The sequence below is a fragment of the Eretmochelys imbricata genome, chromosome 4, assembly GCF_965152235.1.
Source record: "Eretmochelys imbricata isolate rEreImb1 chromosome 4, rEreImb1.hap1, whole genome shotgun sequence".
NCBI lineage: Eukaryota > Metazoa > Chordata > Testudines > Cheloniidae > Eretmochelys > Eretmochelys imbricata.
Window position 1 is genome coordinate 118,915,710 of NC_135575.1, and position 72,089 is coordinate 118,987,798.

The 72,089-nt window shown below is 41.7% G+C and overlaps 2 protein-coding genes across 3 annotated transcripts; one reads left to right on the forward strand and one right to left on the reverse strand.

Annotated features, from left to right (window-relative positions):
* Positions 1-4,098: 4,098 nt before the first annotated feature.
* Positions 4,099-19,657, reverse strand: LYAR (Ly1 antibody reactive). Its single transcript, XM_077815855.1, has 9 exons — positions 19,510-19,657; positions 17,440-17,630; positions 14,802-14,916; positions 12,529-12,636; positions 9,616-9,699; positions 7,554-7,968; positions 7,163-7,249; positions 4,983-5,068; positions 4,099-4,546 (listed from the first exon to the last, which is right to left on the reverse strand). Exons 2-9 carry the CDS (start codon positions 17,559-17,561, stop codon positions 4,412-4,414), a joined length of 1,152 nt encoding a protein of 383 aa, XP_077671981.1. The 5' UTR covers positions 17,562-17,630; positions 19,510-19,657; the 3' UTR covers positions 4,099-4,411.
* On the forward strand, positions 19,604-45,843 carry ZBTB49 (zinc finger and BTB domain containing 49). Of its 2 annotated transcripts, XM_077815853.1 has the most exons (8): positions 19,608-19,868; positions 22,770-22,942; positions 26,782-27,887; positions 34,740-34,786; positions 40,524-40,597; positions 41,576-41,658; positions 41,749-41,910; positions 44,254-45,843. In XM_077815853.1, the coding sequence occupies exons 1-8, from the start codon at positions 19,644-19,646 to the stop codon at positions 44,925-44,927; spliced, it is 2,544 nt and encodes an 847-aa protein (XP_077671979.1). In that variant the 5' UTR covers positions 19,608-19,643; the 3' UTR covers positions 44,928-45,843. The 2 variants fall into 2 exon arrangements, with proteins under 2 accessions (XP_077671980.1, XP_077671979.1); XM_077815854.1 differs by lacking the exon at positions 41,749-41,910 and having other exon boundaries at positions 19,604-19,868.
* The last annotated feature ends 26,246 nt before the right edge of the window (positions 45,844-72,089 follow it).

The window sequence follows — 72,089 nt, forward strand, 5'->3', positions numbered from 1 at the left end:
ATCTATCTCTACTCTTTTACTGTAACCACTTACTTGCAATTAAATATTATTTTTGTTTTCAAAGTATTTACTGCTTGCTTCCCTATTTTTGATAAGAGGGCTGTAGCCACGTCCTTTCAAGGGAACGTTAGCTAGCTGCAGCTTTCCCTGGAAACTCCTTTAGGGCAGGCAACAACCTTGATTACCGAATTAGATAAGTTAGTAGAATTGATTCCAAATCTTCCGGTAACACCCCCGCCCCTGCTGCACCTCACTCAGCCCCACCGAGGGCACTCAATTGTACAGAAAACAGGGAAGCTCCCAGCACACACAAGCGGAGCTTGACTGGCACTAAGACCCAGGAGGTGATGTTCAGCTGCAGAGTCAGCAGAGCCCAGCAGCAGTCTCCTTCAGCTGGGCAGCTCTGTGCTTAAAGAAGGGGGGGGGGGAGGGGATGAGTGGCACGTAACCCACGTGCCCCCTCATGTCTCACCTCTGTTTGGAGGAGGACAAAGCCCTCCAAAAAAACTGTGCCCATGGTTCCCCCCTCTCCCCATGCAGCTTCCTTGCCATTTTCTGCAGGGAAGCATAGGCATTCTGCAGGGAGACAGTTTTCTGCAGACACGCAGTCATGCAGAATCCCCCCAAGAGCAGTTGAGGGGGTGCCCCATTGCTGGAATATGTAGTGTAGCTATGTTCACATTTTGAACTCCTCGAAGATAGGCTGCTGTGATGATGACCTGATTGCAATGCACCAATTCCAAAGCTTGACAACCTCAGTGCAGAGGTTGCTCCTCCTAGCTCAGTGATATAATACATGTAGAACATGTTATTCATCCTGATCTTTATGTACTTGCCCCTGATTAGTGGTAGAAACTGGAGACAGATGTATCTGATTGCTATGAGTTCAAAGAGATTGATGTATAGCATGGTCTCTTGCGACATCCATTTGCCCAGAGCTGTAGGAGCATTCTGATGTGTTCCCCACCCTAGTAGGAAGGCATCTGTCATTATGATGACCATGGGGGAAGGATGTGCACATGAGACTCCTGTGCAAAAATTCTGATGGCCTTTCCATCAACTGAAGGATTCCTTTAGGCAGGTGAGTATGGAAAGTAGTATATTTAAACTATTTGATGAATAAATGGTCCTAAGCCACTGCTGAAGGCACCACATTCAGACTCCTGAGTGGTCTGTGACAAAGGTACCAGCTGCCAAGTGCCACAACAACTGAAGACAGTTCTTGACTGGGGTTTGGGGGCTGAGTTAGATGGTATTGGCTATGATGAAAAGGGCCACAAACCTATGCAGTGGAAGGTACTCTTTTCATTACTAAGCTGAGATGCACTCCCCTGAATTCTGTTTTGCACAGGGGTAAAAGTAAATTTTTGAATGTTTAACTGTAGGCCTAATTTGAGGAACAGATGTAAGGCTTCAAAGTTGCCTGTGAAGTTAGTTCTAGGGAGCAGTTCTTCAGCAGTCAATCATCTAGGTAAGGAAGACTAAAATACCTTTAGTGTTAGTGCTGCTAACATGATCTTTAAAAAGGCCCTTTGGGAAGATGACAAGCCAAAAGGGAACACCCTGTACTGAAAGTGGTCCTGGCCAACAGTAAAATGTAGGAATTGTTTGAGAGATAGGTGGATCACATGGAAATATGAGCCCTGAAGGTCAGGGGTTGAAAACCAATCCCCTTGAGCTAGTGATGGAATAATCACCACTAGTGTCAACATTTTGAATTTCTGTGCCTTCATATAGTGTTGAGTAGCCTCAAATCTAGGATGGGTTTCCAACCACCATTCTTTAGTACCAGGAAGTACCTTAAATAAAAGTACCTGCCTCTGTAGTGCATGGGAACTGGTTCTGTAGAATCAAACCATAGGAGAGTCCATTCCTTGATGAAGCAAGCTCTCATGAGAGAGGATGCCTGGGGTTGGTTGGTGGAAGAGTAGTAAAGATGGCATTCCCTATGAAGATGATCTCCAAAACCCATTTGTCTGTGGTGAGCAACTCCCAATCCCACCTGAAGTAGTAAAGGCAGCCACCAAAGGGAGGAAGGAGAGGGAAGTGGTGCATGGTAGAGCTATATTACTACTTTCTTTAAAATTGGAGGTAGAAAGAGACTGTTGTGAGAGATTTAGTTTAATTTAATGAAGCAAGGGGATATTTTCAACATTACAACAGTGAAAGGAGGAGCATGATTTCTCTCCCCCCCATGAGTAGGGCTATTTCAAAGATTCTTTTAACTAAGGGCAGATCTACACTACAGTGGGGATTGGTGCTCTGAGATCAATCCCCCAGTGGTTGACTTAGGGGGAATCTAGTAAAGACCTGCCAAATCAACTGCAGATCGCTCTCCAGTCGACCCCTATACCTTACTCTTCTTGTCAGGGGTAGAGTAAGTCAACAGGAGATTCTCTTCTGTTGACCCCCTGTGGTGCAGACCCCATGGTAACTTGACCTAAGGGATGTTATTCATGTCTTAATCTGGCAGTGTAGACATAGCCTAAGACTGACAACTTTTAACAGACAGAAGGGATCTTCACACCCTAAGTGTTCAAAAAGTGTTGTACAAGCCTGAAAATTAAATTTAGATCCCATCTTCAAAATAGTGAGATGAAAATCAGGATTTATAGGTTAGATTTAGCAAACTTCCTCCTTGAGACATGAGGAAAGTTTTCAACCTTAAGTACACAACTATATTTAGGATTACACCTTAACAGACAGGGCATAATGTTCAAGGGTGTTGAGCACTTGCACCACTCATTGATCTCACTGAATTTTTTTAATCCTTTCCAATTATCCATATCAAGGTATAAATTCTATTTTAAAATCAAATTCTTGCCCTCATGATTTGTGAAAATCTATTACAAGCACAGTAAGACTCTCAATGAAATTGAAAGTCTGAAGAGTAAAAAGGCCTGATTTTACCTTTCTATTCTAATTCACTATTTTGTATGCCTCTCTCATGACCTCTTTCATTTGTCACTTTCTCTGAACTAAACAATCCAATCTTTTAAATGGCTTCTTGCATGAAAGTTACTCCATGCCTCTAGACCATTTTCATCACCCATCTCTGAAGCACTTCTGTCTTCATTGCAAGATGACTAAAATACACAATCTTCAGATCTGTATCCGAGTTGCAAGTCTATTTAGTCAAAACAAAAGTAAAAAGACATTTGAACAAATGGAACCCAGTATTCAGACAGTTCAATTTCATAGCTACAGCTTTAAATAAACTGAAATATTTATGTAGGTTTATGTATTTTAATTGGGGCACAAATAAAAAACTGTACATTTACAGCTTCTCAGAGATCCTAAAACCCTAGGAGATAATCTTGTCAGCTGCCAATCCAATATGCTCCAGGCCAGTTTAAATGACTGCAAACAGTTTTCACCACTTCCCTTGCTATTCCATGGTACTAGATATTTCCAGATAATGGGGGTATTATGTGACAGCCTGAAACTTGATTCTATTACTTCAAGTAATAGTCCCTAAACAAATTCCATTTTATCACCATCTCTACTCTCCACATTTCTAGATCCCTTACTACTTGGAAGTCACAGAAATATTTAACACCTTCCAGTTGAATAATGCACTAATTAAAATTTTGCAGGTAGTATTAATTATTCTAAAAGCACAAACAAGGATAGATAAAATTGGGGAAAATTCCCTCAATTTGATAAATTGGCATTATCAGTATTTGTCAAATTCCCAATTGAGGCAATAGCCCACACATTTAAAAAACAAAAACTACACGCTTTACTTGGCTTCTAACCAAATATTTATAGTAATGAAATATGAACAGCTTTAACTTTGTTTATATAAAAAGGTATGTATTTTCATTTAGTATTCATTAGGAAATTAAACAAAATGGATAATGACTTGACAGACAAATCTCAATTATTCCTTTTATGACAAAACAGGATGCTAAAATATTAGCACGTATGATCTGCAGTATATACCATTAGTTTTGGACCAAACCATTTTGCTTCTTATAACACAAAATATTTTCATTATGTGTTCTATTAATCCATCATCAAGTTTGCAGTTGTACTGCTTCCTGCAAAGGTGCAATACAACCTGGGTCTTAATAAAGAAAAGCACACCTGCATAAATTCAGTAACATGAAAGATTTTAATTGAATGGGCAGCAATTTTCCATTGTCTGTTAAAAGTTCTACCAAAAATATATTTTCTGTAAAAACAAAATTTCTGAAAACATATGCAACCATTCCCAAATTTTCAGTTGTACATATCAGTGTAAGGAAGAAAAGGAGTGGGGAATCCAGGAATAGAATTACAGCTAAATTATGCTGTGATACATACTCAGCATCTACTGAAGTCAGTGAAAGCTGCATTTGCGTACATGATAGGAGAATTTGGACAGTCTGCAATTGTAAAACTTGAGCATTATGAAAACACTAATTTTCTATTTCATGAGTTTAACTTTTTCCTTTAAAACCTTGAATTTGGGATTATTGTTCACTTTCTTATTAAACATGACTAGAAGATCCTCTTGTGATTTATGATGTTCACCAACTACTGCATGATATTGGGCTAAAACCTACACAAAAAGGAAATAAAATAGTTCAAGTTAATAGGAATGATTTCTACTTTTTTTACTGAAACATTCCACACTAAAATGCACACATGTCTCAATTCAATAACATTGAATAATTAAAATCCAGCAAGAAATCTATTAATACCTACAACTCAAAGCTGAAATTGCAAACTTAAGTATGTCCTTAGATGGTGTTTTACTGGATTGGGGGTCTCCAATTTAAAAAAAGAAATAAAAAAAAATCAGAGAATAAACTCCTTAAATCACACATTTTTGAATCTTTATATGATTTACTAATTAACCAGTTCATTCAATGGCATAGGACTATATGCTCAAACTCTTTGTTTATGTAGGATAGTTGTATATTTTCACATAGTTTTCTTTTAAAACTACCTATTTCACAAACTAAAAGGGGTTTTAAAAATGAAGACTACTATACCTTTTTTCTTAGTTTTTTTATTGAAATTTCATTGTTTGGGGCTTGCTTCAGAACAGCTTTGATAGTTCCCTTCCAGTTGAATTTACCTATAATATTGTTAAAAACATAATGGTATTACATATCTTCTATATTTCTAAGTCATCTTTTCATCACATGTTCTAGCTAAAACTAATCACAGAACGATTGTCCAGTTCTGTTATCCTTGCCTTATTATTGCACCTGCAGCACCACCACCACCCTGGCACAAGGATCAAGCAAGTTGTTCCTCAGGTTAGCTACTGTAATGGGGTGTACAGACCCCATGCTGGCCTGGCAACCAAGAAGTTAATGTAGCAATCACCAGCCAGTGCTGATTGGCAGCCTCATAGCAGCTGGGGGAATAAAAGAGCTGAGAAGCAGAGAGGCAAGCAAGCTGGAGAAGGAAAGTCCTGCCTGAAAGCTGGTGTGAAGCCACACAGAGAAGGGATGATGGATACACAGGCTGTAGAAGCCTACAGAACCTAGGGAGGTAGGAAGCTCAGCACAGCAGGAGGAGTTGCCAAGGCCTGATTCCACCGCCTGGTTTAAAGATCCTGAGCTGGAATGCAGTGGAGTGGGTGGGCCTGGGTTCCCTTACCAGTCCCTCAGAAACTTAACAGCCAAAAGTAGTTTCCAGATCTGCTGAGGACAGGGACCAGTGAACTCTGCCAAGGATAAAGGAGGAAACCCATAAACCCCAGCAGGACTGAAACTAACACCCTTCACAGCGCAGAATGGGCCTACCATACAGACTCAGGCCTTATCTACACTTTAAATGCTACAGCAGCACAGATGCAGCACTTCAGCATAGCTATTACCTACGCCAATGGGAGGGGTTCTCCCATCAGCATAGGTATTCCACCTCCCCAAGAGGCAACAGCTAGGTTGACAGAAGAATTTTTGCATTGATCTAGTTCTGTCGACACTGGGGGTTAGGTTGGCTTAACTGTGTCTCTGGGTTGTGGATTTTTCACACCCTGAGCAATGTAGTTAAATCCACTTAATTTTCTAGAGCCAACCAGGCCTTAAGCAAGAGATGCTGACTGACTGCCCCGCCAGACTAAGTGGATTCTGTGCAATGCTTGGTCTGACCAAAGTAGGTGCTGTTGCATTAGCACACCAGCTGAGGAAGGAAGAACAAATGACAAGACACCACCCTGGGAAAGGGAGAAACTGAGCCCTTAAAATTATATCGTGCTTTTCATCAGTAGATCTAATTTATCTTAGCTCCTTTGTTGGTTTTTTCCCCTTCTTTTTCCAAAAACACAGGTGGCAAATTTAACAATTACTAAATTTGAAAAAACTGTATCCCCAAATTACATGGGCTCAATAAAAGATTCATTATACATATCCTGGGTGTCAAATACAACTAGTTAAAAATAGCAATAAAGGCCAATTTGTGACCCAGCTATCATGTCATGTGAAGGACTAAGCAGGTGCAAGACATGCCACCCTCTTACTCCTCTGCGCTGCTATCCATATTGTATGTAGGAACACAAGAGTGAGAGCAGCCTCTGTGTGTGTGGGGGGGGGCCCGCGGCGTGGGGCACCTGTTACTCATTCCTAGAAGGTGGGTGGAAGTGGGTGCTGTGGAGAGCGGCCAGTACAGCTGAACAAACAAATCAGGGGAAATAGTCTGCACCAGGTATCATCACCTTCACAGAGATTACTTCCCCTGGAGCAAGGTATGAAACAGACTGAGGGCTTATCTTCAATACCGGGGAGATTGACACCCGCTACATCAATTGCGGCAGCGTCAATTTAGCAGGTCTAGTGAAGACCCATTAAATGGACAGCAGAGTGCTATACGGTGGACTCTGGTGTTCCCCCAGAAGAGTAAGATAAGTCGACCAGAGAGCATCTCCCATCAATTCAACACAGTGAAGACACTGGGGGTAAATCGACATAAGCTGCACCAACTCCAGCTATGTTATTCATGTAGTTGGAATAGCATAACTTAGGTCGACCCACCCCGGTAGTGAAAACAAGCCTTTAGTCACAATCTGGTTCACGGCCTTCTCCTGGGGCAGCCCTTTGCTCAGAGTTTTGACAAATCAACATTTTGCCCCAAATGAATAGCAGCACTTAGAGTGATTTCATAATCAAATAACTATCTTACTAAAATATAGATGTCTAAACTTCCACTTTAAGTTTGAAGATACCTTTATCTGCATCCCCAATTTCTTCAGTTTCCATGGTTGCAGATGTTTTTATATATTTCATTCTTTTTGTTGTGGTGTAAGGTTCTTCTAGAGAACGGGGAGATAAGAGATAATGAGGAAATATTAAAAAATTTAAATTACTAAAAAATGCAATTAAAAAGTTTCTATTCTTGGCATTGGAGTTTGCTGTAATATTTTTCCTAATTTTGAAATAAAAAAATAAACCTTGCATCACATTACAATGTTTTTTTTAAGTTGCATTTAAAAAAAAAAAATTTATAAATGATAGGTGTCGTAAAGATTCTACCAAAGCAGGTTACTGAATTTTCAAGATGCCAAGAAGAAAACAGCCCTTCCTAAAAACTGCATGGAATGTGAGCTAGATATATACCTTCTGGATGTTTACGTTTGTGTTTCTTTATATTTGTTTGTTTTTCTTCATTATGATTGCCATTTCCATTTATTTCCAGCTGAGCTGTATTATTTCTCTCATGCTTTTTCTTCTTCCTTTCTGCATTACTACTTTTGGAAGTTTCCTCATTTTCGTTCTCAGTACCTTCCTTTTCTTTCTTAGGCTTTTTGCCTTTTTTATTTTCCAGGTTATCTTGTTGGCTTTCTACTTTCACTTCTTTTTGCTTTGTCTTTTTGTTCTTTTGTCTTTCTTTTCGTTCTCTTTTACTCTTTTTCTTCTCAAGTTTATCAGCTGTCATTTCATTTTTTTCTGTAGACAATGGGTTTACTTCACTTTTTACAGGCTGGCTTCCTACTTTCTGCAATGGTTTCTCTAGTTCTTTTTTGCTTGGCCCCTTTTGTTAAAAGAAAATACTGTAATAAAAATGTCTTCCACATACTACGTTTGGTAATGCCACCCAGATCTACTGCATTATTGGGGAAGGGGCGGGGGGCGCGAAGAAGAGAAGGGGGAGATGTTATGCTCTGAATAAAAAAAAACAAAAAAAAAACCATACACACCACAATCAATTATTGAGGAATAGCATTACTTGCTGGAGATAATGCATCTCAGTTGAAGACTAAAGGACATGCCTTACTCTAACTGTCCCATCTGAGATGTTAAAATTTACAACACATACATGCTTGTCATTTGTTATTCCACTTAATTTTGTTTTTAGAAGAATGAAGTGGGCATTTGCAATATATATTAGTTTATTCATTATTTTAGAAGTTCCAACATGATAAACTTAATTTCAGTGCAATAGCAACATTTCTAGGCAGATGGGAGTGCTCTGAAGCAGAGGCAAGCAGTAACAGGGAACTAGGCAAGTCCAGGCAAAGGGTAGTTCCTAAATTAAAATATAATAGTGAACAGGTTAACGTATTTCTCTATGAGAGACAGAAGGTGTTGGCAACAGCTAAGCAAATCAGAATATTAAAACAAACTGGGAGCATCCAGCTCACATAGATAAAAGTTTAAAAAAAAAAAAACTGTTGAAAGTTGCTGGTTACAATTCCATAAGCAAGACAGAGTTCCATTTTGTACTTAAAGCATGGATTCACCATTGCGTTTTGCATGAAAACACGAGCACATACTCTCCAAACTTACAACATTTACACTTCGAGTAACAAACTTACTACTGCCCTGCAGTGAGGCCACAAAGGGGGAAAAAATGAAACAAACTGAATAGCTGGGACCACAAACAGTAAAAATGCCTTAATCATACTTGACAATTATTGCATGACATCACTACAGGGCAGAGTTAGAGTTGCTTGGTTGTCTTAACTTAGCATTTCTTAATATGTTTGGATATCTTAAGTGTAACCTTAACTCTGAATTTCCTAGGTTTAGAACACTTGACAGGGGGACAGTTGAGACACACCTTTGATGTTTTACCCTTACAGTATTGATATACTTAACCTTAAATTCATCTTAATGAAGCTATGTGTCTGGGAACAGAATTATTAATCTTAAAATGCATTAGATAACATTTATATTTAATAAAGCTATTTTTCAATAGAAAAATCCAATTTTAAAGTTGCACTTATAAAATGAGTTAATAAAACACTCCAATGGGTGGATGAGATAATATACATACTTTTTGGTTACAATGGAAAAAATATTCAAAAATATAATTGGACACAGATGTCGGATTGGGGCAGCAATGATCAGAAAGTGGATTTTCTGTTCCTTACTAGAAAAAGCAATCTGGGATGAGAAGTTTACACATAACCTTCCTACCACCACGATGCTGTCACTGCCTATAGCTTACCTTCATAGGTTGTTGTGAATACCGCAGCTATGCTGCATCAGCAATACATTCTGCCATAGATTAGCAAGAATTTGGTCTCATGTACTCTCCATTTGTCTTTGGACACCAGCAGTGACCCTTCCCTAATATATAGTACTCAGTGACCACAATAGGAGTCTTGAAAGTTCTCCACCCTGTTGCCCTATTGTTGTATTTGTACTGAAAGATTGTGGCTTTGATTAGACTTACGTTGCTGGTTGCTTCAGAAAAGATCTCCCACACCTGGTCCAGTAGAGCACTACTGTCAACATTCAAGCTGTTCAGCATCCAATTCTGTGCAGAAAAAGAAATGAGAAGTGACAGGCATTCAATTTTAACTTTTTAACCATATGTAGGATAAGTATAAAATTAAAGAATTAAAATTAACTTAAGTTTGGTTAGGAAATGTGTGGGTGTTGTAAAGAAAGGCCATGACTAGCAAGTTAGAAGAAAGGCTTTCAAAATAATGAGTTATAAGGCCAAAAGGAATAAAGTAGGGAGAATGTATGGTTCAAAGAATAACTAATGGGATAAGTGAAAAGGTGGCCCCTGATTGATATGGGTGACTGCAGATTTAAAAAAAAAAAAAAATCTTAAAGTGATCCAACATGGCCCTTCCCCAACCCACACACCAGTGTGAATCCAGGTGCAATGAGAAAAACTGTTGGACTGTAGGAGCGGAAGAAAGGAAGTTGTAAACCTTGTCTGGATTAAGACTAGAAATATGGGTGAATTGTCGCCAATTGGTTTTTAGCTGAAGTCAGTAAATGGCAATGACATTTGTAAAGGATATAAAGAAAGTCAACTCTTTAAGGGTTCATTGCTAATACCTGCCTGACCATGCTGGAGTTGACCAATATGGGTTTGAGCACCTTGGGGTTTAGCCCATTTGTAAGTATCTTGATCAAATGCTTATAAATGTTTTGTTACTATTTGGATGTAGCAAATGGTCTGTTATTTAGGCTTTTTAGGCATGTTTGGAGCAACTGCATAAAGTACTATTTTGCCTTTGGATTTAATAAAAGAATTTATGGTTAAATTGGTGTCTGCTGATTTCCCATACAGTAACTCCTCACTTAACATCCTTCCGCTTAACCTTGTTTCAAAGTTACGTTGCTGCTCAATTAGGGAACAGGTTTGTTTAAAGTTGTGCAATGCTCCCTTTTAACGTTCTTTGGCTGCCTGCTCTGTCCACTGCTTGTAAGATTTTGTGGAAGAGCAACAACTTTACAAGGGAGCATTGCACAAGTTACTCTTCTCCGCCTCCCTCCCAGTGCTTCCCCCACCGCCAAACAGCTGTTTGGCGGTGCTTAGGACTTTCTGGGAGGGAGGGGTAGGAAGGAGCGGGGATGCAGTGTGCCCCGGAGCAGAGGTCGGAAGACTTGGGCCTGGAGTGGAGTGGGGACGGGAAGAGGCGGGCCTGGAGCATCCCCCAGCAAAGTTGGAGCCTGTTCTTCTCTGGGTAAGCTGCCACTGCTGCTGCAAAGGTGCTTCCTAGCGTCCTTGCCTGCAGTGGGCTGTGCCTGTGTGGGGTAAGCCAGGAGCACTTCCCAACCACTGTACAGTATATCATGCCTTGTGTCTGCCCCCCCACCCCAATGTCCTTGGAACCTAACCCCCCGCATTTACATTAAATCTTATGGGAAAATTGGATTCGTTTAACATCGTTACACTTAAAGTTGCATTTTTTAGGAACATAACCACAACGTTAAGTGAGGAGTTACTGTATTAATAATTTCAAATTTAATAATTCCAACACCATATGACCACAAACTGATGAATTCTAGGAGTCAGCTGTTACAGTGGTCAGCAGGCTAAAAGGTTCATTCTCACCTTTGTGCTACTGCTTTAATTTTGCATATTATTTGCATCTATTATAATATGCAACATGCCAGCCATGCCTCTAACTGAGCACATCAATAGCTGCCCAAAATTCTTTTCCAAGTCATGAATTAGTTCCAGTCTTCTGAGTAGGAACTGCCAATTGTGCTAACATCCCCTTAAACCTTGTAATTGTTTATTAAGTGAGATAACATTCAGGCTCACTGAAGCCATTTGAAATATGGGACAAATGAGCACACTCCAAGGTCATTTCCTTAGTTTGCACAGATTATTAAAATGCAAATAAGCTTCACATGTATCTGTTTAGAAAATTGTTGGAGCTGTTTCAGGAGTTCCTGCTGCAGAGGAAAGTGCAGCAGCAAATTTATTTTGATATGAGAAATCAGCAGAAGCAGGGTTTTTTTGGTTAAAAAAAAAAAAAGAGAGATAGCTTTAATGGTGTGGCCAAAAAGTGGCCTCATTGCAATGTACTATTTCAGTAGTCCTTTCTTGGAACAAATGAAGTGACACTGCATTGTTTAAGTTTTTGGATCGCTATACCTTTGGTATATTACATTGCAGTATTTCCAGGCAATACTATTCAATTCACCTGAAATCATTAATTCCTCAGAAAGCTACTCAAATGTTCACCTCTTCTGCAATAGTTCAAGAAGTTTCACCACAGCTTCTGTTTCCTGAACATATGTATTGTCCATTATCAGCCACACAAACTGAGACATGGAGTAGGAGAAACATGCTCACTTATCCCAGACATGTCTGCTATTCTTTGTGGACGCTATATAAAATGTGTGAAACCTGGCATAGTTATCTAGTGGCAGCTCCATAAGGTGTCATCTGGAGGAATATAAGTTAGAGCCCTGAACAGCAATGAGTTTCTGGCAGGAACAATGTCTAGCAGAAAGTTCACTACAATTTTTTGAGGTGTGTTTGCGGATGTGGAAGTTGGCAGAAACAGCAAATGGAGAAATATTAAAGTGTGTGGTTTGAGGGGACACAGACTTACAGAGGGGGAATTTGCACTTGCAGGCCTCCAAACCCAACAATTTCTCCAACATGTAATTTTTATCTAAATTATTATTAAACAGAAGGCCTTTCATCCAAAGATCAATGCTCTATTAATTAAGTCTCAGACAGACAGTTATTCTTCCCCACCTGCCAATTATACAGATGTACAGACAGGTTAAGCAACTTGTCTCAGGTAACACAAGTTAGTGGCACATATGACCATATAATCCATTAGTCTTCATTTCAAATCTACTACTTGTCCCATTAAAATCATACCTGAAATTTGACCTTTTTTCTTGGAATATTATCATAGGTGTGCATTTGCTCTAAGATGTTTCTCACTTTGGGGCTAATGTTTGGCTTCTTCAATACTTCATGAATCTTCTGCAAGAAAGAAGCCGAATAACTTGTCAAAGGAGCACGGAGTTAACTAGCAAAGTCAGATGCAAGGTAAGATCAGAAATACAGAGTACCTTGAATAAATAACATCTGCAAAACATTTAGCGTATAGTCTACTATTTGCCATCTTTTATTAGACAAATTATACAGTCAATTCTGAAAGTGCTATAGTACTACAAAAAGTGCACGAGAAATACCAATTGAGTTTTTTGTTCTAAAAACACGGTGGGGGTGGGGGGGGGGGGGGAAGAGAGGGGAAAATCACAGAAAGTGATATGAATCATTTACATACTTTACAGCTAAGCTGAAACACAACTCATGCACTAAGTTTGAAAACTGAAATTAAGCTATTCCACTACTTATATACTAAATGGACACACTATATAGCTCATCTTCGCTTTCAGATCATGCACTGGTGAGAGAGAGAAATCAGCTCAGCTATCATCTCAAATTTAAAATATCTAAAAGTAGGACAAGAAGCATAACACCAAAGAACTTTGTTACACTAAAGTTTGGTTATACCCTGTGAGTTGTACTAGAAGAGAATGCTAGCTGGTTGTCTCTTCATAAAGCACTCCAGAATTTCACGGCCTCTTAAAAGAAGGGGAGTAATCGTTTTTTAATTTGGAAACCCAGTGTGCAGGTTTGTCAAAGCATAACCAATAGACACTAGACTGCTCATGGATTCTTCCCCAAAGGTTTTGTGCATCTCTCAGGACCACCAGATAAACAGGGAGGCACTGTAAAGCTATGCTACTTTTTTGTAACTTAAACAGTAAGTACATTGTACAATCTAGTGCCCATCTTCACACTACCATCCACTACTGAATTCAGGCCCTGTTCTAGCTATTCACTCAAATACTAAAATAACTTCAATGATATCTGTAATCCCATTTACTTGAATGGGATTACATAAATACTTAAGTTAGGTACTGGTTTCAGTGCTCTGCAGGATAGTGGTTTTAAGGCTTGTCTACACAAACACTTAGCTTGCAACAAGCTAGGGTGTGAATGTACCCTGCCACATACTAAGTACCTGCTCAGTTTCTTAGTGTGCTTTGATCTACTTCTGTTGCAAAGCAGGGGAGATCAGAACATACTAAGGAACTGTTAGTACATGTCAGCACGGTCCACACAAGTGGACTTAGCCTATGTGAAGTCTACATTGTAGAAGGCTGTGTGCTTCCTCAGAGTGGAAAAAGAGCGGTGTGGCCACTCTGGGAAGGGCAGCAGCTCAGGCTAGCTGCCTGAGTATATACCTAACAGGTCAGGTGTGATTGTACTTGGGTAGCTAGCCTGAACTGCTGCAGCCATGCTGCTGTTTTTAGCATGCTAGCTCAAGTAGAGTTAGTGCACACATTCATCTGCCCCTGCTGGGAAGTATACTCCCAGGTGCAATGTAGACATACCCTTAACGCACAGCAGGTTACTGTTGAGTAGATTCACACTTCGCATTGCTGAGAATTAAATGTTCGCATAGACAAGCCCTTAGTTTACAGTTGATAATTTTTGAAGTAATTCAAGTGACTATTGTCAATGATGTTGCTATAGAGGTGGAAGAAACAAGGTTACAAATCCAGTTCAAGACCTATATTACTGATTACAATACAGTCTCAATTATGAGACAGACAATGGGATTATTTACATAAATACTTACAATTCTCTACTTCATACATTCATTCAAGGCTGAGATAAAGAGATCTCTAAAACCCTCTTAGAAACCTCAAGAATCCTCTCACCAATGTTTGGTTGTCACTTTTTCTCCTTTTCCTCAATGTACAGCAACCACCCCACTAGAGAAATAATCAAATTCAGCTCCCTAAAAAGCAAGCAGGGTCACAATAGACAGACATACTCCCTGCAGGGGAAGAGCATGTTAACATTTACAGTGTCTAGCACAGGAGCAAGGACAGCACCTGAAGTTCTGATGCCTCAGCTGGTGAGATGCATTAACATTAGAGTGTCAGGCTTGTCTGCTCTTCTCCTCATTTGAGGCCATTTTTTCCAGAACATGCATTGCTATTTAAAATAAAGCATCTGTACATTTATTTTCACAATATGAATTCATATTTTTTAGTATACAAAGTTTTCTGCAATGAAGTTGAGTTATCAGAAAGAAAACATTAATACATATTTTTTTAAATTATTACCTGGATCCACTCCTGTTGTTTAACATCTCCTTTGTTAGTTTTGGCTTCATAACCCTTGCCACCATATTTCTGATCTTCACTTATACATTTCACATGGCTCTTATAATCATCACCCCTTAAATATTAATAAGCCACACTTAAAATCAGTAAACAGTGTTCCATTTCAATTAACAAAACTTAACACGTCACAGTCAGTCTCTCAAACAAGGTAACCTTCATAAGCAGCGAAACTTGAGTTGTAATTGTACAATACAAATTTAGCTTCCACTACTACTAACGCTTACAAATGTGTACACGTCTGCCTGTGTTAGTGGCCCCATTGAAGTCAGTGGAACTATTCACATGAGTGAAGTAAAGTACATGTATATTTGAGGACTGCTTGAATTCCTGCCAGTCTAGAGCTTGATAAATATCACTTGACTTCAATGGATGTTAAGATTTGCAAAGAATGCAGAATTAGGTCTTTAATAAATATAAACGTATAAAGTAGTATACATCTCTAATTACATATAGAATTGTTATATTTAACATTTCCCTATGCTCATATTGTGGAAAAGCTGTATTTTTCTGCTCTTCGGCAGAGTTTAAAAACCATTTAGAGAGCACCACTCACTGCTCAAATCTAAGGAACCTATATGGCTCCCATTACCATAGCATCTGAGTGCCTCACAATCCTTAACACTCTTGTGAGGTTGTGATGTATTATTTAATCCTTGTTTTACAGATTGGGAACCGAGACAGGCTAAGTGACTTGGCCAAGTTTACACAGGAAGTCTGTGGAGGAGCAAGGGAGACTTGGCTTCAGTTCACATTCTAGATTAATGCCCTAACCATTGGACCATTCTTCCCCCTTCAGCAAAGTGGAATGGGGCCTGAATTCTGTAGCGGCTACTAGTGCTAAAATGGAAAAACAGATTAAAAACACTTCTAAAGAAACTGGTTCCTGGACTTCGGAGTTGTTTACCAAGTTCTGTCTAAGGACATTTTTCTGATCGAGTTATTGATAACTGAAAAATAGGGCTGATAATGGAAATGCTAATCCTACCACTAGTGAGCCTACTGGTCTGTACCTACAATTTTATTTCCTGGTAATTTAGATAAAATTTCTACTTTTGCATTTGGAAAGGTAGACTGTAGTGGGGATTTTTGAAGAATCTGGGTACTTACAGGGAGAGCTGCTGCAATTTTGGTAAAAAGGTATTCCAGTCACACTGATTCTGCAGCAATCAGCAACGTTTTTGCCATAATCAAAAGCTCAAAGTACTATAATTCATAGCTGCAAAGAGTAACCACGGTAACTTTGATGTTTATAGCATATAATAGGGATTGAAAAGTTTTAATGCGCACCTACATGCCGTAACACTTAAATTGCTAACAAAAGGAAAGCAAACAAAAAAATACCAAAGATGAGGGAGCAACATAATAACTAACCCACTACAACCTGCAGAGAAGTGCAGAATGCTATTCTCTCCCTTCCAAGCCTTAATTTTTGGGCCCTCTTACCCCACAATTAGAACCAATGACTGCCCCTGTTGTTGTTTATATGTTTTTAGCATAATTTCTTGTCAGTTTCATGGCTGTATTTAAGGCTCTGAATAGAAACTGTGACATTAATCTTCTCACTCTGCTACTACTTCGGAGAATCTATGCAGTAGAACCACTGGAATGGTTTACCACAGTGGTTTTCAAACTTTGTTTCTGGCAATCCAGTAGAAGAAAATTGTTGATGCCCGTGACCCAGCGGAGCTGGAGATGAGGGGTTTGAAGTGTGGAGGGGGCTCAGGGCTGGGGCAGAGGGTTGGGGTGCACAGTGGGACCAGGGGTTTGGTGTGCAGGAGAGGGCTCCAGGTTGCAGGGGCTCAGGGCTGGGGCAGTGGGTTGGAGTGCAGGAGGGGGTCAGGGCTCTGGGTGCTGGTTCTGGGGTGGGGCCAGGGATGAGGGGTTTGAAGTGCAGGAGGGGGCTCCTGGTTTGGGGGGCTCAGAGCTGAGCCAGGGGATTGGGGCACAGGCTTACCTTAGGCAGCTACCAGTCAGCGGCACAGTAGGGTTCCTGCCTGTCCTGGCGCCGTGGACTGCACTGCACCCTGGAAGCAGCCAGCAGCAGGTCCTGCTCCTAGGTAGAAGTGTGCAAGCGGCTCCGCACAGCTCTCACCTCAGGCACCGCCCTTGGTCAATGGGAGTGCAGAGCCAGTGCGGCGGGGGACAGTGCATGGATCCCCATGCCCCCCACCTAGGAGCTGGACCTGCTGCTGGCCACTTACGGGGCACAGTGCGGTGTCAGAACAGGTATGGACTAGCCTGCCTTAGCTGGACAGCACCGCTGATGGGACTTTTAACCGCCTGGTTAGCAATGCTGACCAGAACTGCTGCAACCCAGTGCTTTACATTCTGTGACCCAGTACTAGGTAGCAACTCGCAGTTTGAAAACCACTAGTCTACCAACTGCCAACTCAGGACAGCACATGTTTTGGTTCACACTTAAAGGGTATTTGCGCAACGTTACAGCTAGAGTTGTTGGTTTGGGGTTTTTTTTTGGTTTTAAATGAAACCCTGAATACCTCACAAAATAATTTAACTCCAACATATCCTAGGAACCTTTTCTATGGTCACTGCTGATTGTACAAGATCATTAACATACCAAAAATCTTTGCCACAATCCATGCAAGAAAGGCACTGGCAGTTTCTGCAAATGTTTACATGTTTTTCAACTTGTCCTTTCTTCACAGACTCTCCACATGCACTGCAGGTAAAAACCACCATTTTGATGAAGTGATCAAAATAGTTTCTTCTCAAAAGGTGCTTACAACTGCTTCTTTTTCAAATTGAAATCTACAAAAAAATGCAATTCATATCATAACTCTGAAAAAGCATGAGAATTAAAACATAAGCAACCCACACAAATTAAGTGCACGTGGATCAATCAAACAGACTTAAATGTGAATAAGATTCACACGTTAATTGCGCTTTTATGTAACATTCATTTTTAATTGCAAAAATATTTTTGTATATACAACTCAAATAATTATTCTGATGTTTTTCAGTTGAAAACTGCACGTCACAAACTCAGACTACCTCAGATTCCTGCCTTTCCTTCTCTCCTCATATTAAAGTGCTTGCCAAATCTTGCTGTTCTCTCTTTGTAAGATTTCTGAAATATGCCCTTCCTCTTTGTCTCTGCTGCTAAAATCCTGGTTCAGACACCATGGTATTGTCTCACATCTGAATTAATTTAACCTCCCCTATTCCGAACAGTGGAAAGTCATGGACTCTAATCTATGCAACTTTGTACTGATAAAAACCATCTTCTCCTGGCATTTTGACTACATCATGACTTTCTGCTGTTATCACCATTTCCCGGTCACATTTTGCATAAAGATCAAAGTCTTTTCACTCAAAATTTAAGACTTTATCTCTCTGCCTTGACCATCCCTTGCTCTCCACCTCACTTCTCTCATTTTAGTTCTCCTCCCAGTCTTGCCTTCATGCCTTTTTTAAAATTCGCTCCCATATTTGGCTCTCACAAAGGGGAATCTCATGCCAGGCATCCTTGGTCTTCTTCAGATCCCTTTTGTAGAACCCATTTCTTTCATTTAGGGCATGTCTACGCCACAGCAGCACAGCTACAGTGCTGTGGTGTTGATGCTTCCTACATTGGCACAAAGGGTTTTTCAGTGTAGTTAAGAAGAATTCTGTTGACCTAAATTCTTCTACACTGGAGGTTAGGTTGACCTACTACAGCTTTCAGGGCACAAAAATGATCACACCTTGAGGGCAGGTGGCGTGCACTACAGTCTAAATCAATATAATTTAGATCGATTCAGGGCTGGTCTACATTGGCAATGCTAAAGCACTACCACGCTTTAAAAAAAAGCGCCTCCAGGAGGGAGCATAGTTACCAGCACTGTCTACACTGGCGCTTTGCAGCGCTGAAACTTGCTGCGCTCATGGGGGTGTTTTTTCCACACCTCCGAGCAAGAAAGTTGCAGCACTGTAAACTGCAAGTTTAGACGTCCTCTGCAGTGTGAGGAGCCCCCCCAGCGGTGCAAGAGTCACACTGTCCACACCCCCGCTAGGCTGGCAGGAGACACTCTCCCATCCATGTACCTTCCGCTTCTTGCGGAGATGGAGTAGTTACGCTGCGGGAAGAACTCTCTCCCATCGGTATATCGCGTCTTCACCAGATGGGCTGCTGCGCCGACATAGCTCTGTAGGGCAGACTTGCGAGGGAGCTAGGCCACCCTGTTTCAAGCCTACCCCAGGCTTGAGCATTACCGCCGGCGATCTACTCCCGGCCGCAAGCTAGGCTGCGCTCACCTCGCAGCGACAGCGCGACCACGACCGGTCCCGCCTCCATCGTACAGCGCAGGAAGGCGAAGAGTGGATGGGTCACGGCCCACGTGGCCCACCGGCGTGAACGCCGGGCCGATCCCCGCGGGGCCCCCGGCAGAGCGCCCGCCTCCCAGACCCTGCCATTATTTCCCCCTCCCCGAGGGGCTCGTGCCGCCAGCGCGCGGCTCGCCACAGACCCCGCCACACCCCTCACAGCCGGGACTCGGCCTGCTCCAGCCGGCTTCCATGCGGGGGAGGCCCCAGCCTGACGCGGAGCTCGCAGCTGCTTCCCATGCCCGGCAAGCGCCCCTCAGACCGCGGCCTAGGCGCCTGAGGCGCTCCGAACCGCGCAGGCCGAGGCGAGTCCCCCTCCACTCACTTTAAATGCTGCGCCACCGCCTCCAACGGCCAATCCCGCACCCGGCACGTGCTGCGGCTACCACCTCGCCTCCCCCCACTCGGCCGCCACTGAGCAAGAGGTACGGCCGCGCCCCAACTGCGCCTGCGCTCCGGATGGTGTCACCATGTTTCCCTTCCCCCGCTGCACGTGCGCCTCGGTGTCCCCGCTGCCGTCTTCCCTCCCGGCTGGCATGCCACCTCCAGTCTTCTCCCCAGTTCCTCCGCGGGGAAGCGGAAGTGCTTTCGCCGGAAGTGCCGGGACGGGAGGGTAGTGGCCCGATCGGGATCAAGGTGGCATGGGGCGGCCGCCTTGATGGAGGAGAGAAGCCGCCGGAGCCGGTAGGAAGGTTGGGTGGGAGGAGACCTTAGAGCGGCCCTCTAGGGAAAGGAGCAGATCGCCGACCTCACGTGCTGGGAGCCTTATTTAGGTGCCGGGGCCGGGCCAGGGGCCGCCCGGCCACGCTCGTCAGGGTCAGTGTTTCCGCAGTTGACCCCTGGAGTCTGCTGCCCGTACCCGGCAGCGCTGGAGCAGCATCCGTCCTGCCCACGAGAGCTGATGCCCAAATAAATTTGTTAGTCTCTAAGGTGCCACAAGGACTCCTCGTTGTGTTATACCTGTAGCTGGGGGTAATATTGGGGTCAGTATAACCCCCTCCAAGATTGCACCAGCCCCCCATGTTATATCTGTAACTAGGGCTGACCTGGGGATTAATATATAACTCCTGTATGTTCCCTCCTCCGTCCCCAACATTACACTAGTCCCCTACATTATATCTGTAACTAGGGCTGACTTGGGGGTATATGGCAGGTATATATATTGTTCTCTGCCCACCAACATTAGACCAACTCCCTACACGTTATACGTGTAGTGAGGGCTAATGTGGAGCTAACCCCTGCGTGTCCCCCCTCCTCCAACATTAGACCAGCTCTTCTCACCCACCCACATTCACTTTAGCCCTGCAAGTAGGGCTAATCTGGGGGTTAGCACAACCACTGCATATCTCTCTACCCCACTCACTAACATTAGACGAGTGACATCCTTCCCCCTCATAGTATACTTGTAGCTAGGGGTAATATTGGGGTTAGCATAAACCTTGTATATCCTCCTCCCCACACCCACTAACATTAGACTAGATCCTCCCTCACTTCTACACACTGATGTTAACCCTGTAGCTAGTGCTAAAGTGGGAATTCACATGATGATAGTGTCCCTCTTATATTCCTTATCTGCTAACATTGGAGCAAACCCTTTCCCTGTCTGCCTTCCCCTGTGTTATACCTGAGGCTGTTTCCTTCCACGTTCAGACTTCATGGAGACTTTTAATGAACATTTAAAAGAAAAACAAAGCCTAGTGTGCTGCTGAAATTACTCCTGATAAGGCAGTGGCTTGCAGAACCTTTGGGTTCCCTTCCCCTGGGGGAGTGAGGCACTTGCACTCACTGTCCTTAAGCACACACACAACAAGGTCACAGATTGCTTGAATAAACTATAAGATCCTTTGGAGCAGGGAGAGGTTTTAGGAACTATTATAGGCTTAATGGGTTTTCAGTGAACCATTTGTAAGTTTTAGTGACTTGGTGAATCTCTTATAGGAATTTTAACAAAAGGTGCAATGAAGTAATACCTCTTAATAGCACAGGGGTGGCCAAACCGCAACTCTTTTATACTTAATGTCCTGCTCGGGTAGCTCCTCATGCTGTCCCCCTTCTCTGCCTACCAGACTGGGGAAGAGGGGGAGCTCAGGGCTTCTGTCCTTTGGTGGGGCTAGGGGCTTTTGCCCAACAGGGAGGGGAGTCTAGGGGCTTCAGCCCCAAGGGAGGCGCCTGCTGGCGCTGAAGGTTTCAGCCCCCGGGGCACACCTGCTGGGGCTGGAGGCTACAGAAGGAATGGGACTGAAACCCCGAGCCCTGGGAGGTGCCTCCCATGGGGCTGAAGCTCCAACACCCCCCATCCCCACAAGGCAGAAGACCCTAGCCCCCCCACTCTGCTGCAGGGCTGTAGCCCTGAGCCCTTGCAAGCATGCCCATCTCTCAAACTCTTGAAGATTATCATATGTGGTTTGGAGGGTCAGTAAGTTTGGCCATCCCTGTAATAGCAGATGAGAAGCTGCATATAATTAGGATGCATTAAAAGGAGAGATGTCAAAAAAGTCCCAGGATGGTGCCCCCTAATAGTCCTGAGAACCTGATGGATAACTAATTTAATTGTAGGATGCAGTGTATATGCAAATTTATTTTGGTGGGTGACCCAATTAATTTTCACTGCGAGATCCAGTAGTGAAGAGAAGCCCCTAAAAGATTGGGTTCTTTGTCCTCTCCTACTTCTAAAACATGTGAAGGGGGGAGATTCCCTCTCCTTTCCCGTGGACAAAAATTAAGTTAAAGCATAGATTATATACAGTTGTTCATTTGGGAACAAATGTTAGATATTTTCTGTTCCAGGTCACTCTTTTGAACAGCTTGAAGAGACTTTAAATATGATGTAAACTTTTTTCCCAGTACAAATGAGAGTCCTGAATTTGTCTAATACTATTATAATTTACCTATCTGAGAACTATAAGTGAAATGATATAAATATAAATATATTTGGTCTTTTCAGGATTTTCTATTCTGTGTTTAGAGAATTAAGAAACTGAGTTTTTCCAATACAAAATGCCTATTTGCTTTTAAGTTTGTGGATGTTCTGTGTTCTGCTTGCTAAAGTCTAATACATATTTAAGTGAATAAAGAAAGTGTATGATTACAAAGTTCAGTTTATTTGCCGCATCTCCATTACTAGATATTTGTGCAAAATCTCATTGTAATAGGAAATATTGACTTTAATAAAACTTTCTGTGTCTGTACTGCTACAGCCATTAATCACCTACAGTTTTTTCATTTGTCTTTAAATGGCCCAAATATTATTAGGTTTCAGAGTAAGAGCCGTGTTAGTCTGTATTCGCAAAAAGAAAAGGAGTACTTGTGGCACTTTAGAGACTAACCAATTTATTTGAGCATAAGCTTTCGTGTAGCTCACGAAAGCTTATACTCAAATAAATTGGTTAGTCTCTAAGGTGCCACAAGGAGTCCTTTTCTTTTTGCAAATATTATTAGACATTTGCATTAGCTCTGTTACCCTTGCGAGGTAGGGAAAATAGTAGTAATACATTAATTTTTAATGTCATTTTAAATTTGTTCTGCAAATACAATATTTAATTTAAAACTTAATCCCAAGAGTATTTTTATCTTATTGTATTGTAGGTAATCAACTGGTATTCTAGCATGGACACTGTTGCTAGTCATAGTTGTCATCTTCTCCAGCAGCTACATGAACAACGCATTCAAGGCCTTCTCTGTGACTGCATGTTGGTAGTAAAAGGCGTCTGCTTCAAAGCACATAAAAATGTATTAGCTGCTTTCAGTCAGTATTTCAGGTATGTAGTGGGAATATATTTTTATTGAATTAACAGGATACTGTATAACTGATGTCTTAATCTCTGAGGAGAGAACTTTTATGCTAGTTACAAAGTAGTGATGCCTAATCACAGGCTGGAATTAAAAATTATGGTGACCTTGGATTACTTGTCCAGAGATAATCTGTATCTCACATTTGGTCTAATTAGAAAATATGGTCTGCCTAATTTATTTTGTAATTGTACATATTTGGCCAGTAAGCTCTTTGAGATCTCTCTTCATTATATACTTACAGTGCCAAGCATAGTGGGGCCCCAGTCTCTGGTTAGAGGCTCTTGCCAATACTGCAGTACAAATAAATAGTACAGTAACTCCTCACTTAACATTGTCCCGTTGTTACGTTGCTGATCAATTAGGGAACATGCTTGTTTAAAGTTGTGCAATGCTCCCTTGTAACCTTGTTTGGCAGCTGCCTGCTTTGTCCACTGCTTGCAGGATTCTCTAGAAGAGCAACCCCTCCTCGTGGGGATTAGAACCGGGGGGGCTTGCAGCCCCCCCACCCTCCCCAGCAGCTCCCCTAAATTCCCTGTAAGGTATGTGGCTCAGCAGCTGCCCAGCAGCAGTTCAGGTGGTCCTCCCCCCACTGCCATGCTGCTCCTGACCTGCCCTCTGCCTTGGAGCTGCTCCTGGGAGCTTGTTGAGGGAGGGTGGGAGAGGGGTGCTGATGTCAGGATGTTCCCCTGTTCTGCCCCCTCCCCGCTCCGTACCCCCTCTCCACAAAGTGGAGGAGGGGACAGTCACAGGGCTTGGGGACAGAACTGGGGGAGCTTGCAGGAAGCTGTTGCTTCCGGTCTGAACTGGCTGATCTACTTAAAAGGGCAACATACTCAGCGTATTTAAAGGGACAATGCATGTCTCTCTTTCTCTCACTCATGCACGCACCCCCAAGCACTTTGGAAAGTCAGCGCCCATGCAGCCGTGCATGTGCTGTCAGGAGGAGGGAGTGATGCGCTCCACCTGGATAGCGTGGGTTCATCATCATGTTCAGTTTTTGCAGGGAAGTGTTTGCAGCTACTGCCCTGCATCTATTGTGTTTCCTCCCTCCTGCCTCAGTCCATGCTGCCTTGTAGAGTGTGAGGCTACATTAATAACAGCATATTGACCCTTGAGGGCTCAGCCAAGTGCTAGTTCATCATTTAGCAGAAAGGCATTCCCTGGGAAATATTCCAACTTCTTACTGTACCACCTCAGCCAAGCTTTACAATCATTCATTGCTATGTACAATATTAAACTGTTTGTTTAAAATGGTTTAAAACTTATACTGTATATGCATATAATATCTTTTGTCTGGGGAAAAAATGTCCCTGAAACCTAACCCCACCATTTACATTAATTCTTATGGGGAAATTTGATTCGCTTAACGTTGTTTCGCATAAAGTCTCATTTTTCAGAAACATAACTACAACGTTAAGTGAGGAGTTACTGTAATAGTAATGCATGCTCTTTCATAAGAATGGCCATACTGGGTCAGACCAAAGGTCCATCTAGCCCAGTATCCTGTCTTCCAACAGTGGCCAATGCCAGGTGCCCCCGAGGGAATGAACAGGTAATCATCAAGTGGTCCATTCCTTGTTGCTCATTCCCAGCTTCTGGCAAACAGAGGCTAGGGACACATCCCTGCCAATCCTGGCTAATAGCTATTGATGGACCTATCCTCCATGAGTTTATCTATTTCTTTTTTGAACACTGTTAGAGTCTTGGCCTTCACAGCATCCTCTGGCAAAGATTTCCACAGGTTGATTGTGCGTTGTGTGGAGAAATATTTCCTTTTGTTTGTTTTAAACCTGCTGCCTATTAATTTCATTTGGTGACCCCTAGTTCTTGTGTTATGAGAAGGAGTGAATAATGCTTCCTTATTTACTTTCTCCCCACCGGTCATGATTTTATAGGCCTCTATCATATCCCCCCTTCATCATCTCTTTTCCAAGCTGAAAAGTCCCAGTCTTATTAATCTCTCCCCATATGGAAGCTATTCCGTACTCCTAATCATTTGTGTTGCTCTTTTCCATTCCATTGTATCTTTTTTGAGATGGGGCGACCACATCTGCAGGCAGTATTCAAGATGTGGGCATACCATGGATTTATATAGAGGCAATATATTTTCTGTCTTATTCTCTATCCCTTTCTTAATGATTCCCAACATTCTGTTCGCTTTTTGACTGCCACTGCACATTGAGTGGATGTTTTCAGAGAACTATCCACAGTGACTCCCAAGATCTCTTTCTTGAATGGTAACAGCTAATTTAGACCTTCAAAAGTGCAGTATGGGATTGCAGTATGGTGAGCAGAGCCAGGTGAGAGATTTAGTGTGTCAGACAACCAGATCATCCCCTTTTGCTGCTTGGTGCTTAAAAGGAAACTGAGCTGGAGGACAATTTTCTTTTTTTAGCCTTTCCGAATCTGTACCTGGAACAGAGTCACGCACTGAAATTTCTTGATGTGCTAATCAATGCATCTGAAACTTTTTAAAGTGTGTCAGTAGCCCTTGCAGCAAGCAGCATCTAATATTCACTTGTCTTGGGATGCTGGGCAACAAAATTTTCCTTGCCTGTCAATGAATCGTCTGGTATGGTTTTGGGGGTTTTTTTACCCTGTTTCTTCTCTCACCATCTCTAAAGCTTGTGATACCAATAATACATATATAAAAACAATAACTGGGAGAAGGTAGTTTATAGTGACTTTATGAGGGGAAGGAAAGTTGACATTCAGATGCTTCTCCACCTGTTATAGTGTCATGAGCACTGTCAATAATAAACTGTAACTTTGTAAAAATAAACTTTGACTCATGCCCAAAGAGTTTTGGCCATCAAGTCTGAATTTAAGGGAGTTAGGTGCCCAACTCCCATTGAATTTCAATGGGCATTGGGTGCCCAATTAATTTAGGGTCCTTTCAACATCGTAGCACAAATAAAATAAAAACAGAATTACAGTAGGCTTCGGTAGTATGCATATAAAGTGATTTTATTCTATGGATATGGCCACAGCTTGAAAATTTTACCAGCCACTTAAACCTACTTGTTAGGCAGAGCTCTAAGAAGGATGAGCCCCAGTGAGGTTCACTAGCAGATCCTGAAGGAAAGGCTTAGTTGCTGGAAGGGGGAGCACATTGATTTTCCGAACTGTGGGGTTCCATCTTTATTTTCATTTTGATTAGATAAATGTAGAGCTTCCTTTCTTGCTCCCCATTCTATTTGCCAGGAGGGAAGGGGAAGGCCACTTCTCAATCTATCCACTTCTGCACAAACAGTCCACTAACATCAACATTAAGGTTGATATTTAAAGCACATAAGATATTACAAGTGTAGGGTGAGATTTTCAAAAGCACTCAACAGTGGCATAGCTGCTCCTGTTGAAGTCAACAGTAAAACTACCATTTGCTTCAAAGGGAGCAGAGTTAGGCTAATTACAAGCAGTTTCAAAAGTCTTATCAGTAAGTACCAGAGCAACTGTCTCTTAGCCGCATGTTGCATATTGAGTTATTGATTCACATTGTGTTAGGATCGCTGTTCCCTCTAAGCTGTGCGCGTGTGCACATGCACACAGATCCTAAACGCGCACACGGCAAAATACTGCGCACACAAAAATTTGCACAGAAGCACAATTTGCACAGAAGAAATTTTTTGCGCGCACATCCTGTGAAAAATTTGCACAGAAGAAATTTTTTGCGCACACGGCCTGTCAAAAATTAGAGGGAACATTGGTTAGGATATTGTGTTTGATAGATATTTTATAAAAAAGCTCTTCAAACTAGCAGTGTATGTGCTTGTATATTATAAAGGGTTATGCTTTATTTCATCAGGACCATATTTCAGAATTCTCCAGGCCAGAAGAATGATGTCTTTCACTTGGACATTAAAAACGTAGGTGGCATAGGCCAGATCTTGGACTTCATGTACACTTCGCACCTTGATCTTAGCCAGGACAATGTACAAGCTATGTTGGATATTGCACAATGTCTGCAAGTGCAAAATGTGCTGAACATTTGCCACACTTTTTTAAAATCCTCCACAGCTGTAGAGCCTCCTGCCAGCATGCCTTGCAATAGTGTGTTCTCCTTGCAAAGTACTTTGGCTACAGAGACTAACTGTGTGAATGAAAGTTATGGTACTAACTTACTGCATGAATGCTCATCAGATGCACAAGCGAGTAAAATGTTGGATGACCACCATTCCCATGGATCACAATCTATTAATCTTCATACTTCCTCAGGTGATGTACAGAAACAGACACAGGACTCCCTAGATGGTAATTGCACAGAGCTTCCATTTAAACAGCCAAATTACTATTATAAACTGCGCAACTTTTATAGCAAGCAGTTCTACAAGCAGAATGCATGTTCCAACCATGAGAGAATAACAGAACAATCCTTTGCTTTCAATACATCTACTGAACTAAGTACAGTAGAGAGCAATTCTTGTACTGTCAATCAATCTGAATGTATTTTAGAATCCTCTGACCACTTACCCTCCAACTTTCTGGTTCAATCCTTGAATGAATCTGCTCCAGACCAAGATTTGGAAAGCACGTCTTTGCAGCCTACCAAACAGATGCGGTTAAAAAAGGCAATACACCTTAAAAAACTGAATTTTCTAAGGTCACAGAAGTCTGCAGAACAATTGTCTGAACCTAAGAGAGATGACAACAGTATAACAAGGGTAATTGAATGTGTAAATGAAAGTACCATGGATATGACAAATATTAATGCTGTTGAAGAAAAAGAAACTGAAGATCTTGTGAGTTCAGAGAGTTTTGAACAAACTGTTGAAATGGAAAGACCTCAAGGTCCTTCAGAACAAGATGAGCAATCACAGATTCTTCAGTCACAGAGGCAATATACTTGTGAATTATGTGGAAAGGCTTTTAAACATCCAAGCAATTTGGAGCTCCATAAAAGGTCTCATACAGGTACAGTTATTTTACTGCTTGCAGACCAAATATTTAATAACGAGATAAAAAGGAAAATGACATCCAAACCTCCTCCTGGTTCAAAGACGGTTGTTTCATAGGGATTCACTTTCAAAAATGTACTTTCTATGGGAAGCGATGTAGGGAAAAAGACAGTTACAGGAATATATTAAGTTAATAGAGAAAAGCATTCTAGATTCAATTTATTCTCCATTCTCTCAACTAAATTTTCTAAGGTTTTCTTCAAAAGCACACTTTGTAATATATGTAAAATATATGTAAAATGTAAACGTCATATTTTTTCTCACATTTAAAGGAGACACCTTTTGCGCTCTATACCCAGAGTGTATAACTTCCCCAAAGCATAGATGTATGGAGAAAAGTCAGTACAAATGGATGTGGGTGAGGGAAACCTTGTAGTTAAAGAATCTGTAAATTCCAGCAGACGTACCTTTATTTGTAGTATTTCACACTGAATTGAGACCATTGTAAATCATATGGCGTAGGAACTTTTCCTCTCTTTTGCACAGTGCCAAACACACTGTGGTAGATAGTTACAGTGTTTATCGAGATTTTTAGTGGATACTATGGTCCTAGTGGACATATGTACTTTGTAAAGAAAATGAGGGAGTTTGAACAATTTGACTGTACACTTCTAATATCCATTCAGATAACTTCATTTTAAAATCGAGCACAGAGTGATTTCTAAAAACAGAAAACACAGCTTAGTATTTTTTGTCACAGTGAAAAATAAACCCACTCTAACTTTTTAGCTCATCACTCTGAATGTTTAATGTCCCCAACAAATAAATTTGTAGAACTACAGTAAATTTATTCAAAAAACCTTTTATAAAACTTTAGCTTACCTCAGTGGTCTCCAATCTTTTTACTCCAAAGATCACTTTTTGAATTTAAGGGCAATCCAGGATCTGCCCCCCCCTTCCCTGAAGCCCCGCTCCACTCACTCCATCCCCCTCTCTCCTGTTGCTCGCTCTCCTCCACCCTCACTCACTTTCACTGGGCAGGGGTTTGGGCTCTGGGCTGGGGCCGAGGGGCTCGCAGCGTGGGAGGGGGCTCTGGACTGAGCCTGGGGCAGGGGATGCAAGCTCTGGGAGGGAGTTTGGGTGCAGGAGGGGGCTCTGGGCTGGGGCAGAGTGTTGGGGTGCAGGAGGTGGTATGGGGTGCTGGTTCTGGGAGGGGGCTCAGGGATAGGGTATAGGGCGCTGGCCTCGGAAGGGGGGGCACTTATCTCGGGCGGCTCCCAGTTGGTGGCACAGTGGGGCTAAGGCAGGCTCCCTACCTGCCCCAGTCCCACTCAGGCACATCGGCACCTCCTCCCCATCATGAGCCAAGCCACACCCACACGCACCCCCCCGCCAGCCAGTAGTGCACCACGTAGCCATGTCGCTCCCAGAAGGGGCCAACGTGCCTCTGCGGCCCCTGGGAGAGCACGTGGCTCCGCGTGCTGCCCCTCTTTGCAGGCGCTGCCCCTCTCTGCAGGCGCCGCCCCTGAAGCTCCCATTGGCCACAGCTCCCCGTTCTTAGCCAATGGGAGCTGCGGGGGCGGTGCTTGCAGGCAGGAGCAGTGTGGAGCCCGCTCCCCCACCCCCCGCTGCAGGGGCATGGATTGACCAGTCAATCGCTATTGATCAGTTGGTGACCACTGGCTTAGCTATTCAAGCAATACCATTAATTTCCATCATTTACCACGGTGTCTTTCGTGGGGACTCAGCTAACGGATGTTTTCTGCCCCTCCTTTTCCTTTATATTCCAATAGCCAATGACATAATTTACAAATGCATAAGGGTTCATCTCGCCAAATAAATATCATCTGACAAGTGAATGTGCATTTTCTGCGCAAAAGTCAAAGAAAATGTGGCCCTTGTTTTAGCATGCATTCATTTTTTTTATAAATCATAGTCTTTAGTAATGGGAATTTAGATTTCCATAAATTGTTAGATTGCACAGAATTTGAACTTTCTCCATCATAGGGTCTACTTCAAAAGGTCTCATTCAGTTTTTGTGAGGTTTTCCGGTTGTTCATGTTACAACTCTCACTCACATGAGTATTTTTTTAAAATGGTGTTGCCCAAACACTAGATTTTAATTCTTTATAGGTTTCTCTGGGCAGAAAAAATATATGGCATACCAATCTACTAAACCACTTTAAATTGTTTGTGGAAAAGTGTATATTGTAAATTCAGCATTTCATGAAATATACTATTATTTATTCAGCGAGACCTATGTTCTTTATAGAGCAAACAAAACATGATCTCTGGTTGACATCTTACAATTTCATTTTAGACACAGTGCAGTGAGGAACACTGAACAGGGGGAGGTCCAAGGAAGACAGGGTTGCAATAATAAATTTACATGGTTATTTACATTCATTGCGTGTAATCTTTATGGTATTACTGTACCACTCCTGTTTGAAATCCATGTATTCACACACAATCCAACTGCAGTCAAGCTAGTCTATACTGTTTTTAACTGCAGTTTCAGCTGCACACATATTCAGCTTAACTATATAAAATGTAACAAGACTGATCCCATTTGGTTTTCTGTTCTGTCCTGTACGCTGCTAATTCACGTGCGGGAGTTGAAGTTGTGTACAGGAATTCCATGTTGTTTTCAGAAACCTTGTTCCTCCAACTCTTGTTTTTCAAAATAACCCGAGAAATGAATAGAACACCAGATAGCAGAATTCTGCTTATGCTTCCATGTGACATTCGTCTAGAGATTGTTGTATTTTCGTAGTCAATTCAAATAGCTACTGGCAGGCTACTGGGTGGGATGGCATCGTCTGACTTCTGCAGCATTCTCCTGTTATGTAGTTTTAAAAAGAGGGAGGGGAGGTGGGAAGTACATCATGTAATTCTTCAGTGCTCTGCCCCATTTAACTGTCAGTGGGGTGCTGGGAATGGGATACAGCCGCACAGGAATAGGAAATTGAGACAGACAAAGCAAGGACATGTGGGTGGCTAAAGCAGTAGGAGGTATACTAAACAGAAAGGCAAAGGAAGAGGACACACACCAGGGTGTAAAGGGAAGAGAATTTGATACTGTCTGTTTGCTTACCCTATTAAGTATCTTCCTATGTCATGTATATTCTATGACTCAATCTATTTAATGGTGTGAATTCTGTTGAACATACTACACCTGTGCGCCATGTAATGGGTTGCTTCCTATTTGTTTGTGTGTACAGCTCAGGGCATTAGGTGTTGGTACATTAATCTACAAATCCCTCTATAGTCTGGGTATCTAGGGAGAGAGGTAGTTTCTTAGTGCCCTCTTGACAACCAAGGTCAGATACAACAGCTCTGCTAACAATCAGTGTAGCTTTTTGGGTGTTAGAAGCAGGGTATTCAAAATGATAGGAAGATTTTCTTGTACTTAACTGGACATCAATTCCCTTGACACGACCAGTCTGTGAGCCACGGAAACAATCTCTTCAGGGTTCTCCCAGCCTTGTAGGTTTACGATAGGTGCATCCCAATCCCCAAATCCCCTTGAAGCATTCCCCTGCAATATCCAGCCCTTAACCATTTGACACTCTCAGAAATTACAAGGTAAGCTACCTCCTAAGGAACGTGCTGCCCTTTTAACTTCCTCTGTGAAGGATGAAAAAGGTCCTTTTGCCTTCTATATCCCCAATATTCATTGTTTTATCCCCGGAGTCAGGATGACCTTTGTGGTTTATTCCCTGATGCACTGGCTCCATGTTGCATTCACATCCATGATGTTGTATGCAGATGGGCTTCCATTGTGTTGACATACAATACTTATTTTACATGTGAACCAAGACAAATGATTGAATATACATCCTTTGTCTGGTCAAAATCTGCTTGTCAACCCTGCTTTGACTCAGACTTTAAAATATATTTTCTTGTGTATATACACACAGCTCCTTAAATGTCATCCATACATACATCTCTCAATCATTATGAAGATCAGTATGACATAAGCTTTTATTAGATACCTCCCTGGACGCTCTTTGGATAAATACTATGAAATCAATTTGTTGGGTGTAGTGAGTTTGTTAGGCCTGTCCTGGGTTATTGTTACAGAACAGTGAATGAACCCTTTGCCAGTTGCCATTGACGGGTTCTCAGGGTCACAGACGGTATGACTGATGTTCTGCAAAATTAGGGAAGTGATAGACAAGGATAACAGACTATTTTTCCACTTCAGTGATGGTTCAGAAACCAGGTATAGGGTGAAAGTTTCAAAAGTCCCTTAGTCCTTTGACTTTCAATGAGTCTTTGGTTCCCTGGTACCAAAGGGCTAGACCTTTAAAGGTGTGTAGGTACTTAGTGGGATTTTCAGAAGTGCCAAGATGACTAACGCCCATTGAAATTCCTGGAAGTCAAGTTCCTGGGCACTTCTGAAAATTCCAGAAAGGGCGAGATTCACAAAGGGACCTGGGTGACTAACGGCCACTTTAGTTGCTTGAATCCCAGAATCAGGCCTCACTGGGACTCTCAAACTTCTGCCCAGTTGCCATCTAAACCTGAGGTACCTAAACTCGCTCAGTGCCTAATTTTTTTTATTAAAAGTTTCATAGGCACCTGTGTTTCTGCTTCTGAGCATGTGCGCTACTGCCTCACTCCAGGCATTTGGATGCCTGAGCCATGGGCTAGTCTCAAACCAGAGGAAAATAGGCATTCTTCTCCTGGATTTGTCTGCAGAGCCCAATCTGGTAAAAGTGCTCAGAACTCACCTACTAGATCGGGACACCATAGGTGAGCTTACACAAAACAGCCGTGGGTGGAGGGAGGACCTCCCTCATAAATTTTAGGGTATTCACTGGGGTGTCAGAGACCCCTGGTTCAAGTCCCCCCCTCGACCTGAGGGGAGAATGAATTTGAATGGGGATCTGTTACTTCTCAGGGCTATGAAAGATGTGTGGCTCCCTTAATCTCTCCTGCTGAAACTGTTCCATTGTGTAAAAATAAATTTTAAAAAGTCATTGGTGCAGAGGGATTGGATCCTGGGTCTCAGAGGTGAATGCTATAACCACTAGGATACACAGTCATATTCTCTCTCCCTCCTATTTTCCCCCTTTTCCATCAGTGATGCTTTCATTATTTATCCACAATGGAACAGCTTCAGCAGTTGAGACTGAAGGGGCCGTACATCAGAATATCCTATAGCCCAGTGGTTAGGGCACTGACCTGAAAGGAGACAGAACTCTGTTCAAATCCCTTCTCCTCCTCAGGTGGAGGAGGGGACTTGAAGCAGGCTCTCCTATATCCCAGATGAGTACTCTATCCACTGAGCTAAAAATAATGAGGGATGTAGTCCTCCCCTCTCTGGGCTTCTTCCTAAAATAGCATAGGTACCTAATCTCAAGAGAGGGTTTGCAGCTGAGAATCCCAAGCAAAGGGAAGAGCTTCCCAGCAGCCCAGTCTTAAGTGCCTGTTTTTGTGAGATTGGCAGGGTTTAGCAAACACTCCTCTTGCCTTCTCCCACTGGCTTGCTTGGGGGAGGAGCTGCCCCACGCTGCCTAGCATGCTGCTTATTGTGAATCCCATTCTGAGGCATCTATCCCCATTCATTGTATAGGGAGCCTAGTCACCTAACCCAGGCTTTGTGGATCACAGTGATTTTCTAGGCACCTAAAAAGCCTAGCCCTAAATGCCTAAGTGCATCTCTAGGCAGCTAAATATCTTTAATAATCTGGCCCTAGTCACTTTGAAAATGGGATTTAGGCTCCTAAATCACAGATGCAGTCGTGAAAACTACCCATTATCTAAAATTAGGAAACCCTTTAAAACGGAGAACTGTGGCAGAACTATTTAGTGACTAAATGTCCTTATAGAAGTTTTTAAGGTCAGGCTTTTCAAAGCCTTGGCTGGGATGATTTAGTTGGGGATTGGTCCTGCTTTGAGCAGGGGACTGGATTAGGTGACCTCCTGAGGTCCCTTCCAACCCTGATATTCTATGAGTCTATTCTGTGATTCTATGGAATAGGTGGAAAAGAGAATACACTGATTCAAACTGATAACTAGGTTTCTGGACTAGAAAACTGAAGAATCTGGCTAAATATCAGTGTTATGGGATTACATTTCAAAAAGTACAGTGTATTGGACTGATTTCCCTATTTGTCAAGCTTCTTACACAAAATAATTTTGAGAGAGACTGAAATATCAGTTTATACCTGGTTGAGAAACATCAAAGCTCTTTATTGACCAAAATGCTCAAGTCAGTTGTCGGATCCTATTATAAAGGACAACTAAGTGTGAAGGGTTAGAGGGCAAAAGTAAAGGCAGTTAAATACAGTTTATTTTTAGTGAGAAGTCACTGGCTCTGGATTGCTTCCAGGGTCTCTGACCAATTGGAGCTGATTTGTCAAGTGTACAGAATCTTGCAAAGGGAGAGTACAAGACCTCACACACACTTGATTTCTCTGTGAATGATTAACTTTAGTCTGTAGGTCAGGGGTGTGTGTGTGTGTGTGTGTGTGTGTGTGTGTAAAACTGATGTGATCCTTTTAATTTTGTCTTAATTTGACAGTTACCACATTTCCTTCAAGCATTTATAATTCTCATTCTCACCCCTATGCTGCAAGGAAGAAAGTATAAATGTTAAGAACGTTTCTAATCATGTCCATTTTTTACTGGTTATTTGTTTGTGAAATATAAATTATATTTCAAAGAGATTCTCCTTTAAGAGGTAAATGACAGAAACACAATACCTATTTAATTTTCTCTTTAAATTACTTCGGTAAGTGTCCTTTTGGCTTTAAGTTGTATCTAAATTATATCTTTTAGAGGGAAGTATACCAATTTAAAGCATTTGTATTCTGTTGAAACTATTAGATATGCTATGTTCTGTCTTTTCTCCTTTTAGGTGAGAAACCTTTTGAATGTAGCATTTGTGGGAAACACTTCTCACAGGTGGGAATATTTTATTTTATGATACTTACAGTTAAACTAAATGCATCCATGTTTTGATTCTAAAAGTAAACTTAGTTCTGTTTGCAGTGATATAAATGACATGGCTTTGTCCAATGTTACAATCCTAAATTTAGGATTTAGCCACCTTTGGTGGCTTTTGAAAATACAAATTACAGTTTTCTAGGTTTCTTTAAGATGTTTTCTGCCTTTTTACTTTTATGTAGCAGTTCTATCACCTCTCCCTCAATCTGTCTTTAATTTTCATGCTTTTTTCTCAGCGGTTGGGTGCTTAGTTATGTAGATTTTTTAAAAAAAGTCCTCTGCATATTTAAAATCTAGAGTACATTCACTGCCAAATTATAACAATGTGGGGCCTAAAATATATATGTACCTCATCTAGAAATACAATTTGAGTGGTGTTTATAGGAACTGTGGAGTCAGTCTTGCATACTATTATTTTTACATACTCTAAAGCAATGGTTCTCAACCTGTTTACCATCATGGGTCGCATATGTGGCCCATAATCTGTTATGTGGGCCGCATCCAATACTACCTGTTTGGGCCTGAGATTGTCAAATGGGGTGCAGCTCTGTGCTGACTGGGCCACACGTTGAGAACCACTGCTCTAAAGCAAATACCTCTTAGTCAGATATATAATTTGTTGCAAACCCTATAGTCTTCCTATACACCAAATGTAGCAAATACAGACTTCTCCAGAGGTCCAGATACGAAACATTGAGTAGCTGATAATTGCATAAATACAATCAGACTAATTTCTTTTTAACTGAAATTCAAATGGTTCCAAAGCCTGACACAATAATCCAGTTTAAGTTTACTTAGGAAATAAAAGTCAGATTTTTTCCCTCCTGGTATTCTGGCCTTGAATTTTATCTGCGCCTCAACTTGACTTCCAATATTTAAATTGCAAAGTTGCAGGTACTGTTAAATTCACTTGTATTTGCACATATCAGGCACCTAACTACTTGACTTACAGGTACAATCAGGGAGGCTGTTAAAAAGGATACAGTTTGTTTTGTCCCTAAAACTGCATCAGCAATACTGGAGACCACTTCTGAAAATTTAGGACTCCACCTTTTCATTGTAATTTATTATCTGTACTCACTGTCTTACTCTATTCCATATTTTATTTGGTCATAAGATACCCTGTATTTATATCAGAATACTTACACTTTACAAGAGGGGGATGAGCAGGAGGTGGGAGAGAGAAACAGTCAAGTGCATGTTTTATACTGGGATAGATTTAATAACTGAAGTGTGAGGTCCGGCCCTACATTCAGTGTTCAGTTGTGCTTGTCCAGTCATTTTGGACAGCTTTGAGTGCATATTAGCCATAGAAAAAACATTTTTTTTTTTTTGGTTGAAGACTGAAATTCTAAGTATCAGAAGGGGTATAACCATTAAAAGCAGCTTTTCAAAATTGTTGTGAAGATATACCAGCCTAGCTGCAAGAACGTATTGCTGCCCTTCATGTTGATGAGGATAAGAAAAAATGGTTGGTTTATTTGACCATAAAACATTTCTTGCTTCAGGCAAGTGGAGTAGCATTTTGCAAGGCTAGTTTAAGTTATTGAAGGGGGATTTGTGGGAGGGGAGAGGAAACAGTAAATAAAGTATGTATCACAGCTATGACAAACTTAAAACATTTTTCATGGAACAGACTTTGTTTTTAATGAATTCTTTTAATTTTCCATCTGTTGACAAAAGTTACTGCAAACTGTGATTTCTCATTTTAACTACTCTTAAACAGTTTTTCTCTCCTATCTTAATCTCCTGAAGGTGCTGATAGACTAATTATAATACAGGGTATGCATGTTTGCAAAATATAACGTCCACAATGCAATCCAAGTGCTACAACTAGTTTCCTGTTCATAAAGTGGAATTTACCTCCCTCCCTCCCTATTCTTTCCTTATGTTAACATCTCAAAAATGTGTTGTGACTTACAAAAGCAGTGGTTAAAATTCTGTTGTTCTTGGCTTAATGTACTGATGAATATTAGCAAATGAAGGGTGAAATAGTGAAATTCCAGGTATCAGTCTTCTTATCATATCTCTCTCCTCTCTCCATTCTGCAAATACAATACCATAACCACATGTTGTAAGACTCCACCTACCAAGAAGTAAGGTGCAAAGAAAATTTACTTCTGCCTTTATAATGACTAGTTCCTCCCACTTTCCTCTGTTTTCTTTGTTGTCACAGCCTATACGTATGAAGTATGAGAACAGCACTGTTCTCTCTAGCCTTCATCTGCTGTGCTTTTGGGCCCAGTCTTACATCGGTCCAGTTCATGGACTCCTATTGACGTCTATGGCAGTTCCAAGTGCATAGCAGATGCTGGATCAGTATTGTTTTTTGTACTTAGAAATAAATGGAAGATTAAAATAGTAAAAATTGAGATTGGATATAGGAAGAAGATGAGCAAAAGGAACCTACTTTACACTAACCTTGACTTTTGGAGAGAAGAAAGGGCCCTTTGCCTCCCAGCATATGTCTTCCCCTCACTATCAGTATACCAGCTGCTTTTCTGCATGATTTTTTGCCAAACCTCTTCTCTGCAATCAAGGATAACATTGCAGGTCTCTTCTGTACCTTTCTCGGCAGAGTCTCTTTCAGGACATTTTGTGTGAGTGTCTGCTCCCTAAGACATGCCACCTGAGCCTGAGATTGTTTTGGTCACAAAGATTTGTAAAAAGAAAAGGAGTACTTGTGGCACCTTTAGAGACTAACCAGTTTATTTGAGCATGAGCTTTCGTGAGCTACAGCTCACTTCATTCTGAAAGATTTGTAAAAGGATCATATCAACTGTCCTTTTCTTCTTCTGAGTTAATGTGTGGAATGCAACCAGGATCAGTCAGGCTCAGAAATCCCATCCCATTATCTTTAATATCTCTTCCTTTCACTGAAATGCCCAGTCTCCGCCTATCCCTCATCTTCCTAGCCAGTCAGTCTTATTCCTTTGCAGAGTTAAAGCCCAGGGATCAGGCCAAAGGACAATGATATACAGTAGAACCTCAGAGTTATGAACACCTCAGAAATGGAGGTTGTTCGTAACTCTGAAGTGTTCATAACTCTGAACAAAACGTTATGGTTCTTTCAAAAGTTTACAACTGAATATTCACTTAATACAGTTTTGAAACTTTGCTATGCAGAAGAAAAATGCTGCTTTTAACCATCTTAATTTAAATGAAACAAGCACAGAAACAGTTTCCTTACCTTGTCAAATCTTCTTTTTTTTTTAAAACTTTCCCATTATTTTTTTAGTAGTTTACATTTAACACAGTACTGTACTGTATTTGCTCTTCTATTTTTCTTTTTTGTTTTGGTCTCTGCTGCTGCCTGATTGTGTACTTCTGGTTCCAAATGAAGTGTGTAGTTGACCGCTCTGTTCATAACTCTGGTGTTCTACTGTACTTCTGTCCTCCTCCTCCAGTCTTCACGTTACCCCTGTAACAAAGGTATCAGAATTTGTAATAATAAGTTCATTGACCTGGCATCCTTAGGGGATGGGTCAAGGATTATGGATTTATTTGCATAGGGAAATTAACCAGAATAGCTATTCCGCAATAGCTCCCCGTGGATACTTTTATTCTAAAATAAGAATGTCCAAATGGGAAACTATTCCAGAATATCTATTGCGCTTTAAATTCACACTCTACCTTAATCTGAAATGACTTTCAAGTGCAGACAATCCCTATGTTCCTGTTTGTTCTGTGGTACAACGGAAACAGAGGTTCTGCCGTTTCTGTGATGTGTGTACTTCAAGCTTCCCAAGTTGTGCCTCTGCATGGAGAATCTCCCTTCTCCCAAACCCCAGTTCTACATGGTCAGGTTATACAAAGGAGAGGTTATCTTAGTCGAGATGCCCATTGTTCTCAGAGCTCCAGAGATCTGCTCATAGACTCTGTGAGTCTCCAGAACATCTGTCCTAGTTCCCTTTCCTGTTATAGATTTCAGCCTTCTGACTCTTTGACTGAGAGCATAAGGGTCAATCTGATTTCTTTCTGAAAGACTTTGAAATGGTTAAAAGCAAGCTGTTTCAAGGTGCAATCCATGGTCATTTTTCATTTGTATGGGTTCTTTGCAATCAGTTTAATCTTTTCTTTGTTGTTTAATCCCCTGATAGTTCCTTTCACCACCTTACGTTATATCCATAAACTTTGGTTGTCAAGAGTTAATATCATTGCCTATGAGGATTTCAAGGAGAGAGAGAGTCAGGAGTGTGTGCCTTGAGGTCAGTTTCTCTGATCTTTCCTTATCTCGGGAGGTTACTGAATAAAGGTCATTATCCAGAATCTCTGTACACTTAATAAGAGAGATGTATCTTACATTTCCTACTCGAGCTGTATTTAAATAAAGCCAAATCAGTTGCTTTCCTTAACAGTTCTAGAATTGCAAAAAGGCTGCCAAGTGTTAACAAGGGAGCTTGGGCTCAAGTAAAACATTCCTGGACAATGTTTGGGGTTCCTCCCTCCAACATGTCTATGTCTTGCATATACAGTTGAAGTCTCAGTTGATTACCTATTCAGAGCCATCTCTGATCTTCACTACTAAGGCTGTGTCTACACTATAGCTACAGTGACACAGCTATGGCCCTGCAGGTTTGGTGCTGTAGCATTGCAGTATAGACACTTGCTCCAGCACATAAGGGGTTTTTCTGTTGCTGTAGTTAATCTATCCCTCCAAAAAGTCTTCCCTCGACCTAATGGTTCTACACCAGGACTTAGGTCAGCTTAACTATGCTGTGAATTTTTCCCACCCTGGGCGATGTAGTTAGGTTGACCTAAGTTTTAGGTTTAGCCTAGGCCAAAGAGTTATTAGGAAGAAGTGTGCTTCATGCTTTTGGGTTTCTTATCTGCCTTGCTTGATATGCCAACATGACTTTTGCAGGACAGGGAAGATGGAAGATGTACAAGGAAAAATTACTTACCAGTAATTTGTTTTGTTCATAATCTTCTCTTCTTCCTTATCCTACTTTCTTCTTTTGTTGGGGGTAAATATTTGTGGCTTTTCATAGAATCATAGAATACCAGGGTTGGAAGGGACCTCAGGAGGTCATCTAGTCCAACCCCCTGCTCAGAGCAGGACCAATCCCCAATTTTTGCCCTGATCTCAAATGGCCCCCTCAAGGATTGAACTCACAATCCTGGAATTAGCAGGCCAGTGCTCAAACCACTGAGCTATCCCTCCCCCCCAGACTGGAGTACATTATATATAGATAATAACTGACCATTTTTCTTTGCCTCCTGGTAGGTGAAGTCATACATCATGATGTAGTGGTGTTTTATTTGTAGGATAGGGAAGAGAAGGAGACTAAGACAAATCTAATTACTGGTAAGTAATCATCTCCCCATGACTGTAATCCTGGTTGTTGTTCTAGGTTTTCACACTTAACAGGATCAGTCTTTCAGATGTAGCTTGTTTCCAAATTGTTTGAATCTGGGCTTCAGTTTTCTTTTTTTTAATTTGCTCTTTTTTCTGTTTCCCAATTTGCTGTTGTCAATTTATAGCTGCATAGATAGATAGCTGGCTATTAGTAGACAACAGTATTTCTTGATCAAACAGCATAATTCTTCATTCTCCAAATGGTGCATAACCTTGACCGTTTTAAAATTAGGAACTGAAAGCCAGCTTCTGGATTCTGTTCTTTACACCTCTTCATCTACAGACACCAACTAGCTAGTTCTGGCCTCTTTAAACCGTTTATTCCCATCTTTTCAGGCAGGTAACCTTCAGACTCATTTACGTCGGCACTCTGGTGAAAAACCATATATTTGTGAAATCTGTGGGAAAAGGTTAGTACAGTTGTTAATCTCCTATACAGTTAGTATGTCAGTGTTTTAAGATTGTATTAATAAAACATTTTCTTAACCCTTATAACAACTCAGAGGCCAAGGTTTAGGTAACAGGAGTAGACTGTGTTGATTTATACCACCATAGGCTTCTATTGTCTATTTGCCCATCACTCTTTGTGCACTTCTGCCTTTATTGGATACTGGTAAATGACAAGAGATTAACATTAGGAATTGCTTCTTAAAAGCAAGTACAGAATGATGGGTTAAATTACTTTACGCAAATATATTTTTAGTGCTGTATCCCATAAATCAGCACATCTGGTGAGTCTATATGGTCTTCTTTGGATTTCTGTTCATTGGCAACTTTTTAATTAACTAAAAATATCCAATGTCTAATTAAACTATTTAACTTAACAGAACTTTTGGAAATGTTGAGTCAAAGTATGCACAGTTCTGTGCTTTTCCTTTAAAGCTATACATTGTCGTGATTTAGACTCAGAATGATTAGGGTTTTGTTAAATTTTACAAAAGCTATGGTCAATAGATAGGTCTTCATTATTTTTATTTGAGTTTTTTAAATATTTCCTTGAAGTCTTTATAACACAAATATTGCTGCATTCAGCACATGACAGAAAATACACAAACTTGTAACTGGCTTGTCTATTTTTGTTCAAACTGGGCAAAATACAAAAATTAAAGAAATAGTATTAATGGCAAAAAATAAATTTGATTGTTAAAATAGATGTTTGAAATTTAAGGCATTATGTTTGTTTAAAAAATATTTTGAACCTGACAATGTCCCCTTAATAGCATCTAGTGTTAGGAGTTTTTAATATTTCAGACTACAGTCCTCTAAGCATTCTAGAATTTGCTAGGCTGATGAAGCATTCATAACAGCTGCTCCCCATATGATACACAGCTATGGAAGGTAGTAGGTATGTAGAAACACTTTAACTGAGTTTCCAAATTCTGTTCTAGGTTTGCTGCTTCTGGTGATGTACAGCGTCACATTATTATTCATTCTGGAGAAAAACCTCATCTGTGTGATATCTGTGGCAGAGGTATGCTAGAATTAATTTTTTCTGTCTTTAGGGTTTATGATTGAAATGTGAGTAGTCGTCTTAATCTTAGTGTCTGTTACATTCTTCCAGGGTTTAGTAACTTTAGTAACTTAAAGGAACACAAAAAGACCCATACAGCAGATAAAGTATTCACCTGCGATGAGTGTGGAAAGTCATTTAACATGCAACGGAAGTTAGTAAAGCACAGAATTAGGCACACAGGAGAAAGACCATACAGCTGTTCAGCATGTGGTAAGTAAGGTTTACAATACATACATATTTATTTTTAAAAGCTAGTGGAAATTCACCTTATTCACTGATGACTTGGAAATAGACAAAGTAAAACTGGATTGAAATACCCTTTCCTGGATCTCTTCTATTTGGCATAGCAGATGGTTAAAATCGTTTTCAGCTTGGTTTTATTACTTGTTTACACCATCTCATACATAGGACTTTAACATTATTGATGGTACAAATGTTACTTTTTCAACAAAGTGCCCTGTTGTTATCACCTATGCGGTAGTTATTTTTTCTTTAAGCCTAAAACAGTGCTAGGCTGAGCACAAATGAGATCACAAGTGAATTTTGAATGGAGAATACAGAAAGGAATCTGGAAGAGTGAATGTTGTTTAAAGTGGTGAATCTTCTTTCTGGACCCTATAGTCTGGTTTTCAACAGCAATACTGATCATAGCTGTTTCAGAGCTTTGATTTACTTTCTGCTTATCACCAGGACATGCTTAGCCTCCCTCCAAAAGAAGTATGTTGAAATAGCAGCCTTAGTGCTTTTGTCCTACACATTTGGTTGCAACATTCAAATGAGATCTCACTGAATCCTAGTGAAAGCTGGAAGCAACCTTTAGTCCTTCACTTTAATTTGTAAAGGGAAGGCTCTTTTGAATTATAAAGCATAACTGGGTCATAGCTGAGAATATTAGTTCTCAAATTGTATCAGATGGATCCCACTTCCTGGTGGTCTGCAAAGCTGCTGTCTTTGATAGCGATTCATCTTTGCTTGTGAGTTTACAGAGGTTTTATTGATCATCTAATATCTCACACCCCACGCACCTTTCAGCATCCTGCAATGGTATTTAATTATCTGCCTGTGACTATTGTTGCTTTTGGTGTAAGTTCAGTCATGTTCAAAAAACACCAATATTGGAGAGGGATAGCAAATACACAGGATAAAAACACCTAACTAGAGTATGTCTTGGCATGGGGGTCTTGAGGCAACAAGGTGAGTCTTAACTAATGTAAAGCCTTTCACCCAGTCAGAGGAAACAAACAGCAGATACAAATTAGAGTAAGCGTAAGCAAGCATTTTCTCCCATCACATTAAAATAGGCTTACTTTAAACTTTAATATTGTTCTGATTAGTTTTTCTTATAGCGAGTTCATCTGGTTTCCACAGAGAAGGTGTGAAATCTAGACTGAGCGCAAAAATGACCCACAAGAGGATCCATCTCTTAAGAAATAGTCCACCATATGCAAAAATTCAACACCTACTGACCCAGTGATAGTGCAGCATAATTGGCTATGCAGAAAAGCCTGGGCTTTGTAAAATTAGAGATTAATATAAACAGGTGTATGCAAAAGTTTAATGGCAAAAAAATAAGAATATATTTAAATGAATGGCTAGTAGATCAATTGCAATTTCCTAAGCTTTCAAATAACACATTTTTATTTTCATGGTACCTGTCCACATAAAGTACAGCATTAAAACAATCATTAATATGGACAAAACTATATAAAGTCAAATTATACTATTTTGAAGAATGTAAAATCTCAGAATCACTGTGTATAATTAAGGTAGCAATTTTAGAAATTAGAAACATCCTTTTCTCCTGGTGCACTATGACATTGGTATCTTTGTCCAATTTCAGTCACTTACTATATTGCTGTCTATAATTTTATAAGAGTTATTTTACCTCTGGCTTCTGTTTATTTTGAAAATATGTAAATATTGCATGTTAAGAAGTTGATAGTTTTTCATGGTACCTGAATGCTCCTAGCAATAATAAAATTGCAACAGTGAAAATTATTCTATAGCCAAAATGGGTTTTATGTTTACATTATCAATGCAGCTAAGTTTTTATAACAGTACCCATCCCTGTAGTATCTGACCAATAGTACCTCTGTACTGAGGGAATTATTGTAAGGTGTATTTGAGGTAGTGCAGTTCTTTTATGAAAAATGTATTTTGAAATGTCATCAACATGCCATGTTCCTCAGACTGCTACTGTAGGGATCAAAGGGATTCAGTTCAGCAAAGACAGAGACAAACTGAGAAAAGCGGTTGCTACTAATGCTTGTCACAGCATTCCAGTGCTAGAGGGGATTTCTGAGACTATAGACTGTAAACGGAAGGATATGGAAATACAGGAGAGCAAGTCGGGTCAAGAAGAAGAAAAGTACAAATAATTGAGTTTTAAAAATAGAAGGAACAAGTCTGAGACTGTTGTAGACAGAGAACATGACACAATAGGAATTGACATGTAGTTTTAACTCAAACTCTTGATATTCCCTCTAATCAAACATGTTCATGGCACTCACATTGAGAGGAACAAAATCTAAAAGTATTACTTCTGTCTCTCAGGAAAGTGTTTTGCAGGGTCTGGTGACCTACGCAGACATGTGCGGACTCATACAGGAGAAAAGCCCTATACCTGCGAGACCTGTAACAAATGCTTCACTCGTTCTGCTGTTCTGCGGCGGCACAAGAAAATGCACTGCAAGTCCAGTGATGAGGGATCAAATACTCTAGAGGAATTTACTCAGGCAATTGAAACTTCTGATCTTGAGAAATCTCAGGGTTCCGACTCATTTGCCCAAGAAATGTCTGTTACTTTGTTACCAGTATCTGTTAAATTTCCTGTTCGTCCAGCTGGAAATTCAGCTAATGAATTTGATAGTTCTGCAGGATCTTATTGCAAGTTGCGGTCAATGATTCAACACCAGGAGTCTACAATCCAGCAGAAACTGAGTCTGGATCCTGCTGAACTCCCAAAACCTCAGACACAACAAACTCCTCAGCCACCTTTCACTTACACAGAGGTAGATGTATCATCTGCAGAAGAACCCCTACAGTCCGATAATATTTCTATGATTCGTTCATCAATGACAACCCTGGATGGTCATTGTGGTGACCCACTGGGCAATCGTGCATCTTCTGCTGCATATAGGAGTAATGAGGGACCATTCTTTTCCAGTATGACCCTGTGGGGCTTAGCTATGAAGACCTTGCAGAATGAAAGCGAGTTGGATCAATGAGGGTTCATGTTACCGATTCACAACCTTTTAGGGGAATTGTTTTAATTTACCAGACTAAGACCACATATTCCAGCTAGTGTTCACTTCCTCCCATTTGATTGTGCATGCTCTATCCTTCAATGGAACTTGAGTTGTTCCAAGGCCCAGTTTCATTATTAAAGTGCACAAAGGTGAATAGAGAGTGTGTAAGCGAAATCAGTACTTAGGGTAAGGTGTGGGAAAAGAATAGTGTTCCAGTCACAAAAAGCTGAAGTACCAATAATGGAATGCTTATCAGTAAGATCATTGGTTTACATGACTTCATATATTTAAGTAATGTGACATATTAAAACTGATTGTCAAATACTGTACAATATTTGTCAATAGTGCAAAGTAATTGTATATCTAGAAACTTTATTTTTACAATAAAAGCCTTTTGTCGTATTTTATAAACTATTTTGCACAGAAGTTTTATCTGTAGAATGTAGAACACAGTAAAGAAATGATAATTTAATTTGAATAAAGGGAAGTTATTTTATGTAACATCTTAATTGTTCAGTGTGTTGCACTTTTCTGAATTAGTAAAGATGCAATGAAAATTGTTGGTAGCTATTTCAACAGTATAATTCCATTTATTCCAGGTGGCTCTCACACTGTTGCTATTAAGACAAGCAGAGCTGCACTACAGTTCATGGTCAGTGCACCAACAAACTGTCATATTTGTTGGTAAATTAATGGAAAATGTTGGCAAATTATTGGGATTAATGGACTCAAAGGAGGTTGTCCAGAGGCCTTAGTGTTCGGCTGATGGTTTTCATTTTCAGTATCTCTTTGGTCCTGCCTCACAGACTGGGTTGCTGCCGTCAAACAAGTGTTACAGGCCAAGCAAGTTTACAAACCATTTAAGTGTGTTTTCAGGCTTTGTGCCAAAACGTCTTTACAGATATTAAAGTCTTTGAAATTTAAATGACTCCCACTAATCTTGTTTCTTTTGAAGTTTTTTTGGTGTCTGGAGACTCTTATAACCTAGAGGGCATACTGTTGGCCTCTTTATAAGGAGCTTCTGGATTTGTGCACGGGAAGATAACTCTCTGCACTGATGTGCCCTAGCCAATGTGATAACCTTGCTTCTTGTTAGGCTTTGGTACCTCACTTGTGTTGAAAATATTTAGATATTTCCATTTAAGACTGCATCATTTTGACACAGTGTCATGTGTCAAACCAGAAAAAAACTCCTGAAACAACAACTGATTGCATGAAAGTTAAGACCAAAAGACCTAGTTAGTAGTCCGAGGAGTTGCTGACAGTGTTCTATGGCAGTGAAGGAGATCTGTATGTTCTCATCAGGAAATGATGACATTGCCATTCCTATTTGAAAAAAGCATGGCTTTATATGCAGCTAGGAAACCCACCTGTGGTCTAGGTACCAGTTTATCCAATGTCTTTATTTTATACCAGAAAAAACATAATTAGAAGGTTTCAGCTTCCCTGTTTTATTTTCAGCTTCATCTTTGATAATGTGGGCCTGTTGGAAGTAGAAAAATGCTATCACCATACAAGAATAGGATGTGTCCATTAGCTATTGTTTCAGACTCTCTGGAAACTCAGGCAGAATCTCTGCATCTGTTTCACTCCATGTTATGACAACTTTTTTTCACAACTATAACATCATTTGTTTTACACAGAAGCTAAGACACTTGAAAACAGTTTAGAGATTTGATATAATCCCTTAGACGGGAGTCCACACATGCTTAGGGAAACACTGTGACCTCTTGCCAGCAGGTGCAGACTGGAAGAAAAAACAAAAGCTTCTAACTGGTAGGCCACAGTGGTTTCTGTTTGGAGAAGATGGGAAAGAATTTCTGCTGTCTGTTTTGAACCTTTTCTTGTAGCTTTTTCCTTTCTCTCTCTCTCTCTCTCTCCGTGTTTTCTTTTCCCCCTACTATTATTTTTTGGATTGCTTTTTGGTCAACACTAAAGGCCTTTGTGAAAACAGCTCATCTATTCAAAGACCTTATTTTGTCCCCTGTTTGTTTCTCTTTCACTCTCACACTTCCACCACCATCCTTGGGCCCAGTACCAGAGGCAAAGTGTGAGTAGGCATCAGTCAAGAGCAAGGAAGACCCATCTGTGCCTTTTGGCCCTTACTTGTCAGGTCCCACAAGCAGGTTTGTCCCATCCAAGATGAAAGGTAAATCTAGCAGCCTTTGTCACTGAGAAAGGGAGAAACCAGTGACCCTGTGGATCTCTCACCCTCCCTTCTGCTTCTGGAGATGCCCTGGGACAGTCTGTCCCTCTCCCCCCAGATAGAGGAACATTTGGGGGACATTGTAGGTGTTGCAAACTCTTTCCTCCATCTCTTTCATGCTGGGTAGATCTGTTCACATTGTAGGGGGCTCTTGTTGCAGGATTTCTCTTTGAAAAGGGGTTCTCAACCTTTTTCTTCTTGAGGCCCCCAACATGCAATAAAAATTCCTTGGCCCACCTGTGCCACAACTGTTTTTCTGCATATCCAGTAGCTTAAAAGCCAGGACTTGCATTAGGGGATATCAAGCAGGGCACAGGCGTGCCCCCCGAAGCTGCTTTGTTCAGCCTGTGGCTTCAGCCCCGCATGGCAGGGCTTGGGCTTTCTGCCCTGCACCCCAGCAAGTCCAGCACTGACCCTGCTCTCTGGTTTATTTTGGCAGACCCCCTGAAACCTGCTTGCGGCCCATAAGGGGCCCCGGACTCCTGGTTGAGAACCACTGTCTTAGATGAAACAACAGCCTTCAGCCCCGCTGCATGCACGTCCACTTGGCAGCTGGAGAGGGGACATACCAAATGGGTGCAGCCACATTGCACAAAGGGCAAGTTGAAGACACTCTCTTCCCCCTTTTCTGCAGTCCCCTCTGCGACCCTGTTCCTGCCCAAATGCACAAAGATTCAATTCTGACTTGCTGCCAGGCTATGAATTACGGAGTGCTGTTTGAGGCTTCTCATAATCCAATGCATTTTCAGTAAGGAAGTAGAGAAAAACAGCACGCACTCAACACAGACACAGTTGGGTCCCGCAGTAACAGATGATGGAGGAAGAGTCATGGTGGCTGCAGGAATTACTGTAGCAGCACTGAGGCCCAATAGCTATACTTGCTGGTTTCAAGGACCTTTGAGGAAGGGGTTGAGCAATGGAGAGGGACAAACTGGTGGAGGAAGGGGATGATCTTGCATGCTTGGTGAGGGAATCTCGGAAGCTAAGGGATGAAATAGGCACCTTCCTTTTCCTCATTGCTGTGTGTATGCTTCTTTCCCCCCCACCAAAATACATTCTGGTTTTGCATTTAGAAAATCTAGTCACCCTAAATGTGCCATAACAAGTGCAATTCAGTGTCTTTTACAGCGGGGTCTCTCGCTGGAAGAATGCTTTGAAAGGGATAGTGTTTCCTTGAAATATGGAAAGAATCCTATGACAAATTATTCAATCAACCTGAAAGCAGCATTTCTGAGTGTGAATGGGAACGGTGGCGCAACTAAAACGATCCTGCCTCTGGGGAGAAAAAGGCCAAATCAAAGACCATCAGCTGCATCTTCACTTTGAGGTGAAAACCACAAAATGATTATTCAGCTAGCTTTGTGGGGACAGTGTTTCTACAAGCAGAAAATTCATATAGCTGCTGCTCACATGCCTAGCCATGCGCATAATCATCAGGCACTGCTGCTATGCCATTATGATCAGTGTAAGTACCTTGGGTAGGTTTTTTAAATCAATATTTCTTGGAATGATATGACCTAATGTGGTGTAAATAAAGTACCTACTAATTAGTTATTTATTATAAAAGTTATCCTGCAGTTTAGCATTGCCATTCAGTTTATGTTGTGTACTTGAATCACTTGTTGCTTCTGATACATGTTACTAATTGCCCATTGTTTAGTTACCCTTTTTTCTTTAATTTCTGCACCATAATTAAGAGAACTTTAGACCGTGTTAGCGCTTAGACTTCTAATGATATTAGTGTGTCTTTTGGATAATATCTGGATTTAATTACTAAGAACCAAGGGTAAAGTTCTGTGATTACAACCCTTCGCGTGTGCATACAGGGGAACTGTATGCACTGTTATTACTAATAGGTCTGCATGGCCCTTGAAAGCACAGCTCGCTGTCCTGAGAAGTTTACAATATAATTTCCTGAAAACTAAAGTTGGTTGGGCATTTTTGTCAAAACCAGAACTTTTCATGGAAACATTTTTGTTTTGACACAAATTTCACTGGGAAGATTTCTCAGGTCCAAGGTAGAGTTTCTGGTCAAAGTAAGAGACCACTCCCAGAATGGGCCAGAGAGAGACTGATGGTTAGGGCACTAACCTGCCTATTCATTTTGTGGTTTCCACCTCAAATCAGGTTGGGCAGGGACTTAAAGCTAGGTCTTCCACATCCTGGGCAAGTGTCTTAACCACAGTGGGTGGGTGTGGGTGAGACAGAGAGATATTGTTTGGAGGTGGGGGTTGGTGCGTGAGAGAGAAAAAGTTAAAAATGTCTTGGTGTCCTTCTGATGCAGAATGAAAGGAAATGTCAAAACCTTGATTTCTTGCTAAATGGAATTCTGGTTTTCTGGCCAGCCCCAGTCAAAACAGAGTGAAAACAGATGGGGGTGGTGGGGTGGGGTGAGGAATTCAACAGGGAAGAGTAATGATAATTTGTATTTTTTGTATCTTCTTGCTTCGGGATTTGTTTGGGGAGTTGTGCTTAGAGTTCAAAAGGTCAAGTACAAGAATACGTGTAGATGATGTTAGCTGAAGAGAAAGTTAGTGGTGGAAAGCCAGCCAAACCAAGTGAGTTTTACAGGATGATTTGAAATATGAGAATGGAGTCACTTGGAAAATAAATTGCCAACAGAATACAAGAGCCTTAAGCATAGCTGTCTTTTAATGTAATTAAATAATGATTTTAGAATGACCTGTGTTCCACTCTACTGCAAATAGATTTTTTTTTGTGTTAATACACGTTGACTTGTGTTTTCTGACCCATAGCCTGACTCCTTAATCCTTACTGCCACCTAATATTGAATTTGGTGTCTCTAAATAGTCAATCTCCATCTCTCCTTATTAAATCTCTATCCTAGTGAATGGAGATAAATTATTTTACCTGTTGCATAAAAATACTATCTTTAAATGGTATGACATCTCAGTATTTAATTTTTTAAAAAGACATCCATAATGTTGTTTAAATACAGGGGGAAGGGTGTTGTATTTGATATTCACAGCGGTTTTGTGATTTGCCAATAGTTTTGTTCTCTTGGGATGAGGGAATTTTTCCTTGAAGGTTACAAAGCCCCTGTTAATGCAATCACACAATGCTGTTCTGAGGAGCTGCATTAATGAGTTACACATCTGCCTGCTTTTTGTTAAGCTCTGCAGGGGTCAGTATAGTGATATAAATTATTTCAGGCTCTTTTAATGTAGAGCTGACCTTCTACTCTATATTAAACAGATGACTGGAACCAGAGAGATAGGTTAGCATGATTGCAGTTAATATTTGTAAGTAGCTCTATGCCTTTGAGATAGAAGGGAATGATCTTAAATGTGAAAATGTATCCTGCAATTATAGAGAGGATCAAAGGGAGGCCAGCTTGTGCTCAGACATCCTTTCATAACCTTTCAATCACAAAACTAGAATAAATCAACCTCAGTGGACATCTATTCAGTTCATGTATTTTAAGTAGACAATAAGTATTCCACTGAAACAAAGCAGTGGAAAACTCACCCTCATTGTAACTAAGGGATAGACTACACACAAATTTGCACCCATGTAACCAAATTGATTATCTAAATCAATTTAGTGATTTTGGTATGTTGGGGTGGGAGATACTTACTTTGGAATAGAAGTGGCTAAAGTCAATTTTGCTATAACTAAAATGTAGTAACAAATAAACTTTAGTTACTTCAATTCCAAAATAAGTGTTCTCCACATCAAGATTTGCACTGGAATAACAAGAGGGGGGAGTTAAAACCACTTTCTTTGGTGATTATTTTAACTCCCCCTTCTTGTTATTTCTGGGTGTGGAGCTGCCCTAAGTGTTAATTAGCAAGGAAATACTGTAAACAGAGTCAGGGAAAGGTCAAGTTAAAAAGAGTGAATTATAGTAAAAAATGCAGGGTGAATACTCTAGCTTTTGAGCTATCAGAGCACAGTTATCTAGAGCCTTTTAGAAGACGTTTCCATACCATTGCATGTAAAGTTTGCAGCACCAAATTGGGGAAGCTACAAGGATTCTTCTCCTAGTATTGGGCTGCTACAGTAAACCTCTGTTTATGCAATCTAAACTATGTTACCAGTACCTGAGGTAACCTTTTTTCTAAAGGGAGCTTAGTTGCTTAGTAGTATGAGAGACTTTTTCCATTGGACCATATGAACTGGAACCATAAACTCACTGAACATTAAATCTCACCAAATGAGGGTAAATCCAGCCTCATCCTCGTATCCACTCATTATACTCCACACCTGAACATAGTCATTATATGAACAACATACCTTCATATTTCAATGTCTGTACTTTGATCCGTTAACCTTTTACCCGCAATTGGGGATATTGCAGATTATGTATTCCGTACGCCATCCGATCCTAAACCAAACTTTGCATCCCTTGATACTCTGTACCTTATTCCCTGATGACCAGAAATGTCTACTCTTAAACGCTGTACCGTTTTGTTTTTATTTTAACATCATCTTAATAAAATTTTTAGGCCATGTCAACCCTGGCAGGCTAAGTAGAGTTTTTAAACTATGTTTAAAACTGGTTCAGATAACACTGTACTAGCTCTATTGTAGATGAGGGACCGTAGTCTGAAGGCTAGTAACTCAGTCATTTGGGCCTTGTTTACATGAATATATCATGAAGCAATAGTGGGAATACTGGTATAGACTAGGCGCCAGTCTTCTTACCACCGTATTCTATCAACAGGGAATACCAGTGGCAGAGATACACATCTGGGACCGTAGAATGTTCAAACTGACATTAAAAGATTCTGATAATTGTTTTAAGGTTTGGATGCCAGTCACCAGTAGAACTGATTTTAATAATCTAGGGTACTAGTTTATCCCCTTCTCTTGTTAAACAGATCTTAACTTCCACTCAGACAGGAAGGACCTCAGTTAAATGTCTGATATGAAGGACAGTACTCGCTTGTGCTCGTACATAATGAAACACTTAAATCCTGATATGGAGTTCAGCTCACAACTTCCTAAGATAACAAAACAGCAAATGGACAGATGAACACTAGCTCTCAGTTAGAATCACCTCTTCCTACCCAGGGAGTAGGAGTGGAGACAGTGGTCGCATCAGGCAAGTTGTTAAGGAGAAAGCCTGTGAAACAAGTCTGGGGGTTGAAATTCTGACAGCTTCATGGGACATAACTGAATTTCATTTCACGAGTCATTAAAATAATTCCTAAATTCTGAGCTCCAGGAAGAAAGGCATTTAGGTTTTTTTCTCTGAGTAATTTACATTTCAGATTTCTCTCCCGTCACTGATGTGCCTGAGCAGCTTCTAGTCATGAATCACTCCTGTCATCTTAAGCATATTTTAACACTTCTAATGTGCTTTAAAAGACAATGCTGTAAAGCAAACAGTCTACACTGTTTGCAACACCACTCTTTCCCTTCCTCCTTCCCCTCCCCCTCAAACCCAGAACCTTTTTAAATTTTGATTTTAGAAGCTAGGGCACAGGGGAATCACATACAGGAAAATATGCCAAGATACAAAAAGTTGTATCATAATGTTACATCAGGTTCACATGTAAAACATAGAACAACTGTTTGAGTGGCAGAAGAGTTAGTAGCTCTTCAAGTGCTGGTTCCCTCAATATGTACCACACATGAGTACGTATGTGCTCCACGTGCCTGAGACTAGACACTTGGAGCAAGTAGTGTCGGTTGGTCTGCACCTGCACAGTTGCTCCCTTCATGCTCTGGACCCAGGGAGTAATGGGTGGCATGCACTGACACCTCTCCAGTTCCTTCTTATTGTCACATAGCCCAAATCGGAATCCTCTGTGCGTGTTAGAATTTTTCTCTCTTTTCAGAATCTGTAAATATATATTGTAAATAGTTTTAGTCATCTTAGACTTAGTGTTTTAATGGATAGTATAGTTTCTTTAATGACAGGTTTCAGAGTAGCAGCCGTGTTAGTCTGTATCCGCAAAAAGAAAAGGTGTACTTGTGGCACCTTAGAGACTAACAAATTTATTTGAGCATGAGCTTTCGTGAGCTACAGCTCACTTCATCGGATGCATTCAGTGGAAAATAAAGTGGGGAGATTTATATACACAGAGAACATGAAACAATGGATGTTACCATACACACTGTAACGAGAGTGATCAGGTAAGGTGAGCTATTACCAGCAGGAAAGAGAAAAAAAAAACTTTTTGTAGTGATAATCAAGATGGGCCATTTCCAGCAGTTGACAAGAACGTCTGAGGAACTGTGTGTGTGTGTGTGGGGGGGGAAATAAACATGGGGAAATAGTTTTACTTTGTGTAATGACACATCCACTCCCAGTCTTTATTCAAGCCACTAGCCATCACCTTCAGCCCCCACCTAAAACCTCTCCAACGCATCATCAAGGATCTACAACCTATCCTGAAGGACGACCCATCACTCTCACAGATCTTGGGAGACAGGCCAGGCCTTGCTTACAGACAGCCCCCCAACCTGAAGCAAATTCTCACCAGCAACCACACAACAGAACCACTAACCTAGGAACCTATCCTTGCAACAAAGCCCGTTGCCAACTGTGCCCACATATCTATTCAGGGGACACCATCATAGGGCCTAATCACATCAGCCACGCTATCAGAGGCTCGTTCACCTGCACATCTACCAATGTGATATATGCCATCATGTGCCAGCAATGCCCCTCTGCCATGTACATTGGCCAAACCGGACAGTCTGTACGTAAAAGAATCAATGGACACAAATCAGACGTCAAGAATTATAACATTCAAAAACCAGTTGGAGAACAATTCAATCTCTTTGGTCACTTGATTATAGACCTAAAAGTGGCAATTCTTCACAAAAAACTACAAAAACAGACTCCAACGAGAGACTGCTGAATTGGAATTAATTTGCAAACTGGATACAATTAATTTAGGCTTGAATAAAGACTGGGAGTGGATGTGTCATTACACAAAGTAAAACTATTTCCCCATTTTTAATCCCCCCCCCCGACACACACACACAGTTCCTCAGACGTTCTTGTCAACTGCTGGAAATGGCCCACCTTGATTATCACTACAAAAGGTTTTTTCCGTCCCGCTCCTCTGCTGGTAATAGCTCACCTTACATGATCACTCTCGTTACAGTGTGTATGGTAACACCCATTGTTTCATGTTCTCTGTGTATATAAATCTCCCCACTGTATTTTCAACTGAATGCATCCGATGTAGTGAGCTGTAGCTCACAAAAGCTTATGCTCAAATAAATTTGTTAGTCTATAAGGTGCCACAAGTACTCCTTTTCTTTTTATAGTTTCTTTAGTTCCCCCCACCCTGGTGGAACTTCTCCTTGTGAAGAAGGAATATGCAGAGTCCCAGGGTTTAAGAACAGTATCTCTTGCTCCGTTCCTTCTCAATCAGCAACAAACTTTACTGCCTTTACTGCCTTGGGGAGGCTCATGGCTGCTAAGTGCAGCATCTGCTGCTCCTTCCCTCCCTGAACCTGTGAGGAATGAGAGCTGTGTCTGTGAAAACATCTCACAGAGAAGGCCATGAGACCACAGTTGGATCCAAGCTGAGGAGATTCTCCTGTACATCAGCCTCAGACTGTGAGCAGTGCCCTGCTGAGCACAAGCTCCAGAACAGAGGCCAGATTAGTTATGTGTAAGAAACCCCTCTCATGAGAGTAGGGGATGTGATCACAGGCATAAGAAGGGATCCCTGTCCAGATGTGCCTCTAAGAAAAATGATCCCTCCCCATGTTGGTCCAAGTCAGGTGAGTCCTTGTGCATGATCCTAAGGAATTAAGTCCACATAAATCTTCCCCTCCAGGAAGGGAAGGTGCAAAGGAAAGAGGATCTGCTGGTACTGGCTTCATCTTGATCTCACAGGCTGAAAGATCAGCACCAGCTGGTTCTGACTGGGAGTTCTATGATGGACCCATTCAATGGTTCTGGTACATTCCGGATAAGATTCTCAGAGTACCATGTCACTGGACACACCTAATCAGCTGATCCTGACAGAGGACATTTTTGCCTTACCTTATCAGTCTCCTCGCCTGTTGGGACAGTCCTCCTCAAAGATGTTTCAACACCAGAATAAACCACCATGAGGAGGAGAGGATACTTTCCCACCATGACCACAAGCTGGAGCATTCTTTCATAGGGGCTGACAGCACCGCTGGTAGAACAGGAATCTACCTTCTCTTTGGCTGAATCTGTTGTTCCAGACAAACCTTTCCCCCTAAGGGAAACAAGTCTAGACAGAACAAACTGGAGGTCTTGGAGCTGCCCTCCTCCTGGTTACAACTACCCAGGGGACCGTTGGTACCCAAAGCCTTGGCTGCACATCCTCACCCTTGTCCGATCCTTCCTATTGGCCCTAGTGGGCTCCATGGAATCCATATACTAGATACTCTCGGATGCATGGAGGAATCACACTGCCTCTGTCAGAGTCTGCAGAGGAGGAAGTCAAGCCCGATCTGCCAGTCTCAATGGGTGTGTCATCCTCCTCACCAGATGAGGCAATTGCTCCATCATCCCCTTCTCCACCTGATGACCACAGGCAGTACCAGGAGCTTTTGCAGAGGGTGGCAGCTGAGCTCCAGATCCCTCATGAGGAGTCCCATGGTACTCAACACAGACTCTTGGACATCCTGCAACCCTCTGGCCTTAATAGGGTGGCCCTCCCAGTTAACTAGGACATTTTGGAACCCACCAGGATGGTGGGGCATACCCCTTCCTCCTGTGCTCCTACCCTGAAAAAATGCTTTTTCATTCCAACCAAAGGGGTAAAGTTTTTATTTACACACCCAGCCCCCAACTCCTTAGTGGTGCAGGAGGCTATAGAGAGGTCTAGGACAGCATCCCAAGTCGACTCCAACTGACCAGGGCTTTAAATGCCTTGATCTTCTGGGAGGAAAGTATTTTCATAACCAGCCTCCAGTTGCAGTCTTATGAGGAAATCCTTCATCAGGAGGTAGAGTCTCTCCTTCAATGAGGGCCCATAGAACAAGTGACATCCCAACATCCAGGAAATGAATTATACCCCCCATTTTTCATAGTTCCCAAGAAAAATGGAGGTTGGAGACCTATTCTGGATCTACGTCAACTAAACGTCTTTATTCACAAAGCAAAATTTTGCATGGTGATACAGCATCAATAATTCCCTCCGTAGAAGAGAACACATAGTTTGTGGCTCTCAACATGAAAGAGGTTTACTTTCATGTGGATTGTCACCAGTCCCACATAAAGTTTCTCAGATTTGTGGTAGTACTGGAGCACTACCAGTTCAGAGTCTCCCATTTGGGCTGGCAACAGCACCTAGGTTCTTCACAAAGGTTTTCTTAGAGGTAGTGGTCCAGATGAGATGCAGTGGCTATACCATTTTCCCATATCTGGATGACTGACTACTAACAGGCAGATTGAGCCAGTAGACCCAGTTGGCGACTCTATTCTTACTCCACCTTCTGATATCATTGGAGATCTGTGTAAACAAAGTAAAGTCCATTCCAACTCCCACAAAAACTGTAGATTTTATAGGAGCAACCCTAGACTCATTCTCTTACTTTCCAATAGAAAGTTTCAGGCCATGAATAGCCTGATAACTCAGTTCACCCTCAGACTTTGTATCACAATCACAATTTGTATCTCTCTTCCTACTAGTCCACATAGCTTCACATACATACATAATGTCATTCACCTCCATTGTCTGCAAACCTGGTTTCGGTCTGTTTACTCACCAGAAGAGACAACATAGATACCAAAAGGTCAGAACCTCTCTAGTGGGCAAAACTCAAACAGGTGCGCTCAGGAGTCCCTTTCCTTCCACCCACCTCTGAAGCAACTCTAATTATGCATCCCCCATAGGATGGGGAGCCCACATGAACAATCACATGGTCCCCCGGGAAGCCAAAATGCATACCAGTTTCTAGGAGGTAAGGACAGGTCATCTAGTCTGCAACACATTCCTGCTCCTTATTTGGTTCCATCACATCCAGATAATATCAGACATGATGACAATCTTTTATATAAAGCAGAGCGGAGCAAAATCTCTTCCTCTGTCCATAGAGGCAGTGAGTTTATGAAACTAGTATACCAGAAACCACATCACACTCTTGTCAACATGCCTACCAGTGTTCAGAACTCTGGTAGACAATCTCAGCAGGCACTTATCCACAGATCACAAATGGGAAATACACAATTCTGTCTTCAACAAAATTTTCACCTAGTGGGAAACACCATGTTGGGACCTGTTCACTTCCGAAACAAACAAACAAATTCAATCTCTCCTACTCCAGAGCAGCATTAGACAGAGACGCTAGGTGTGATGCCCTTCTTTTATCCTGGACAGACCATCTGAGGTACACTTTACCTCCCACCTCCCTTCTACCTCAGGTTCTGTGGAAAATTCACTATGTCAGGGTCAATCTCATTACACCAAATTGGCCCAGACAGTTTTGGTTTCTGGATCTCTTACAAATGTTATCCCATTCTCCTGTCGGTATCTGTCCCTTTCCAGATCTGTTAACTCAGCAGAACAGCAGGATCAAACATCCCAACCCAGATCCTTTTCATCTCAGCCGGTATTTGGATGGGCATCAGACCTAGAACATTCATGTTCAGAGGCCATCCAAGCTGTCCTCAATGCTAATGCTTTCTGGTGGAAACTCTTCTGCTATCTAAATGGAGGCATTTCTCTACCTGTACACAACATAATCAGTTATCACCAGAATCAGCAGGTAGTCCTGCTATTTTAGGCTATCTCCTGTCCCTCAAGATTTCAGGACATTCTATTAGTTTGTTGCGAGTCCACCTGGCAGCAATCAGTGCCTTAATCCCCTGATGGAAGCCTATTCTATCTTTACTCACCTGACCATGATTCAGTTCCTGAGAGGTTTCATTAGCGCCTTTCCACTCATAGTCCACTTTGCAATGATACCTCAACCTGGTACTCTCAGTTCTTACCACACCACCCTTCGGAGTGATGACCACGTTGTTCCTTGTCACACCTTTCCATGAAGGTTGCCTTCTTTGTTGCCATCACATCAGACAGATGGGTGAGCAAGCTGGGAGCACTCGTGGCTGACCTGCTGTACACCATATTTCATAGGGAAAAAGTCTCCCTTCATTTGCACCCAAACATTCATCCCAAGGTAATTTCTGAGTTTCACATGAACCAACCTATTCACATACTGGTATTCTTCCCAAAACCTCATGCTTCCAGCGAAGAAAAGAGACTGCGTTCCCTCAACATCAGACAGGCCTAAGCTTTTTATCTGCGAAGACCGAAACTGATTAGGAAAACATTGAGGCTATTTGTTGCTATAGCAGAGCAATTGCAAGGACAAACATCTTTCCAGAGACTCTCTAAGTGGATCTCTGGATGTATCATTCTTTGTAATCAGTTGGCATGTATTTGTCCACCAGACAAGGTGGGGGCCCACTCTTTGAGAGCACAAGCAACCTCAACAGCATCTTTTTGAGAGGTACCTATGCAGGTCATTTGTAAGGCAGCTACCTGGAGTTCCAGCCATACCATTATGAAGAGTTGCACCTGAGTTTAGGCCTCTTCTGCAGATGCAGCTATGGGGACAGCAGTACTACAGACATCTATACTAGCTGCATCCTTGCACCCTTCTCTTGTTTAAATACTGTTTACAAATCACCCACCACATAGGGACCAGCACTCGAAGAAATGGAGGTTTCCTGGGGTTCTTCAAGATGTGTGGTCCATATCTGTATTTGACTACTCTGCCCTCCTTCCCCTCTGCTTTGGATCTTCTCTGATTCCAGGTAAGAGAAGGAACTGGAGAGGCGTAGGTCCTTGCCAACCTTTATGCTGTCAGTCCAAAGCACAAGAAGGGCACCTGCCCAGGTGCAGTCCAACAGACACTACTTGTTACAAATCTCCAGTCTCAGGACCATGGAGTGCATGCATACCAAGTTTGGAATACAGATAGAGACAACATATCTTGAAGAACTTCCTGTTACAGTAAGTAGTCTCCATTTATATGAAACTTGTAAATTTAACTTAAAAGTAATTCACTGTAAGACAGCACCCTCCACATCCTAATAATTCACTTTGCATTTATAATCTGAATGAAACCAAAAATCCACAAAGCAAAGCATATTCTTACTGTTATCTGAAAACGATATGGATTGACACAAACCCATGAGTTTGTCCAGGTTTCTTCCAAAGTTGTTCTATAGCCTGGAAATGGTGAAGTGATCATGGTGATTAACAGTTTTCTATTTCTGTAATGTTCAGGATTTTTTGTTTTGTTTTTGTTTTTTTAAGTAGATGGCAAAAATTCTCATGCTGTTAGAGATATAGGGTATGTCTACATAACACACTAGACCCGATCTCTGACTCCATTTTAAGCCCAAGCCCCATTTCTGTCCACACAGGAACCCTTCTGGACTCAGGCCGGTGGACCCTGCTAGAGGGAGGGTCAGAGCCTGAGTTCTGTGATGTGGGTATTTTGCAGTATGGATGCAGCTGAAACCTGAGTCACCAGACTTGGGTCTGGAGAGTCTGCCAATGCTAACCTCCAATCTTCTGGGGCTGAGTTTGCCAGCTCTTTCATCCCCAAACTTCCCACTCACTTTCCAGGAACTGGAAGCAACTTCTTGGTTCAAATGCAGCTACTTGGCATTTAACCCTTCATTACCATGTGGACTGCTCAACTGGAAACAGCTAAACCTCTTGTGTACTAGCATGGCCATCACTAAGAAGAAGTCCTGCATCAAGCGCACTGCTAGGTGACCAGAGGAACACAGCTGGATTCTTGTTAACCTCTAATATAAGGCAAGCAAGATGTTTGTCTTCAATAAGAATATAAGAAATTATCATGTCTACAAAGCTATATCCAAGTGGCTGGAGGCACTGAGGATTGACTGGACAACAGAACAATGCAAAGTATGGATTAAGAAGCTGAAGACAGGCTACTGCACAGCCAGGAAATCTAATGACCCCTCTGAACTCCTCATCTTCCTCCCTCTGTTATGAGAAGATACTATGTCTGGAAGCTGAAGCTAGACAAATTCAGACTAGAAATAAGGTTCACATTTTGAAACAGCAATGGTAATTAACCCATCAGAACAAGTGATCTAGGGATGTGGTGAATTCCCTATCACTCAAAGTCTTTAAATCAAGACTCGATATCTTTCTGAAAGTTATGGCCTAGGTCAAACAGAAGCGATGGGCTTGATTCAGAAATTAGGTGAGGGGAAGTTCTTTGGCCTGTGTTATGCAGGAGGTCAGACTAGATGATCATAATGGTCCCTTCTGGCTTTATAATCTATTAATATGACTGAGTGAATAAATACTAGCATAAATTTAGCAGAATTAGGCCCCTAATTTGTAAATTTAACTCCTCTTCCTGTCTGCAACTGTGCCTGATCTTAAACATGATTTGAGAAGTCAAATTTCTTGTGCATGCACTCACTCTTTCTCACTCCTCCGCACTTTGACGGTTGGATCACAGAACCCCCTTAGGGCTGCTAACTGATGTGCCGAGACTGCTTCTGCCCCTGCTTTCCTGCCCTCCCAGCTTGGGACGTCAGTGCCCTCCTGGTTTGAGCCAGACCCGCTAGCCTGCTGCAAATCCAGACCCAGGTCTGAACCAGGTCCCCTAACAGCTGTAGGCTTAAACTGAAAGCAGCTTGAGAAGTGTTCTTGTTTTTAACACTCAGATGCCCAACTCCCAATGGGGTCCAAACCCCAAATAAGTCTGTTTTGCCCTGTATAAAGCTTATACAGGATAAACTCATAAATTGTTCGCCCTCTGTACCACTGATAAAGAGATATGCACTGCTGTTTGTCCTCCTTCCCCCCGGTATTAATGCATACTCTGGGTTAAATAATAAGTGATGATAAAATAATAAAAAGTGATTTTATTAAATACAGAAAGTAGGATTTAAGTGGTTCCAAGTAGTAACAGACAGAACGAAGTGAATTACCAAGCAAAATAAAATAGAACACGCAAGTCTATGTCTAATACAATAATAAAACTGAATACAGATAAAATCTCACCCTTGTTATACCAATAAAATAAAAACCAGCAGGATCTTATTAAAGGGAATAAAGCAAAATGCCACATTTATTGTGAATCCAGAAAGAATCATAGTAAGCAGTTAGTTATAGCTATAACATTCCATTCATTTTCATATTTATTCACACATTCATTCATACACACACACACACACACAGGTTCAGCGTTAGAGTTGCTCGTGCCAAGGTAGCCTGGACATGAGGAGGGAGCAAGGCCTTGTCAGATGCTCATCTGATGCTCCTGGAAGTTGGTTTGCTGCATCAGACCCCAAAGTTCTCAGTTTCTAGAGTCCATTTTTATAGGAATTTATTCCTATGCCACTCTATAGGAATTGTTTCATCATGCTGTTGCTGAATCAATCAGCGGATGGCACATTCCTGATGGCTCCGTGCTGCCAGATGTTATCTTGTTCTTCGGTTCTCCCATCCTTGAGGCTGTTGGGTGGATCCCAGTCTGCCCTCCGGCGGTCCTCTGGTTGTTTCCACTTGATGCCTTCTTCGGCCGATGGACACTAGATTCTTAGGCTGGCACCTCCCTGATCATTCATTTATTATCCACACCAAGCACCCATCCTCTATTTTAATCACAATTGTTAACAAAGTGAGATGAATGCAACAAAAGGGTGGGGAGTCTCTGTGTGGTGTTTCTGTTGTTACAAAGTATCGCTTTGAGTCTCTCTCTGTGTGAGTAGTTGTTACGAAGTATTGCTTTGAGAACAGACTCTGTCTTAGCATGTACTTACACAATTAGCAGCTTGCAAATTTCACACAGAGAGGGAGAGAAACAGTAAAAACAAGAGACCAAAACCCGAGAGACCTCTTAATTAGCAATACCCTGGAATTCAAACTATGGGGAATTAAACTCATTTGTGATTTTAATACAGAACTTCTTTAATATGATCCAACATAACACCCTTAGAGATGTTTCAGTAAGTTTCTTTCATAGACTGAACACCTTCCTAGTCTGGGCACAATCCTTTCCCCGGTATAGCCCTTGTTCCAGCTCAGGTGGTAGCTAGGGGATTTCTCATGATGACCACCTCTTCGTTCTGTTCCACCCATTTATATATCTTTTGCATAAGACAGGAATCCTTTGTCCCTCTCTGGGTTCCCACCCCTCCTTCTAAATGGAAAAGCACCAGGTTAAAGATGGATTCCAGTTCAGGTGACATGATCACATGTCACTAAGACTTCATTACCCACTTGCCAGCACACACGTATACAAGAAGACTTACAGGTAAAACAGAGCCATCTACAGACAATTCTCCTGGTTAATAGGAGCCATCAAGATTCCAAACCACTATTAATGGCCTACACTTTGCATAACTACAATAGGAGCTCAGAGTTATATTTCATATTTCTAGTTTCAGATACAGGAGTGATAAATTTATACAAATTGGATGACCACACTCAGTAGATTATAAACTTTGTAACGATCCCTTACAAGAGACCATTTGCGTGAAGGTCCAGTTACATTATATTCACTCTCGTTAGCATATTTTTATAAAATCATATCGAGTGCAAGGTCACACACACCCCTTTAGCCTAAGAATCCTCACAGAATGGAATGAACTTGGCCCTGTGTTTACAAGTCCATCTCTCTTTACTCGTTTTCATGTGTTTTTTCAAATCAGTTACTGGCAATTGTCCACCAGGTGGCAATAAAAGCCTTATTTAACAGAGGTGATTATATTTTTCTGTCTTGCTTCAGATGACTGCATGACAAATACCATGGCTCCAATTCAGTAATTAAGCCTGGTTTATTTATTTATACATACTCTGTATGCAGTCAGAAAACTCTTGCTCTGTACACTATCAGCAATTATAAAACCCGTTCATTTCTATTAGCGTGTGGTTATGCAGTTAATAAACTGGATTGAAATCTGGAACTCTAAACTGTAACACTGTAGTAAACTGTAACAGTGATTTCTTAACAATGCTTGCTATTAGAGTAAAAGCTGGAGAAGTCAACATTTCCACCAATAGCAAGGATGTGCGCAGGCTTCAATCTGTGACTATTATGAACGGATAGTGTATCAAGTTTCATGGTGTGAGTTATCACTATGTGTCTTGGCAATTTATGTTCTTGTTTAGTCTGAAAAATCAGAGCTATATTTTATGAGCCACTGATTTATCTAAAGACATTCAATATATTCTTCCGGTTTTTATATCTTGCAATTATCCAGGGATAACTAAGTTCACCAGAAGCAGTGATGTAAGACTGTGCAAAAGAATATCAATGCTCAGTTTTATTTAGTTGCATTAGCTATATTCCACCAAATATTTCATTAAAAAACAATATAGGGTTCTCATCTACCCCATAGATATTGTTGTCCAGTTGGCGGAGAGTACCCCATCATCAGAGTCCACGGACAGGAGTGGGATAATGGTGGCTGCCCCCCCTAGAATTGCATGCAGCTCAGCGTAGAAGCAGCATGTCTGGGGCTCTGTCCCGGAGCGTCCGTTTGATTCTTTGGCTTTCTGGTACGCTTGTCTGAGCTCCTTAAGTTTCACGCGGCACTGTGTTGTGTCACTGCTGTAGCCTCTGTCCCTCATGGCCTCGGAGATTTTCTTTAATGTTTTGGCATTTCATCTTTTGGAACGTAGTTCTGATAGCACGGATTCCTCTCCCCATACAGCGATCAGATCCAGTACCTCCTGTTCAGTCCGTGCTGGAGCTCTTTTTCAGTTCTGGGACTGCATGGTCACCTGTGCTGATGAGCTCTGCATGGTCACCTGTGCTGATGAGTTCGCCTGGCCAAACAGGAAATGAGATTCAAAAGTTCCCGGGGCTTTTCCTGTACACCTGGCCAGTGCATCTGCGTTGAGAGTGCTGTCCAGAGCGTTCAGAATGGTGCACTGTGCGATAGCTCCCGGAGGCCCATTGCAAATTGCGTCCACACTAACTCTAATTCGAAACGACGATGTCGATTTCAGCGCTAATCCCCTTGTTTGGGAGGAGTACAAAAATCGGTTTTAAGAGCCCTTTATGTTGAAAAAAATGGCTTTGTTGTGTGGACGGGTGCAGGGTTAATTCGATTTAACGCTGCTAAATCTGACATAAACTCGTAGTGTAGACCAGGCCTTAGTTTTAAAACCTTGAAGGACATGGTGACCAGAAGCAATCAGTTCAATACTTCAACTACAAAACTTCCTTTGTTTAAAAATAAACCAGTTATAAATGCAAAACATGTTTTGATACTTTCCTTATGTATCCCACACATTTAAGTTTGTTTATTAGTTTACATAAAACTATTTTAAAATACTAGTTTTGTGAAATTTTAATTGAATTCCAGCTTCCATCCAAATACAGCTTGATGCAAATTGCAATTAAAAAAATAATCTATTCAATAAGAAATGCATAATTAACCATTTTCTAACATAATTAAAATGTAAAATTTAAGAATCTGAATAAATGTAATTTAAAGTAAATAATTACTTGTATAAAAAGTGTGCATAGATAGTATATCCTGGTTAGCAAAAAAGAGTACCATATTTAGTGTAAAGGTTATATTTAATTGCAAATCAACATGTTTTAATGAGAATCAACATCTCTTTAGAAAAAGTACAAATATAAACCAAGATTAAAATTTATGATTTAAATCAAGGTTTCCTGCTTGTTATATAAATAATAAAATCAGCACTTTAAATCACTTTGATTTAGATCAATCCACCCTGTTACAAAGAATGTTCAAAATCCTGTTTCCCTGATCATAATAAGAACAGACAGCATGCCTTCCTTGTTCACTATTTCCAAATATGCCCCTCCAGTCAGTTCTGTGCACCAGGAGCTCTGGGTCTCTGCCCTCACTCAAGGCCATGCTTGATTTTTTCAGTTGCTGCATCCTGGCTTTCTGCATCTAACACACAGCTTGACAAACATTTTCCCAGCCCTCCTGCTTGTAACCAATCCAAGGGAAACCCCTCGGACCACATGCCTTCGCCCTGCTCAAGCTTTGCCATCTGCTCAAGACACTGGGCCAATAGCCTCTTACTGTTCCCAGCTATCACTACATAAAGGAGTATTTAATTACTTCTTCCATTTAGACTGAAACACCAGTTGGCTTTAACCAGGTCTGCAATTGTCTGCAGATCAAAGATGGCAGCCATTAAGTTCTTCCAGCACAACAATATAGAAATGTATAAAAAATGAAATGAAAAGAAATGAAAAAAAGTTTAAAAGCAGGTGCTGCTGCCACTTCTTTTTCTCCCTTGCTCCCCTCAGCAAACTGAATACTCCATCCCTTCCAGATAACACAACTCTCAAAGCTAGCAAGTGAACACCCTTTCTTACAAATCCCAAATCTTCACCCCTTGGAGGGGGACTCACAAGCCATCCTTTACCAAATGAACAATTTTACTCTTCTACCTCCTCCAAGAGTTCTCTGGTCTCTTTCTCAGCTCCTTCAGCACAGGTCTCGCTCAGAAGAGGGAAATGATTTATAGACCTGCCTCTGTTCCCATAAGTTCCCAGGATCCCTGAGATGTACAGCTCCCCAGATGCCTCTTTCTGGGCTGAAATTAGTGAAAGGCCTGTGTGTAATAGGTCAGCATGCCCTGTTACAACCGTAAAAAGCCAGAAAATCCCTAATTTAGTCATCACCCTTGCAAACTAGACCCAGCATTTTGTTTTCTACTCATTATCTCTCCCAAAATAGCATGCCTCCACCTTCACCACACAAGATGGCCATCTCTTATCTCTTGCTGCGTAGAGAGGTTAAAAATGGAAGTTGAACTGAAATAGAAGGTTTGTGTAAACTGTAGATATTCAGTTGATGGTTATGTTGAAGCGTGATGTGTAGGAAGATTGTGATTAGAAGGATTTTTTTTTTAATGTGGACATAGTTTACAATAAGGTTTCTTTAAATGTGCCAATTATATGATTTGCACCATGGGGCCTCTAACATGAGGCTAACCAGAACACCCCAAGGGAAGCACCTCCTCAGTCCATCCTACTGCTGGCCTGTGATTTCTGTGCTGGGTTTCTAAATGGTACAGCACAGAATTTTATCCCGTCTTCCCAAAGTCCTGTGCAACCCCTTAAGTCCCTAAAGCCCCAGGCAATGTGCCAGCTTTGCCTGCTACTGCCCAGCCTATCTCCCTATAGTCTTTGGGATGAATGGACTAGTGAGCAGGCTGGCATCATCAGAAAAACAGAAGAAGTGCCGAACTTGACATTTCTATCAGCTACTCTCAGTGCAGCTCAAACCAGCTATCCTGAATCAAAGGAATGACTTTTTAAAAAAGTTCAGAAGTAGCCTATGTCTAGGGTGACCATATTTCCCTATGCTGAATATGGGACACCTGGTAAAATTACTCATTTTCAAGTGAGTTCAATGGCAATCAATCAGAACTATGCAGTTCAAATTAACATCAAGTTGACTGAGTTCCTGTTAAAAAGAAATACTGTGTAGTTGGATTCTTTTCATTTACCTTATCTTTAAGACTTTAGGGTTCACACAGAGAGGGGTGACACACTCCCGTACACCTCTCTCACACGCGGGGGTGGGGGTGTGTGACTGACCGACCCAACTCTCCCTGCTTGGCGCTCTCCGCCCTCCATGCCTGGCTGGGCCCCCGGGATGGACTCGCCTCTCCTGTTACCAGGCGCCACATCTTCCCAAGGCAACACGTGGGGGAGGGCGGCCACACAGGGTCACATGCCCCCTTCCCCATATTTCTGTCAGGGTTCACACCAGAATGTGGCCAGCAGCAGCCTTGTGGCACTGTGCAGGAGAGAAGGGATGGGAGCTGCTTCCAGCTGCAGGGGAGGAGGAGGTGGGGGGAAGCGATGACCTGGCCTGTGACTTTGCAGAACTCATCTCTTTCTCCCCTTCCCCCCACCCCCGGGCTGGAAGCAGCTCCCAGCCCGTCTTGCCTGCACAGTGTCGAAAGGCACTCTAGAGCTTAGCTGAGGAGTGGAGAGGCTTCCCTGTGCCAGCGCTGTGCAGGGCTTTGGCACACTCAGGGCTCGGCTCCTCCTGGCCAGTGCCCTGGGCCGGAGGATCTTGGGCCTGGGAAGTGGGTATAATATCCAGGGGAGGCACATACCTCGTCAGCCGCCCCAGAACTGCATGGGCATATCAAAAAGCATCTTCTACAGATGCTTTTCCCCTGGGCAGTGGGCGGGTTGGGTCCTGGGAGGGGAGGCATGGCATGGCTGCGGCCAGCCCTGGGCTCCTCCAGGTGTGGGGAGGCTCAAGACTTTAGCCAGCCCAACCGGGGCTCCTCTGAGCCAGAGGGGAGGTTTGGGGCTTCGGCTACCCCAGGTGGGGCTCCTCTGGGCGGGGTGAGGGGAGCACTCCGAGCTGCGGCTGGCCCAGGGCTCCTCCGGGCAGGTGTAGGGGCAGGGAGGCTCAAGGCTTTGACCAGCTGGGGCTCCTTTGGGCAGGGGGGGCTCTCTGGGCTGGGGAGGGTGCAGGAGGTCTTGAGGCTCCAGGCGTGGGTGAAAGGGGCGGAGCTGGGGGTTAACTTCTCCAGCGTGGGGCTCCACCCACCACCCATGGTCTTGGGCTTTCTCGGGACGCCAGCCCAGCGAGAAGCAGTGGGGGAAGGAAGGAGCCTGCCGGTCAAGCTGTTGGTGAGCTGAGCGCTTCGACCAGGGGCTGGTTCTCCCCACAGCACTGGGAGCGGGAGGCGCCCCGCCAGGGGGGATATGGAGGAGCAGCGAGGTTAGGGGGGCAGGTGAAGGGGCAAAGCAGAGAGAGGACAGCAAGGCCGATGGGTGGGCAGCAGAGGTGACACGTAACCGGACACTGCCTGGAGCCTGCCTACACTCACCAGCTGCCGCAGCTCATGTGCACAGCCTGATTTGCCCTTAGAGCAGGATTAAAATCCTTGTTTTACACTTTAAGGTTTGGTTTTAGTCTGCACATTTGGCACAATAACGTTTTATAGATTTTTCTACATACTTTTTTCAGGAAAATATTTACTATTGTAGAGAAAACACTTTCAAATGCTCCCTTTTTGCCCACATTTCTTTGGGTTACTCTAGCTAAACAACCACAATCCTACAAATTCCAGACTCTCCGACTCTGATTGGTTGGACACAGGTAGGGTGACCAGATGTCCCATTTTTAAGGGACAGTCCCTTATTTAAGCCCTCCTACAGGTGTCCCAACTTTTTCTTAAAAACGGGCAAATTGTCCTGTGTTTTCTGTCTCCTCTCCCTCTCCATCAGTAGTGGTGGGTCCTGCTGCTGGCCTGTTCTATATGGTAGTTAAGTCCTGTTCAACTTTTAATGGTATTTAGGTGCCTAAGATGCTGATGGATACCTAGTTGGGTTTTTAAAAACAGCTGGGCACCTAAGAAACAGGTTTTTTAAGTGCAAATCTCAACACAACCTTAATTATGCAATTGCTGCAGATGCCTTTATAATTTGGTTTTATACAATGTAGTTTTGAAGCTAGTAAAATAAGGCTCATACCACCTCAGTTGGATTTAAATCTCTTTACAACACTAAACGCTGTAAAGGAAACTATAAAGTGCCATGTGTCAAATAATACAGCTTTTGTAGTGACTTTGGCTATAGAAGCCAATTACATTTTATTGATTTACCATTTACGGCAAAAAGAAAAGGAGTACTTGTGGCACCTTAGAGACTAACCAATTTATTTGGGCATGAGCTTTCGTGAGAAGCTCATGCTCAAATAAATTGGTTAGTCTCTAAGGTGCCACAAGTACTCCTTTTCTTTTTGCGAATACAGACAAACATGGCTGTTACTCTGAAACCTGTCATTTACAGTAAGAATGTTTATCATTGTAATTGGTGTTATCTTGTTACTAGCTGTGTCACTGTTAGGAAAAATTACCCAAGTTGAACAGGATTTAACTACCATCTATAACTACCTCTAAAGTCAGTAGGAACTGAATTGCTAAAGCACAAGCACCTCTGAAAGTTTAGAAGGCAGCTAAAGGTATATTTTAACTACTGTATTACACAAGTTAAAATAGTTATTAACTTTTTAAGAGCATCTTGTTTTCTACATGTCCTAAGTGCATAGGGCTACGGAATATTCTGTTGTGGTTTCCTTGGTCTCCTCTGTTGAACCTGTTCCACTGTGGAGAAATAATTAAAACATCCATAGGAACAGGAGGACTAAATTCTGGGTTTCTCAGGTCAATGCTTTAAAGAGCACAGAGTCAGTCTTGTGCTTGTGCTGTCCCTGGCCCAATGATTCTTCCATTATTTAGCCACACTTCAATAGCTTCATTATTGGGCCAGAGAGAGAGAGAAAAACCATGGGAATGACACTGTAGCCATGTTAGAGCACTTGTGAGAGACCCAAGATCCAGTCCTCATGCTCCAATGATTTTTTAAAATTATTTATCCTCCATGAAACAGCTTCAATAGAAGAGACTGAAGGAGCCCCACATCAGAATATCCTATATTCCCGTGGTTAGGGTATTCACATGAGTGGTGGCAGATGCCTATTCAAATTCTTTCAGGTAAAGGGGGTCTAGAACTGGATGGCTCCCATATCTCAGATGAGTACCAAGAAATGTACCAGAGCACCATCTCAGGTGAGCCCTCTTCTTTCCCCACCCCCACTCTGCTGTTTCTGTTCCCCACCTATAGGAGCCCACGCTGGTAGGTGAGATCTGAGTATGCTTACTTGTCTGCACCTTGCCAACAAGTTAGGTGAAGGAATGCCTGTCTTCCCCCATTCATGACTCACTCTGGAAGCTCAAGTGTCTGGACATTTGGTGTGGTGAGGCAGTGCACATGTTCAGAGGCAGAAATGTAGGCATCTAGGGAACTTTTAATGCAAAAATTTAGGCAACAAATGAGTTTAGGTTCCTATAAGATTCTGAGCCAGTTGAGTAGGGGTTTTGTGAATCCCAGTGCGGACTGATTCTGGGATATAAGTACCTAAAGTGGAAGTTAGGTGCTTAAGTCCTTTTGTAAACCTAGACTCTAGGGCAAGATTCACAAGGTATTTAGGCACCTAAAGATGCAAATAGGAACCTAGGGGATTTTCAAAGGTACCTAACTCCTTAGGTGCCCAGTTGTTTTTTAAAATCGATCTAGCTATCTATCAGCATCTTTAGGCACCTAAATACCATTACAAATCTGGTCCCCAATTTCCACTGAAATTGGGATGTCTAATTCTCTTAGGGTTTGTCTACCCACAAAAGTTATACTGGTTTAACTAAAGCCATCATAGGTATACCAGTACAACCCCTACTATTGATGAATTTATAATGGTATAAAGATGCTTTAAATTAGCATAGCTGGTCCCATCTGGGAAGAGTAATAAGCTAGACCAGGATAAGGTGCCTTTATACTGGTATAACTATGTCCACCCTAGGGGCTGTACTGGTACAACTATTCAATTTTAAAAAAATCAATGACAGTTATAACTAGTACAAAAATTGTGTATAGAATAGGCCGAAGCCTCCTTTGAAAATCCCAGCCTGAAAGCATCACGGTGAGCCCACTGCTTTAAAAACGTTTGGGGGTCATATAGAACCTATTTAGATTGACGTCTTGATAATCTTATGCCAAAGGCAAAGATTAGAGACTGGAGAGAAGATCTCCGAGAAAGTCAAGACTTTTAATTCCAGATTGTTGTTCTTTTTAATATCTTTCCATTTGGATCAAGACCATTTAATGACATAACAATGGTCACACTGAGAACAATCATCCGTGTACAATGGCAGAAAGTATCCCGTTCTTGCTGCTACTGATCTACTGGCAAGCTTTTATACCATTGAAAACTGGGTATTGATGGGTAGGTCAAAACAGCTCTTCAGTGGTTGAGCTCATTCTTATTACAAAAGGCCTCAAAGCTGGTGATGGACACTTGCCATGTCATCACCTGTGTTCCCTTTATGGGGTGCCACAATTTCCCTCGCCCCCAATATTCAACATCTGGGCACATTCTGTAAGAAAGATGTGAACACATTAGAAAGTGTTCAGATGAGAGAAAGAAAAATATCAGAGGTTTAGAAAACATGACCTTTGAGGACTGGTTCAAAGAACTGGGCATGTTCAATCTGGAGAAGAGAAGGCTGAGGAAGGACCTGATAACAGTCTTCAAACATGTTAAGGGCTGTTATAAAGAGAAGGTTTCAAAGAACAGATTAGGCAGACACCTGTCAGGGACGGTCTAAGTATACTTAATCCTGTCTCAGCGCAGGGGGGTGAACTAATGATGTCTTGAAGTCCCTTCCAGCCCTGTTTTTTTTATGATTACATGATTTTATATATGAGAATACTAGGAGATATTCTAAAGGAATGTAGAGGGCTGAGATATCACCAGTGATACACAGCTGCTTGTCTCTTTACCTGTTGAGCTGTCTCAACTATCTCATTAACCTGTAGACTTTTTTGCTTGGGTAAGGGGCAACTGGCTCAAGTTCAATCAGAATTAAATGGAGGCAATTCAGTGAATTGAGCAAAATGCCTATAGGAAATTGGGAGATTTGTGCACCCTTCTTTTTGAGGTACAAGGTCCAGAATAAGGAGCTTCAGCATGGAAGTCCATATTGCATCAGTACCTCTGATTAACTTTTATCATTTCCACATACTCCAGAAGCTGTCCTTTTCTCTCTCTTTGTCCTCCAGACAAGCATTCAGCATTTGGCTAATTTGCTTCTACTTGGACTTCCCTGGAATTTGATTTTGCCTGTTGCATAGGATGTTGTGAGGATTACTTAATTCATGTTTGTCTAGTGATTTGAATATGGAAAGTGCTCTGCAAGTGTTCTCGGAAGCTGCAGAATATGGTTTTCTCCTCGTGAAGGAGGCAAAGGCATTAGTAACATCTGCTACCCTCATTCTGTCCTCAGTCTAGCACTTGAGACATCTTGCTCCCACTATGTTCCTCTTAGGCAGTTGGATGTCCTTGTTGTCAGTTCTGATTCAGGATATTGATTCAAGGGACTTCTTGAATATATTTGGCAGAGTTCTTCTTAGGCAGTCCTTAATTCTTTTATGAA

Coding starts and splice junctions, on each gene's coding strand:
- ZBTB49 (XM_077815853.1), top strand. CDS start 19,644: ATGGTGTCACCATGTTTCCCTTCCCCCGCTGCACGTGCGCCTCGGTGT. Junction 41,659..41,748: donor GTGTGATATCTGTGGCAGAG/GTATGCTAGAAT, acceptor ACATTCTTCCAG/GGTTTAGTAACTTTAGTAAC. Junction 41,911..44,253: donor ATACAGCTGTTCAGCATGTG/GTAAGTAAGGTT, acceptor TCTGTCTCTCAG/GAAAGTGTTTTGCAGGGTCT.
- LYAR (XM_077815855.1), bottom strand. CDS start 17,561: ATGGTGGTTTTTACCTGCAGTGCATGTGGAGAGTCTGTGAAGAAAGGA. Junction 14,917..17,439: donor GATTGTGGCAAAGATTTTTG/GTATGTTAATGA, acceptor TTAATATTTAAG/GGGTGATGATTATAAGAGCC. Junction 5,069..7,162: donor AATTGGGGATGCAGATAAAG/GTATCTTCAAAC, acceptor ACAATATTATAG/GTAAATTCAACTGGAAGGGA.